Genomic DNA, 72,089 nt, shown 5'->3' on the forward strand with positions numbered 1-72,089 from the left:
TAGGGATCGATGTTGATGAGGTTTTGTACATCACGATACACTTTCGTACCCCACTGATAAATGAAGTGCAATAACACATTGTCCATTACTCCTGTCCAATTCAATGTCCATCAACCATTTTCATTTCTTTGAAACTCATCAAAGTAACAAAATTATGTTTGAGTGTCGATTCAATATTTGCACTTTAATGCAATTTTTGTTTTTTTTTGTTTTTTTTTTTTTGTTTTTTTTTTAAACATTGATAAAAAGAGCAAAAGAAAAACATCAGTTGAAGATTGAAAGATTGACTATTTGTTAATAGATTGAATGGGCTATTAACCAGTCGTCTAATTTTCTACTATACATTTTCATCAATTTGCGCAAAAATTCACATATTTGTTCAATAATTCATACCCATCTATCTAAACACATTAAAATTAGCCAACATAGGATTTAACAGTTAGAAATGAAACTCAACTAATGAAATTCAAACTAAATAAACACAAAAAGAAAAGGGAAAGTACTCATTGATTCAAAATAATGAAATCTTGACTTCTAATAACTGTTTCACAATATGCTTTTGTTGAATTGTTGAAGATTTGTTTTAACATTTTAGTGTTGGAGAAGATGGAGAATGAAAGAGTCTCTAGCTTTAAATTTCAATTGAGATGAGAATTGAAAAAGTATTAATCTATTTCTATCTTTAACTTATTTAAGTAATTTATAAAGATTTAAAAGGATATTTTTGTCTTTTTATATTAAAAAATTAACATTTATAGAGTAAGTTAGGCTTATTGTCTAAACTATCCACTTGACTTGGCCTTTGAGAAAAATCTCCATGTAGCGGTATGATAAAATTGAAAGGTTAAAAATCAAAATATTAGGCATTTCAACGAAATTTCTCAGCACGATAAAAGCGAACGTTAAAAATTAAATCTTAAAAGATGATGATGAAAATATAACATAGACAATAGGTTGAAGACCTTCGCTGCTATTTGCTCAAAATACTTAGAAAAAAAAGGTGAAAAATTAACTTATTGGTATTTATAATCTCTCTATTTTTTTATTTTTATTTTTTGTATATACAAGAATATTAATGTTAACCCCAAAAATCCGCTCTGTGAATCCTACCAAATTTCCTGTGAAGCATATAGAAATATGCAAAGGTAATGTAGGCATGAAAGGTTCGTGTGAAATAAATGCGTATTGTTTTGTCGTCCAAGCTAGCCATATGCTATCAATATACACATAAAATGTAATGCTTGTAACGAAATTAGTTACTATTAAACTAATGAGGAGCCACCATCTGTCATTCTTCTATTATGATCAAATTATCCCTAAACTTGGATGAAAATCTATAAATAGTTTCTTATTTGAAGATAAACGCATACAATTCAAATGTCTCCTTCTTAAATAGTTATTTCTCTTTTTACTCTAGTTTGAGCATTCAAATTAGTGAGTTTAGAAAGTAAAAAATTATAGTTAGGTGAGTAGGATTTACTAATTAGATTTCTGTGAGACTCGAACCGTAGTTGTATGCTTCCAGAATTTTATGATATTTTCTAGTTAGGGTTTCTTCTGCTCGATTCTTTGGCTCAAATCTCTGATTTGAGGCCCTAAACGTGAAAGTCTTAGTGATTCGATTAGATATTCGAAGTGATTATCTGTAATATCTTTTGTCCTCTTGAGTTGTGATGTTTTGAAAGGGATGCAGTGAAGTTTCTTTGTGATTCTTCGTAGGTGCTGAGTCGATCTGGAGAGATAAGTATCATTGCTTTATCTCGTTATATTTGTTGAACAATTGTAACATTTTGTTGCCATTTTTGGCTATTTTAGTGCAACCGAGTGTAATCCAACTTGTTGGATACTCAACGGGGGATGTAGGCGTTAGATGTGGTTGCCGAACCTCCGGGGCTTAGGCCGAAAGATATCTTGTATTGATTCTTTAATTTTCTGCACTGTTTACTTTTGGTCGATTTCGATTATCTTGCTTCTCGATTTAATATTGGGTGACCTTTGCCTTACAATTTCCATTGTCAACAAATTGGAACCGTATGTGAAAAACCTGAACGAAAGAAACCACAAAATTCTCTACAGTGGCTAAGAGATCCTTAAGGTCTAAAAGATTGCTCAACGGGGAATGTAGGCGTTAGATGTGGTTGCTGAACCTCCGGGGCTTAGGCCGAAAGAAATCTTGTGTTGATTCTTTAATTTTCTGCACTTTGGAACCGTATGTGAAAAACCTGAACGAAAGAAACCACAAAATTCTCTACAGTGGCTAAGAGATCCTTAAGGTCTAAAAGATTAAACCCAATGAAAATAGATATAAAAAGGATAGGGATAGAAACAGAGGAATCTAGAAATGATCCAACCAAGTGATTTCAATTCTAAAAGAAAGCGAGAAGAAATACCAGCAAAGTTTCAGACTAACGCTTTTTCTTGTCCAATGCCACCGCCAGCAGAAAGGAACATACACTGTAGTAGACGTGTAAGAAATGGCGAAGAACCTCAAAGGATTGGCATCAGAGAACGCATATCTGCGTAAAATATGAGGACCCTGCGGGAGAGAATGGTGAATAAGGTAAATATGCATGACTGGAAGCATAACCATGCGAATGATCGAAGAATAGAAAACTGAAAGAAATCCAAAGGCTAATTGATAACAAAAAGAAATTGTGACAAGAAAGATTTAAGGTATGAAAAATGAACAACATAGAAAAGTTCAATAAAAGCATAACGGGGCCGGTACCAACCATAAGGCTAAATATGAAGCAGAAGGCAGGAGAATTCCTTAAAAGTTACTTCTCTCATTTCAAAGTTGAAATGACTGCCAACGAAGCTATACTAATAGAAAGGCAAAAGATGTCTTATGGAAAGCCTTGTCGGAGAAGATACCCACCTGGCGAAATGCCATTAAAAGGTATACTATTACTATTTATTGAATCTAGTTCACAATGGGATTCAGGAAGATAATATCCTTGAGAATTGAAAGAGCTAAAAGCAAGGACAGCAAGAGAAATTTAAAATAGAAGCATATACATTCGTATCTGAATGGCCTAGATGACAATATCCCCACTCGGATGGATACAAGGGCAGAAGAAATATGTTCTCCGCCACATCTTTCCAAAGCACAGACAAATCTTACTTACCTCCAGATAAGTGGAAGGTAATATTTTGCAAAGTCTATTGCACCAAAGGCCATGATACAGATAAATACTTTGAAGTGCTTAAAATGGCTAGTATGCGATGCCATCAAAAGCCTCCATGCCTAGAGAAAATGTGGAACAAGCAAGGATGTTTAGTCTCATAAAATATAAAGATCACACACGCTACACGCTTCCAAGCACCTAAGGAACTCGCACTTAAAAATTATTGGTACTAAAGGTCATTCTAAACAACTCCATCTCTTTCAATTACGTTTGGTAATAATGTAAGGACTCAAATATTCTCAAATGTGATGCGTCAAGGATGCAAGCTAAAATAATTCACGATGGTCCTGGCCATCTTTCGAAAATAAACTCTGCGAATATTCAATCTAAAAATGCTTTAACTCGATCAACACCCCAGGACACTCATGGCGAAACATCTTAGACGATGTCACCAAAATAAAAGGATTTGATTTTCAAGGAACAAATCACCCTTGTAATAACGCTGAAAAATGAGGGAAAAAAAAATGCTTGAAACTCCCTGCTTAGGAAAGCAAGTATTAAATGCCATGAAGGATAAGGTAAAAACCTACCTATCAGTATAGATAACTTAGCAAGTACTAAATGAAACATGAACGATGAAAACATTCAAAAAAAGATATGCACCTGAAATAAGGTCCCAGAAATGAGAAGTGATAACAAAATGCGAAGACTAATTTTTACCCAAAGAAAATTATAATAAAAAATGACAAGGCCATGTCCATTTACTTTTAAATGTTATGACATATTGTAATAATGTGCGAAGTACTTATGTATTGAAAAGTCATAGCAAGGGAAAGAGAGTAATGCACATCTCATCATGTTGTCATGATAATTTAAAAAAGTCTCATTTGGAAAGCGATGTTGTCGAAATGTGTAAACAGCACGAAAATGATATATTCTATTGTTGATATAAACTCGTTATAAATGTATCTATACAAAGCATAACTAAAATAACAATTAAGTAAAGCATCACCAGCTCAAAGAGATTGTTGAATGAACAAATTCGTACAATATAAACAATGATATTTACTAATAAAATTACCAAAAAAGAGCAATTTTAAACAAGGAGTAAAGTTTCGCTGTCATTAGATAATGAGACAAAAATGTGTTGTCTTAATTAGCCAAGGACTAAAAATTTCCAAAAGTCGAATCATTCTGGTTAACTTAAACATAGCGCCCCGAGAGTACCCTTGCTTCCGAAGAAGTAGGAATTGAAGTGTCAATAGGCTCATTAGTTGCTGTATTCCCACTTGGAGGGATAGTCGAAGAGTCCATAGGTTGAGAAGGATCAACTAGAATGGATGGTGATAAGTGCGGGTTTTTGAACTATTGCGGGCCATTAAACTTAGATATTTGTAAGTTTCATTAGCGATTTATTACTTAATTTAGTTATTTTTATTATGCAGGCGAAAACCCGACTTGAACGATGATTTGAAGGTATTTATGCGAGAAAAGACGAAAAAGATAAAGGAAGCATGAAGACATTGAAAGAGGATGTTTCTATAAAAAAAAAAAAAAAGAAATTCAGTAAGCTGGGCGCCCAATTTGGGCTCCATGACACCTAGCCCGAATAGAAAACAGAAACTGTGGTGCTCAGGAGCCACTGTTCATGCGCCTAGGCACCACCCAAGAAGTTTTTAATTGTTTTCAAAATCTCAGGGACCAATGCTGCAATTTTCTTTAGGTTTTAGTTTAAAACATTCAACCAAACACAAGATTTTCATTCTTGGAACTCTAGGGGAGCAGCTGGTTCTTCTTCTTCTTTTTCTTGCCTTTTGTTTTCTTTCTTTTTCCTCTTCCTTTAACCTATATTTTCTTAGACATTTTGAGGAAAATTGAAACATGGAGATGGTGCATTAGCTTGGAGAAGATGACCCATTGATATTGAAGGATTTTCTACCGTTTCTCTCTTTATCAATACGTTTTTCTTTTCACTTTTTCCATCAATGTTTTGTAAGAAATTATTAGTTATTTGTGAATATTTCATGGGTAACTAATTATATTTGTGATTGGGGATTACAAGTTATGATTTTCAATTAATTTGTGCTTTATAATTCTCTTGATTAATGTATTTAATCTATTATTTTAAATGTTTATTTTGTTCTTCTTAATTGTTTAGGTGTACAACTAAATGATTAAGTTGTTTCAATGAATGCTATTTTGAGATTAGTAGTACGTAATAACTATTGATTCTAAAACCTAGTAGCAATTACATTTCGATAGATTATGAAGAATTTTCAATTGAATGCATGTGGATTAACACTTAAGTTAGTAAACCGAGCTTGCGAGTTTACCCTTAACTCAATTCATCTCTTTTGTCATAATGTGTTTGTTAAATTAAATCTAGAGAGCTTGTTCTAGGTTGTTTAATGAATAGGGTTGAGTAAAGAGCTTGTTTTATTTGACTAACATGTAAGAAGAGATTGAGGTAATTGAACTTGTAATTATTCTCAAATTGTTGTTAATCTTGAGAATGAAAATCTATTGTGATTATTGACATGAAGTTTTAAATGTTTATTTTGTTCTTCTTAATTGTTTAGGTGTACAACTAAATGATTAAGTTGTTTCAATTAATGCTATTTTGAGATTAGTAGTACGTAATAACTATTGATTCTAAAACCTAGTAGCAATTACATTTCGATAGATTATGAAGAATTTTCAATTGAATGCATGTGGATTAACACTTAAGTTAGTAAACCGAGCTTGCGAGTTTACCCTTAACTCAATTCATCTCTTTTGTCATAATGTGTTTGTTAAATTAAATCTAGAGAGCTTGTTCTAGGTTGTTTAATGAATAGGGTTGAGTAAAGAGCTTGTTTTATTTGACTAACATGTAAGAAGAGATTGAGGTAATTGAACTTGTAATTATTCTCAAATTGTTGTTAATCTTGAGAATGAAAATCTATTGTGATTATTGACATGAAAATCATTCTCATGGGAACGAAATATCCCCCAATCACATTTTCTTACATTCAATCAAGAATCAATTTGTTTATTTCAAATTTCAAGTCTTTTCTAGTTTAAATTTATCACTTTCCTTAGTTCAACAAACCAAACCCCCCTCCCCCCCCCTCCCCATTTAATATATTTCATATATTATTATTAATTTTACTTTTTAGTACGCAATTGATATAATTGAATCAATCATCTGCAAGAAATGACCCTTACTTGCCATAATACTATTTAAGACGACACATTTAAGTAAGGAAAATTAATTGGAACGTGATTTGTAACGTATCAGATGGAGAATTCAATGTCCCAGAGGCTAACGGATGAATCTCATATCTATGAGGACAACCTCTTACTTAGACTTACAGCCTGTTTGGGAGTGATTTTTTGGCCAAAAAAATTGATTTTTTGATCGTTATTTCACTATTCTAGCCGTCATATTTGACTTCTTCTCTCACAAGTGGACCTCACTTTTCTCCTAACGGTTAAAAAATCAATTCTCAAAATCACTCCCAAACAGGCTCTTAGTCATTTGGGAATCCCCTTTAAGGTGCAAATTGTCACGTTTAGTCCTTACAACATAAGCTACATGATTTTCCTTCGCTAATTTTAAATCCAAGGAGATCTTCTTAGTATCAACTACTAAGGAAGCCTCATTCGCAATAAAAGTTTCGGTACTTTTACTTATCTCCTTATATTTATTCTGCTTACCATCAACTTTTTTTAGCTTTTTTTGAAGAGTATTGCACCTCTACGTCAAAAAACTAGTTGTTTTTACCAAGCTGAGAGCTCGGAATAGAGACTTAAGGCTCAGAGTAAAACTCAGGGATGAGTAAGTACTTTTAGGATCTGTAAGAGGCACAGATCCACCTGTGGCTTTTCTTTTTTTAGGATCCCTAGCCCAGCTCGATAGAGAGGGTAGCGCAAATTATGTAGGCGAAGATCTTGAAACTTCAATAGTAGATACCTTTGATAGAGGTCACTTGGATGAAATTGACCACCCACAAGTACACCTTTTACTAGTTTCCTAGATGGGAAAGACACAGTAATTTTCTAGCATTTAGGTGTCGCACAAGTAGTGAACCCAAGTCAGTTCGCATTGCAAAAAGAAACAGACAATTAGATATTTTCCAGAAGGTAAGAAAAAGTCATTTAAAATGAGAAAACTATCTCATTAATTTATTGAGAATAATCAGAATACAAGAATCATGGAATTTTGGATTAGAAGATCTTAGTAGCCTCTCAGCTTCACGAGCCTTCGAGCTCAAATTGAGAATAAGCGCTACAATGGCATGAAATTCTCTAAGGTCCTAGGGGACCCAATAATTTACCTAGACGAACAAAATTTAAAACAAAAAAAATGCAAAAATAAATAAAAGAAAAAAACTCACTGGATTCGTCATGGCATAACCAATATATCATCAGTCATTAGGATATAGCCCCCAATTATTAGGGAGCTAAGAAAAAGCTCTCATTCTATTGGGAAAATACCTTCCAAAGATTGCCCAAAGATCAAACAAAGTTGACAATGTGAAAATTTCCAAACCACTTCAAGAACAAGAAAATGAGGAAGAAATGATTTCAATGGAATATATGAAGAATAATGTATTTGGATTACTTGAACAAGCCTCAAGTTAATCCCCAAGAAAGAAAATAACTTTGAATTTATACCCAAGATGAACAACCTTCAATCTTGTAAAATTCACTCCAAGTTTTCTCTCTTTTCTTCTCTTAAAATCGGGCTCTAGGTCTTGTATTTTTGAAATAGGGAAATAATGGCAATATATATACCTATCGGGGCGCCTAGGCGCCATGTTTCTGTCTTGATTGCACTATCGGGGCGCCTAGGCGCCACGTGTCTGCCGGGAAGGTAGAAATTGGGCGCCTGGGCGCCCGGCAGAACTAGCCCTCTTTCCTTTCTCACAATCTCCACCTCGTACATCATTTGATAGACATCAAATTTTGGATGAACACAAGAAGAAGTAGCAAGCACCAAAAGAACTCGGCTGCACCATTCAAACCATGGTTGCCTACGTACCCAAAACTCGGGATCAAGCCTCCATAGTTCACCTCCACCTTCATATACACTCCACCTCATTTCAACCCTGCCCCGAAGGGCCATGCCCACATGGGCATATCAACACGGACTAATGTGAAGCAAGTCCAAGTAGTGTTGAAACTTGCTACCCGTTACCACTTTGGTTAACATGTCAGCTGGGTTCTCATTTGTGTGTACCTTTGAGAGTGAAATATCACCTTCCTCTATGACATCACGCACAAAATGATACCTGACGTCGATATGCTTGGTTCGAGCATGATGAACCTGATTCTTAGCCAAGTGAATTGCACTCTAGCTATCACACCACAAATCCACACAATCCTACTCAATCCCCAAATCATCTAGAAGACCCCACAATCACAATGCTTCCTTCACACCCTCTGCCATGGCCATATACTCGGCCTCTGTAGTAGAAAGAGCAACTGTAGCCTGTAACATCGATCGCCAACTAACTGGGACACCATGTATGCAAAACACATATCCAATAGTAGATCGTCATCTATCTAGATCACCTGCATAATCCAAGTCCACAAACCTATTTATATGACATGCATCTCCACCAAAACATAAACCCGTATCCGCGGTACCTTTTAAGTACCTCAGGATCCACTTCACAGCTTTCCAGTGTGCCTTCCCCAGATTCTCCATGAATCTACTGACCACACTAACCGCCTGTGAAATATCTGGGCGTGTACACACCATGGCATACATCAAACTGCCAACTGCACTAGCATAAGGCACACGATCCATGCGTACCTTTTCTTCCGCTGTAGTAGGAAACTGTTTACCAGAGAGCCTGAAATGTGGAGCCAATGGAGTTACCACCGACTTTGCACCTTGCAACCTGAACCTAGCAATAACCCGCTCAATGTAGCCTTTCTGACTCAAGAACATTCGTCGGTTTGTCTTCTCTCTCCTAATCTCCATACCCAGTATTTTCCTAGCAGCCCCCATATCCTTCATCTCAAACTCTTTACCAAGTTGAGATTTCAACCTATCTATCTCCACCTTGCTTTTCGAAACGATAAGCATGTCATCCACATACAATAGAAGATAGATATAGTTACCTCCCCGAAGTTTTCGAATATAAACACAACAGTCATACTCACTTCTGAAGAAACCATGCTTTAGCATGAAGGAGTCAAATCGCTTGTACCACTGCCGAGGAGATTGCTTCAATCCATATAGTGATTTTATCAAACGACATACCTGACGTTCCTTATCCTCAACCTTGTAGCCCTTAGGTTGATGCATATAGATCTCCTCATCCAAGTCCCCGTGCAAGAAGGCGGTTTTGACATCGAGTTGTTCCAACTCAAGATCATGATGAGCAACAATACTCAATAGCACCCGAATGGAAGTGTGCTTGACCACCGGAGAAAAGATCTCATTGTAGTCAACTCCCTCTCTTTGTGCAAACCCCTTAGCCACTAATCTCGCTTTGAATCTTGTACCACCGAGCTTGGTAGGATCCTCTTTCTTTTTATACAACCACTTGCAACCAATAGCTTTCTTACCTAAGGGCAATGGGACAACCTCCCATTTTTGGTTCTTGTGAAGTGATTCCATCTCTTCTTCCATTGCCGCCAACTAACTCTCGCTATTGTTGTTTAAAATAGCTTCCTTGAAAGTGGTAGGCTCATCATCCTCTACTGAGAGTGCATTCTTAACCAAATTTGTCTGCCCATAGTGCCTCAAAGGCTCGTCTAACCCCAACTTTAGAACTTGCTTGTAAGTACTGCGTGGCCTAGAGGAAGCCAAGTTATCTGCAAGCTGTTGTTGTTGCTGTGCATGTACATTCTCTTGCTGAACCGCCTCTTGTTCAAGTGCATCATCACTCTCATCTTGAGTGTCTGTATGATGCTCCTCTTGAACATGCCTAGAATCAGGTTGATCTCTGGTTCTATGTCAACAACTTGAGACATTGTAGTCTCAACATCATCACCACCGGGCACGGTAGCTTTCAACGAAGCTATCATGGAGTTCTCATCAAAAGTAACATCTTTGCTGATTATGAACTTAGAATCCTCTACACACCAAAGGCGATAGCCTTTAACACCTACCGCATACCCCAAGAATATAGCCTTCTTGAATCTCACATTGAGCTTTCCCTCGTTGACATGATAGTAGGCTGTGCATCCGAATGTTCTGAGTTTTTCATAATCTGCATGTTCTCCTGTCAATAACCTGTAAGGTATATCTCCATCTAACCTTGAATGTGGGTACCGGTTCACAATGTAGCAAGCATTTGCAACCGACTCTGCCCACCATTCTCTGCCTAAACCAGCATAGGATCGCATACACATCGATTTCTCTCGAAATGTGTGATTCAGTCTTTCCGCGACCCCATTCTGTTGCGGTGTATTTCTAACTGTCTAGTGTCTCACAATGCCTTCCTTACCACAGAACTCCTTGAAAGCATCATCTGTATACTCAGTACCGTTATCAGATCGCAGTGTCTTCAATTTCTTTCCTGTTCTGTTTTCAACCATTGCTTTCCACTTTTTGAAAGTGTCGAATACCTCATTCTTATGTTTCAAAAAATAAATCCAAGCATATCTAGAATAATCATCAACAAATGTAACAAAATACCTGGAACCGCCTTTGGAAGTGACAGAAGCCGGACCCCATACATCTGTGTGCACATAGTCAAGAATGCCTCCGCTTCTATGTTAACTTGGCTGGAACTGAACTCGGTGTGCTTTACCATACACGCAATGCTCGCAAAAATCCATGCAAGGCTTCTTCAAGTTCTTTAGCAAACCTTTCTTGACTAGCAAATCTAGCCCCTTTTCAGACATATGCCCAAGCCTCCTATGCCATAGCCGAGTGCACTCACATGGGTCTCCACCACTTCCACTTGTTCCAACTGCTACATCTTCAGTAACTGTAGTACCCTGAAGAGCATAGAGATTGCCTTCACGAATACCCTTCATCACAATCAAAGAACCACGACCAACCTTCTTTACTCCATTCCATGTTACAATCTTGCAACCACCAGAGTCCAAGGCACCAACAGAGATAAGGTTCTTGCGCAAATCAGGAACATGTCTAACATCCATCAATGTTCTAACCACTCCATCATGCATCTTGATTCTAATTGAACCGAGCCCCACCGTTTTACAAGAATGGTTATTACCCATCAACACGGTTCCACCATCAGTACTTCTATAAGTAGTAAACCACTTCTTATTTGGACACATATGGTAAGAGCATCCAGAGTCAAGAATCCACTTACCGGAGGTTTCTTCATCACAAGAGATGGTGTAGCACTCATCGCTTTCCCCTCCTTCCGAGGCATAGCTTACCTCTTGCTTGACTTGCACCTTCCCATTGTTGTTGTTCTTGTTGTTCTTCTTCCAACCCTTTTTGTTAGGACAATTCGCCTTGAAATGCCCAAGCTCGCTGCATTTGAAACAAGACCTTTCTGCAAGAGGTCTAGAACTCGATCTAGATTTTTCTGCCTTACTCTTTGGTCGCACATTGCTTCTACCCCTTACAAACAATCCTTAAGCTTGCTCCTTGTTACCAATGGTAGACATGCCACTAGTTGCAATCTTTCGAAGATCATCCGCTAGAAGTGACGTTGTCCTCCATCACAAGTTTATCACCCACAAGCATCAATGTTTGTACTAGGTTCTCGTAAGACTTTGGCAATGAAAGAAGTAGTAGAAGTGCTTGATCCTCATCATCTACTTCCACATCAATGTCCTTCAAGTCCGATATGATCCTATCAAACTTGTTAACGTACTCTCGGATTGGCGTACGTTCATCCATCTTGCAAGTATACAATTTGGACTTCAAATAGATCCGATTTGTTAGAGTCTTCCTCATGAAGTTCGCCTCCAACTTTGTCCACACCTCCGATGCCGTTACCTCACTATCAACCAAGAAAGCAACATCTCTTTCAAGGCAAAGAATGATAGACGCTCGTGCCTCAAGATCTAGCTCTTCCCAATCCTCGTCCGACATATCAACGTGCTTCTTCTCCTTTCCCGCCAATGCCTTGTGCAACTTTTGAGAAATCAACAAATTTTTCATTTGCGTTCTCCAATATGAAAAATCATTCTTTCCATTGAATTTCTCTATCTCATACTTCCCAATCTTCACCATTCCTCTAGTAGACATGATTTATCCACTTGTTTATCGAAAATAAATCACCAAAGTTCACTTGAGAATTTTCACAAACACCTTGTGCACAACAAAGTTCAAGCAACTCACCACAAAATCGAAGCTTAGCCACCTTGATTTAGGAAGAAGCTCTGATACCAAATTGTTGGGAAAACGCCTCCCAAAGATTACCCAAAGATCAAACAAAGTTGACAATGTGAAAATTTCCAAACCACTTCAAGAACAAGAAAATGAGGAAGAAATGATTTCAATGGAATATATGAAGAACAATGTATTTGGATTATTTGAACAAGCCTCAAGTTAATCCCCAAGAAAGAAAATAACTTTGAATTTATACCCAAGATGAACAACCTTCAATCTTGTAAAATTCACTCCAAGTTTTCTCTCTTTTCTTCTCTTAAAACTGGGCTCTAGGTCTTGTATTTTTGAAATAGGGAAAAAATGGCAATATATTTTCCTATCAGGGCGCCTAGGCGCCCAAGAGTGGCGCCTAGGTGCCATGTTTCTGTCTTGATTGCACTATTTCTGCCGGGAAGGCAGAAACTGGGCGCCCGGCAAAACCAACCCTCTTTCCTTTCTCACACATTCTAATTATGTATTTTATTGGGAGTGGTGATGAGTTTCGGGCATATTTTGGAGGAGCAAGGAGTAAGATAGTAATGCCCTTTTGTGGGTACAAAATGGAAAGAAAAAATCCAGAGAAAGTTCTCCCCTCAAAATGCAATATTCCATAATAAAAACGACCTAACCTTATGGCCCCATTCGTTCTTTGTAAGTTGGGTGAAAGCAATATTGAAAGAAGAAATGACGATACAAAAGAAAGGGTGAAAAGAAAGTCTGAGCCCTAAATACATCAAATGCTTATGGATAGCTATACAATCATGGAGAGGATGATCCGCAATTTGGAACTGCCTAGGACAAATGAATTTTATGGTATCAAGAATACTAAAGCAGTTCTAAATTTCACCCAAATTTTTCTTGGAAATATCAAAAAGTATTTTCGAGGCTTCAAAAGCCTCTCTATCACTATCAATAGAAGCCTCGCGATCTTCATTAACATGGTCAAGGAATTCTAGGGTAGTCCCAGATGATAAAGGATGATGCGGTTGCGTCGCAAAGAGCTGAAATCCATTTAACGAAGAAGCTGCATAGGGGACGGATCCCTAGGTCTAAAACCTCCAACTCTAGAGTCCTGAGAAATTTTTTGGGAATTATTTTGAGAAGACATGATGACAAAGGAAAAATATGAAGTCACTAGAAAGGGTAAATAACAAAAGAAGTAAGAAAGAAACCTACAAGGGAAAACAACGTATTTACAGGTTTCAAAAGGAAAATGTGGACCGGTAGATTGCATGCTTATATAAATTGCTGCTGATCAAATTACACAAAATCACAACTATTGAATATTAACAGGCGCTTTGTTAAGACTTCGAAAGGGTTGGACATGATTAAACGTATTTGACACGCATATTAAATAGTTACATGTCACTAACCTAGAAATACGCAAAAAGACCTTGTGGCGCATGCAGGCCGGTCCTGGGTAAAGGCCAATGAGGCCTCTGCCTTAGGCCCAAGACCATTAGGGGCCTAATTTTGGCCCCTTTTTTTTTAATTTTTATAACAAGGTGAGTAGGCCTAAAATTAGGTGAGCCGGCCTAAAACTTATTATCCAACAACAAAACAACATCCTTAAATCCCACAACAAAACAACATCCTTAATACACCTTTGAATTTTGTCGCTGGGGGGCCTGATCTTCATCGTTCGCCTCAGGGCCAATCAAACACAGGATCGACTCTGGGTGCATGCATAACTACAACAATCATTACATGTCCCCTCAAAACGGCCCATGTCATTCACTACTAACTGAGAGAAATATGAGAAAACAATAATAGGTTCACATATGTAGCAAAAGAAATAACAAGTCCTAGATTTAATATAAGTATTAAAATCGCACTTCGGAGACATTTGTTAATCCGGAAAATCTAGTCTGCGAATTGTCGAATTCTCAGTGAAGCATATAATAATATGCGAAGGCAATGAAAGCATGAAATGTTCGTATGATTTATGAAATAAATGTCAACCGTTCTGTTGTTCAGAGTGGCTATAGACTGTCATTATGCACATAAAGCGTGACGCTTGTAACATAATCAATTATAAGTAATGTTGTGAACCCAAATATCAATAGTAGCTCCAAAAAACTCACAAAAAATTGAATCACAACCCAAGAAAGTTAAAATCATGGTTTGTAACTTGACCCAATAATTTATTGAATAAAGGAACCAAAGTTATGGAAGAATTTGACCCCTTAATATAAAAAAATATGAAACTTTGCTATGAATTTGTTGAACACCACAAAGATGAAATCATTGATAAGTTCAAAATTGAGTTCAATAAAGAACAAGAAGAAAAGCAACCTTGCTTTGGTTTAATCTCTCAATAATAAGATATTGTTTTACAATAAAAAGAAAGAGCCTTATATATAGGGAACTCATAAAACCCTAATTAAAATGTAAAACATCAAGAAAATATCCAACAAATAGAGTTCTAAACGAAAGGAAAATTTAGATCGCCTTCAGATTTTTTCTGTATTGTGCACATGCACCATCCAATTGATTTAAGTACGGGTTGAAATTTTGCACATGTGCCCGCGCGACCTATTTTGCCTGCGTGTGCCCACCACTTTCCAGCTACAATCCAGGCTTTGCTTCTTCTAATTTAACTTGAATTAAGTAGACCAATCTTGATTCCTCTTTCATGCCCAACATGAAACTTAATGTTTTGCTCGTTGCAATTGAAGTCTCGGGCCATGTAACTTGAACGAGTAATCTCATGACTTCGTTGATCTTTTTTGCTTGTGATCTCGTTATTGGTTATTCTTCGAATTGAGCCGGGTCTCTGTAAGTTTGTTGCCGTCCGTGGATTCTATCAAGTAAACCAATGAGGAGCTACTATCTGTCATTCTTCTATGATGACCAAATTGCCTTTAGACTAGGAAATACATTGATGAGTATGCTTATTCACAAGTTTTATACTATTTTAACTTGATTAGTGGCTAGATCTTATGAGTATTGAATATTTTTAATGAGCTTATTAGTGTTGTTGTATAAATTTGGTGAGATGGCGTTAATTAATGCAAAAGGAGAAGAAAAGGGCGAGGTCCAAAGTTTAGGAGATAAGTGTAAATACTTAAAAGTTTTGCCGCATCTCACGATGAATATTCAAGAATACTATCGGTCAATTGGATGAAATTAGTGAAACATTATCAAAATGCTTTCACGAATAATTTTCAACCGCAATATTCCATATTTTTAGCCGGAGATTGAGACTCGTTTATTACCTAATAAACATTCGAATTGGAAAAAAAACTATTTCTAGTAAAGTTGTATTCCTTTGAGTTATCTATACAATCCAATTTGAATAACCTAATTTGATATTGGAATAGAACATTACGATAAAAATACAAAAAATGTGCAATGTTGAATTTTTTTCGAGAGACTGCGCCGTGGTGCCATGATGCTGGGCACCTCAAATCCCAATATTTTAATAGAAAGGCTCCACTACATGGCTCTTAGGTCCCATCTTTACTCTCTTGATTTTTGGCCCATTTAAAGTTTATAAAAACTCCAAATTAGGGGAAAACGTGAGGGAAAGTGTAAATACAAGAGAAGATGCACTTGAGAAGAGTTCCATACATTGAGAGACATTGAATACAATTTGGAGAATTAAAGAGCAAAATCAAAGAATCAGGGGTCTGGAATCAAGTTGTGGAATAAAAGGAGGAACTTGATGCAAGATTTATCCACTTCTTTGCATCTCAATTCAATAGGATAAACAATGTAATCTTTTGAGATATTTTATTTCTTTTATTCAAAATTTAAGTTCTTTCATTATATATATTTTATTTTAATTATGTATTTAATACTTCGAATTATTTGATCAATAATTTGATGATTTTGTGAATATTTTACGAATAAAGAGGTAAGTTTTAGATATAGGTCACATACTAAAATCCTGTAAATCAGTTTAACGTGTAGAGATACATATGCGTATGTGATTGAATAAGTTAAATAGGTTCAATGAGAACTCGAGACAGTTAAACTAAGTACAATAGAAGAATTAGATCGAAGACTACATTAGATTTATGAATCTTGAATTAAGATTTAAAGTTGATCAATAGGTGAAATTGCTATGTCCTAATATCCATTCCATATTTGAATTCTATATCAATCTTTGTGTGCATTCCACTATTTTCGAGTAGTCAAATAAAAAATCATGAGAAGTCAAAATTTTTTGTTTATTTTCATCAAATAGAAGTTAGAAATATTAGATTAAGTATTGAAGTATAGTTATCTTAGAAACGATAATTCGAACTCAAATGTCCATTTGCGATATAAAAAACGCAATAGAAATAAATAAATACCCCCTATTTGAGAAGAAAAGCGTCTAATTCAAATATCTCATCTTCTTATTTCAATTTAAGCATCTAAACTGGTGAGTTTAAGAAATGAAAATCATAGTTAGGTTAGTAATATTTGTTGATCAGATTTCTATAGTCAATAATTGATTGAAAAATTGCTTATTATGAACAGTAATAATAAAATTAAAACTTTTTCTATGTAAAAATAAATTTTATTCAATTTTTTAAGCGTGTCCAGACATAAAATTCACATTTGCAATGAAAGTCAATATACCCAATCTGATCGCGTTACGAAATGCATAGAAAATTGATAACTTAAAAGTAGGTAAAAATCTCAAACAACAAATTTAATCACAGCCGTTCATATATACACAAAAAGTCAACTAATCCTTTTTTGCAATTTTTACCACATACGACAGTTTCCAAATCCTCGTCCTTACAAATAATATATAAATGGCAGAAGGGGTAAAACCCACGTTTAGTCTTTATATTTGCAGAGAAATTTTAAGTCGGCACTCAATGTTTATTCTGTTCTAAGGCTTTGTATGGGCGCACTTTTATTGCCAAAATTAAGTGATTTGCTGACCGTTGATACGTCCAACGGCCACATTTTCACCTTCTACTGATATGGGAATCAAATAGATTGACACCCATGTCTGTTGGTTTTTTCCATTTCTACCCCCACAATTAACACGCCAAACCAGCCCTCATTTCTCGGTCTTCTGCGAAATTAAAAAGCAAGAGACGCTCACAGTTTGCACTCATCCACTACACGAAGCTGCCGACACCACTCCTCCACTGGACGACGCTGCCGACACCACTCCTCCACTGGATGAAGCTACCAACACTACTTGCTCTCCGGCGTCAGCAATATCTGCTACTTTTGTTGTCCGACGGTGAGAAAATAATCTTCCGACAGTCGGCAATAGTTTCTGTAACAACCTGGTCGTCCCCACCCTACTCTGACGACTATATCAGTGGGTTGACGGCGCCCTTGCCAATAGCTTCAACCCCCAATATGCCTTGACGACGTTCGCCTTCTTCGGCCACCGATACAAGCGACTCCACAGTCACAATCGACGTCCCCGTAGATCCCCATTCCCGTGCGACATCAAAGGTAAGCATCTGTGTCTTCGATCTCTACTCGTTCCCCTTGCATGTTCCTCACTCGTCACCAATCTATACATTTCTTTGGACTATTTGATTTACAAGGGCCTAACATAAAAAAAATTACATTTGCACTTGAGGTTGAACTGCAAAAGGTGCTCCCAGTTTCCCCAGCACACATACAGTCGTGTAAGTTGTTGGAAAATAATCTGCTCACCGAGAGAGAACCACCATGGACCCTGTCATTTCCCCGATACAGTAGAGTGTCTCGAACATTTTGTTCATTTTTGTGTTGACTGTAAATTGCCATGAACGGTTGCTTCTAATGATGGAGACTAACATTTTTTCCTCCCAATTTGTAGCAGCCAAAATACCACCCACACCCGAATTCCTCCACATCAAACGCCCATCATGTTGACAGTGAATCGAGGCCTTGTAAGCATGCATAATGGACTGACTATGAGATGCAAATTTTTGTCACCACCTGTGAGACTGTAATTGCCAATGGACACCAAAATGGGAAGTGCTTCACCAAATACTGATGGTAGAAATTGGTTCACTTATTTAACACCGACTCCGGGCACAACTGGAGCAAGCAGCAACTGAAAAATCGATGGGATGCACTCCGCTTGAAACACAAGAGATTTGAAGAATTGATCAACAGCAGTGGCATTGCGTATGACACGTCCACTGGCTTGATTAGCCCCTCGGTGGAGTGGTGGGATTGAAAGATGAATACCATCATATACTCATCGGTAATAGCTAGTATCACGAATTGAGTAATTGATATCCAAATTCGAGAGACCTCATTGATTTCTGGTGTTGTTGAAGGATTATTTTTCATGAATAATTGCCCAAGTTCAATACAAATTTTTACGAAAGGAACCAAAAAAAAATGCACGTGCCTGCATATTGAAAATAAGTTGATGGGAAATGCATTTTTTTTCTTTCAGTTCGATCCAAATGACTATGAGTTTCTTAGAATTAAAGTTTGTATTCAGTAGTAACTTTGGGTTGCCCAAGTATGCGAAGATACTGTTAGTTACATGGGATGAAATTAATGAGTTACAAACAAGAGTGATGGTTGGCAGTTAATAAAAGATGCTAGTTACGTCGTTTATCTCTAAACTTGTACAAACTTGTTTAAAAAAGGGTAATGAAACAGGGATTCTTCTTCTTAATTAACAATTCTCCACTTTCTACATCTTCTTGCTATAAGAAGGTAGACCAGTTTCTGTTCTGCTGAAATTCTAGGACAAATTGATTTTTCACGTTGTATAATGAGTTAATTATTTTGGGCACTTAGCTTTAGGAAAAATTTAGGTTATCCAGAACTGGCTCTCATTTTTGAAGCATGACTGGCTTTATTATTTTTTTTTTGCTGCAAAATAAACGAAACATACACGCCTAATTTGGAAGAGAGAGTAAGAATAAATTGTATTGTATGGTATTTCTGTAAGTGTCACATATATGCCTAATTGTCTTCACTTCTAATGGATTGGGTACTTCAGCTACTAAACTATTTTGTTTTTATAGTTGTAACTGCAAATTGCACTTCACATTATTATCAAGTGTTATTGTAATTGTGTTTATATTTCATTTACACGTTCATGTGCAGGAATGGCTGACATTGTTGTTATTTTTCTGAAATAGATGCAATCCCAATTTTTTTTTCAGTCGATTGTAATTGCTTCTTTGACACTTCGTTTGCAAAAGATGTGAACCTCGTCTACTTTGTATTGCTTCAGGAGAAGAAAGAGTATAAAGAGTATAAGGACAATGATTGCCGAGAGTTGTACCGATACAAGGTTTTATTCGGGGATGTTTTCGACTGCGATAAGTACGCAGTCACACCTAGCCAAGCATGCCGCACTGGCTTTGCCATGTTCGAAGACAGTGCACACGAAGACCACCGTGACAAGATCCCAGTCGATGTAGAGAGTAGCAGCTTAAGCGACGAGGGCGGTGTAGCCGTACCGCACTCGGCGGCCATGGATGAATCCGGCCCGCATAGTGGGGATAAACGGAAGGCCACCGAGAAGCGATCGAAGGAGAAGAGGAAGAAGTTTTCATCTTGGGACGTGTCGTACTCTTTGGACCGTGCTACCTCCGCCAGCAAGAAGATTGCTACAAAAATTGACCACTTCATCGAAGCGGCTGTGTCCGACCTGAAGACATGTATGAGCGAGTTGCTGGCTACAGGTCGACTCCAGAAGCAAACGGATCTGTACTTTTACACGTGCAAGTTCCTTTCACAGAGGGCCAATAGAGAGGTACTGGACATACAAGACAATCAAACGACAAGTTTGCTTGGGTGGAGTGGAGCTATCAGGAATATAGGAAAACACAGTCGCGGTGATATATGTTTGTGTAGATTGCGTACACGCCCATGGGACTTTTTAAACTTTTCTTACTATTGTTTATGTTTACATGTACTATATTTGATGTGACGACATTTTGTTTGTGTCTAGTATATATGGGCGACAGTTGCCTAAGTTTGCTTTTTGCAGTTGAAACGTTTTATTTTCATATGCATGCAAAAAGTTTGATTCTTGTAGATTACAAGCAGATGTGCAGACAAACAAACTTTTGAATGTTGTTCACAGTTGGGTCAAACAAGTGCTCCATTAGTTGGTGGACTGGTCACATCAGTCCCATCTTCACATAAATTATTGGTTGCCCTGGCCATAGCTTGAAAGACAAATCGTTCTATAAAAGGCACATAAATATAGTAGAAGTTTACAACATGCAAAAGCCATAGTGTTGGATATCATATTATGATTGTGGTCGTATGGCACATTCGGATTTCACCTGCGAGTTGCACCCGACCTCCAATGCGGAGGATGAATAGGGCGACAAGGCATTCATGGAAGAATTGCAAGTGGACATTATGGAGTGGTTTCGGTACTGTCAAATTAATGAGTTACTATCAGAAACTACTATCGCGAACAAAGCACTTGTGTTTTGCGATATCCGTTCGTGCGAAATGGTCATATGTTCATGTTCGACGCAATGAACTGTAGTCCTCAACAATGCTACGCCGAGTTTCACATGTATCCCGTCATGCTACGAGTGTTCGCACATATGTTGTGTGACGAGTACGGGCTTCGCAGTCATCAGCACATAAATATTTATGAACAGGTTGGTATGCTTCTTTGCATATTAGCGCATGGGAAGGGATACAAACAGGTGCAAACCCTTTTCAACTATTCATTGGAAACCTTTGGACACTACTTCAAGCTTGTGCTTCGAGTGGTCCTCGAATTCTCTCGACGAGTAATTAGACCGGATCCAAACTACAATAATTATGCCGAGCATCACGTTCCGAATCTGAACAAGCATCCCATTTTTCGGGATTGCATTGGTGCGATTGACGGAACCCACGTTAGAGCCGTCCTTCCACGGGAGTAGCGCATGAGTCTTATCAGACGAAAAGGAATTTCGACACAGAATGTGCTAGCACCATGTGATTTCAATTTGTACTTCACATTCGTGCTTGCAGGTACAACGGGGAACTCCCACGATGCTCGAATCTTGGCTCAGGCAATACATAATCCCGAGATTGAGTTTTCGCAACCTGCACCTGGAAAATATTACCTGGTTGACTCGGGATTTGCTCATCGACGTGGGTATATGGCGCCCTATAAAGGTTCAGATATATTGTACCATTTTCAAAAATTCTGTGACGGAGACATTGGTCTCAAACGTAACTTTCAAAATGCCCACGAAAAATTTAATTTCAGGCACTCGTCATGTAGGAACGTCATCGAACGTACATTTGGCGTTTGAAAAAATTGGTGGAAAATACTCGATCGTATGCCAAGTTATGCGTTCGACATGCACACACATGTTGTAATTGCAACCATGGCCATTCATAACTTTCTTCGACGGGGGGGTGTGGTGGACGAAGCATTCCTAAGAACGGAGACAGACCCTGACGCAGCAGAAGTGGAGCTCCCAAGCGCACGTGACGAAACTTCAGCGGAAATGAATGCATCGGAATCACGACGAGATCAGTGGGATATGTTCAGAGATTACCTGGCACAACAATAAACGCGAGTATTTTTTTTTTTTGGTCGAAATTAGACGGGCTCATTAAGCATGATGTTTTTCAACAAGAGAAATGGACGTCGTTTCATGTCAAAATCGGGAAAAAATATTATCATGAATAATGTCACATGTCCCCAGTTGGTTTTCTTGCATTGAAATTCCGTGTAACAAATATTTGGTGGACAAAAAATATTCAGGTTTTAATGGGACCCTCATGTATGCATTATCTCACCAATTTCTTTATCATTGTCGGTCAAAAGTTGTATTCAATATGTCAGTGCACAGTTGGAGTAATGTGGGCAAACTTGTAATTTATGCATGAACCTCTACATTTGGGGAACCAAAATGCCTTCAGGTGGGACCAGCTGATAAGATAGGAGAATTGATTCTCCCATTTCACAATCGGGCCCAGACAAGGGCTAAATCGATCGCTTAAATTTCCTAATTTTTCATGTCACTATCAACATGATTAACTAGACATTAATTCCAATGCAAGCCTTAGTCATATTAAGTCCCTGTTTGATAGGAATTAAAATTTTAATTTTAATTTTAATTTAATTCAAAGTCAATAAGTAATTTTAAACAAATCTTTAATTTATATAATCTACAATTTTTCAATCACATCTTTCATTAACTATTATCACAAAATTTACTAAAAATCTGACCCAACAGAACTTAAGTGAGATCATAAAAACCTTGAACCCATTTTGTTTCAAATAAAGATGACAATAGTAAGGCGAAGATTAAAATATCTTAATTCTTCGCTCAATTTCCCCAATAATTTATTTAATAAATATTTAAGTCTATTTTAGATATAAAAATATAGAAAACAAAATAAGAAATAAGAGTTGAGGTGGAAGCATGTTTTCCATCCCCGCCCCGATTGCCAATTAACCATGGAATTCCTTCCCTAAATGGGGTAGGGCAATGCTTGCCGAGATATTTTGTCATATCATCTATACTTTCAATTGATTTCACGCTTATTGAAATTTAATTTTACTACTTAAATGTATAATATATTAAATATCATATCAAGTTAGAATCATTTTTTGGATGATTTTAACTTTATTACAATTCAATTATTTCAATAATACATTACTTTTTATTTCTAATTATGTAATAAATATTACAATATCGTTGTTATGTATGAATTTTGTGTTATTAATTTTAAATTAATCAACATTCACATTAATTCAGATCCAATGAATCTTGACTTGATGAATCTTGATCTATATGAATTTATAGTTATTATAGATGATTTATTTATATTCACTTATTTAGAAATTTTAACGAGTATTTAAATTCATGTATTAGCAATTAATTTTTATATACCAAATGTAGTATAAAAATATTGCCCATTTAAAGTTATTTACCAATGCAAAAAATTTAAAATATAGAAGTTAAGTTTCAAGAGTACAAATTTCTTCTCTTAAATTTTTATTTTAAATTTTATTTTCTTTAGTTCGTTCAAGTGAGAATCATTTTTTTGATGATTTTAATCCTACTACAATTCAATTATTTTAATAATACCTTACATTTCATTTTTCAATATTTAATAAATACTACAAATTTTTGTGATGTATGAATTTCGTATTATTAATTTTCAATTAATTAACATTCATATTAATTTATATCCAATGAATCTTGACTTAATAAGTCTTGATCTAAAAATTTATTTCTATTCATGTATTTAGAAATTTTAATGGATGTTTAAATTCATGTAGTAGCAACTAATTTTTATGTATAAAATGTCTTCAAATCCCAAGTTGAATTCTTAAAATTTTTAATGTAATTGGCATTTAATTCTTGCTAGGGCTTGATCGCTTCTCTCAAAAGTGATGAATTGACCTATTATTCTTGATAAATTTGATGAAACTATTGTATATGAAAAGGCAAAAAAGGGGTCTTCCCATGGCTGCCCACGTCTTATATTTATATGATGAAATTAAGTTAAATTTCATGTTCAAATTGCCTTTCGAAAGAGTTTTAATCAAATAATGAAAGTTGCCTTTGTGTATGCATGATTTTTCTCTACACAACATTCAGTATTTTGGTCATAACTTTCTCTTTCGATATCTGATTGAGGTAATTTAAAGTGTGTTGGAAAGCTAATTCAAAGAGCTAAAATTCTTGTAGGAATACAATTTTTTTCAATTCGAATGTTTGCTATCCGAAAAATGGGTCTCAAGTTGACCAAAAATCTGGAAGATATCTTATGTGATTAGAAGTTGATTTATGGTAATATTTTGATAATATTCTATTCCTTTATGATTCAATCTACATTCAATTGAATCCTATCAATCTTCAAAGTATCTTTTGTAGTCCAAACAGCCATTAGACATTTACACTTTGGTCTCCATACTTTGAATTTTCTTCATTTTTGCTCATTTTTTGTTCATTTCTTCCAATTCCACCAATTTGCATTTAGTTCAACCTAACAAACACATAATTAAGCTAACTCATTCAAATCACTAACCAATATTCCAATTTACTAACTTGGAAAAGTGTACAAAATACACTCATTAAACATCCCAAACTAGAACATTTATCTGTCCTCAAACAAAATTTATAACCTAACTCAAAAAATTTAAAAAAATATTGGCTAGATAATTTGCTTTTGGTCTCAAGATTGGAATATATGTATAAAGACTATGAATTGCTAGAAAATCACAATTCTAAAATTAATTTCTACTTTTCCAATGCAAAATCAACGTGTGTGTGTGTGTGTGTGTGTGTGAAAATCCACATCAAGCATCATAAATTCTAACCCCTTGTAAAAGGTCAAATTCTCTAAAATAAGTGTTTGGAGCTTAATCAAGACAAGTAACAATCTTTTTTTATAGATTTTTTTTCCTTTTTTCACATTTTATGTGCGGATTTCTCTCCATTAAATTTTCTAAATGACCCCTGTAGGGAGCTTTGAGCCGATGACTTTAGGGCGCTAGGTTTTAAATACTCTTGTAAGTTTAATCGCTCGAGTCATAAAGACTACAAAGAGACATATTTTTTCTTTTCTTTTCTTTCTTTTATTTTTTATTTTTTATGCAATGATTAGTGCAACACCCCTTATTGAACACTCATTCTCAAAAAATCGACCCATAACTTAAGATTCACCTAATTTTTATCTTATTGGCTTTAGACAATCCACACAAAATTTAGCACATATAGAATTCACATTTGTCTCAATGTCTCACTACAATAGTTCAATCCCTCTCAAACCATTCAAAATTTGGTTCAAGGATATATAATTTAGTGGTTGTTTGAATTTTGCATCTAAGGTCCACTATCTTAGTTTTCCAACTTTTTCAAATTTTGAATCAAATTATTTTTTTCATGATGTAAAACATAAATTTTGTGCTAAAAAATATCAAGTTTTACATAAATAAGCATAAATCAACATTAACATGTAAATTTTTCACAATTTATAGCCTAACACATGGTTCCAAATAGATGCATCATGGTAGACAAAATTATCTAATCCACACAAGTACACAAAAGCAAAAAACAAAAATAAATAAAGTCAAGAATAATATATTTTTTATTTTTTTCTGGCATTCAAATGAGCACACAAAACAATAAAAATTCAATGTTTTTTCACCACTAATTTTATAACAGATATTGCCCTCAATGTTTACCCAAAAAAAAAAATGCAATATATGAAATTAAGGGCAAAGAAGGGAATTAAGTACTCTCCTGGTATAAATATGCAGGTCGTAGAAGGATTGGCATGAAAGTTATGGTTTATTTGCTATGTCTTTTCCTTTGTCCAGTATGTTCAAATGTCACGTTTCTTCAAAATAAATAGAAAATCAATCATAACATGGAATACTTTATAATAAACTCAAACGCATTCTGAAGAGAAATATGGGAATGAAGATACCTTATTCTACTAAAAATAATAATAATTACTATTCTTATATCTAAAAAGCAAAATAAATGAAAGAGAAGAAAATTGGGTTGCCTCTCAATAAGTGCTTATTTATAGTCATTAGCTTGACTTTGATGTTACGCGTTATGAAATTCTAAACAAAGCTTTTGATAACTTGCTTAGTTTGCTTCTTTTGACTTTGATCGACTTTCGTTGATTCTCCAAATCTTGACATTGCCTCCTTTAATGCGATATGACTTGCCTATTCCATTCAACTCAAAATCAACTATGTAGACTTCTTCATCCTTAAGTTTAATCACAAATTTAATTGTTGGACAATCGATGACGTCGAAAGAATGTGTGTTAATTTCATTATCATTAATTGCCACTTCTTCAATTGGTTTCTTTGTAATTAGTTTGTGATCTTCTTTATACCTTTTTTCAATAATTGATATCCCATCGAGTTGAATGATTAGTTCACAATCTAAATTCATCGGCAATGGTAATTCTTTCATTTCAAAATTTTCAAATGGATTATATACCCCACCTTCTAAATACATCCCAAAATATGAAATTTTCTGTACCTACTTTGCTTTCATTCAACATAGCAAGTTCATTATAATATTTTGCAAGTACTCCCTCGCTCAACAGGGGAGGATCAACTCCCTTAAGAATGATGTCTCCGTCTGGATGCATAGACACATAGTCACCCTTAGGCATGTAGCATTCATTAGATTTGTCAATTGCTAGCTTTTGACATCTTAAATATTGTTTAAATATCAAAAGCTTGGACATAAAGGGATTAATGCATGCATGGGCGGAGTCAAAAAATGATGTTAGAATGGGCTGAAATTTAAAAATTGTTGAATGAACTTATGCCACAAGAAATCAAGTTTCAGGGGCTATTTTCGTGACATTCACGATAAAAGTATACGATACTGAATGAAATAAAAAAAAAGTTTAAACGTCTCACATTAAGATATTCCACTAATTATTGTATTTTTTTTTACCATATTTACCTTAAAAAATTTTAATCTAACCGAATCATGATAGAACTAAGCAAAAATACATATCCACCAATGAAAAAATTATTTAATGAGTACTCTTCTAATAACTTTGATAACCAATCTTTCCAAACAACTGAAAGTTTTAATAAATATTCTTTTTATTATCAATATTAAAGTTATAGTAAGTTATTTATTTTGATTATAATATCTACTTTATGGTCAAAATAAATATTTTTTTTATAACTATGAATTAGTAATAAATGAAAACATACGTAATTTAGAAAAATATGTTGTGTCTCTAACTATTAAAACAAGTAATTTATTTTTAGATCTAAGTCAAACATCCATTAAATTGAATATCTAATTTTACAATAAAATATTCACATTTCATGAATATCTTGAAAAGAGTAATTAATAATTGTAGTGTCTTTAATATAACTTGAATAATTGAGTATTGGACTTAGGTTGGGATTTAAATTAGAGTTGGGCTAGTGTTAATACCCGGGCCAAAATTCTAAAATTGTCCTAGAAATTTATATGGGTTAGGGGACATTGCTGGGCTATAGCCCAGCATAGCCCCCCACTACCTCCGCCAGTGAATGCATGTATACAAGCATTGCCTAGTATAATGCTTTCCATTATAAAGCTCACAAATTATGTCCTCTACAAGCATATCCTCATAATCCATCCTGAGACTATTTATTGCAAAAAATTCTACTCCCTTGGCATCATCATAATCCTGCATATATCGTTGAATAGTATGTGAAACCATATCAATACCAAGAGAGATCAGGTGGGTAGCCAAAATTATCAAAAAATAAAATCAAATAACTCAAATTTAAAACTTTGTTCCCTGGCAACAGCACCAAAAACTTGTTCATGTAAAACCAGTAAGCATACAGATTGTTAACAAACAATATGTGATGAATTATTCGTCCCTCAAGGAACAAAATTTAATAGAGTGTACTATTCCTTAATTAGATTCAAAGTAAACAAACAAAGAATATTTGTGGTTTTGAATCAATCCAAATTAATTTACTAAAACTTGTAAAATGCGAGTTTCGATTATATGTGGGATGAGAGTATTGGATTATGAATCCGCCTACTATTATTTATTATAATCCTCAACTATGTAACTAGTTTAGTTCTTGCATTCTTGACCATTGATAATTCTATTATAATTAATTTTCTTTTTCAAGACAAACTAAATCTATACTAGTCACGACCAAATCTATTCCTAGTCCGAATTCGAATAAATAGAATGCATTCAATTTCAGAATCATCTAGAAGATTGCACACGGGATAAATATTATTTCTAAAATTTATTACACTTGTGTTAATCAAGCAGTGTTTTAAATTTATTGTGAGCCTTCCAACACTACAACAAGTAACTATATATTCAATTGGTAATCAAGCAATCAAATAATAAAATAAACATGCAAGATTAATCAAGAATTGTAAAAATTTGACATGACCTATCCCGAATCATCCTAGTGGACCCAAAACGTGATGTGTGCCGATGATAGATGATGACTAGATATCAAATATATCACCAAAGCTGATTATAAGTTACTTCAAAAAATGCATCAAAATCAAATGTTTATGTAAAACATAATACGATGGGTCCAAATTATTTACTTCGTGCTTCATCAATATGAGTTATAACATTCAACATGTCGTGTGACTCTCATTCCAAAATCATTAGGCTCTTCCAGCCAAAAAGAATCAATTGCTACCTGTAAGAAAAATTACGGGAAAATATATGGGTTGATAGCTCAGTGAGTGAAGAATTTCAAAAATAATTATATTTTTTTAATTTTACATTTTTATTGAAAATCGAGTTCACAACATTAAATAACTTGCAAGATAACATTATATAATTATAGCCAAAACGTAAGACATTCACATAATGTGGTAAAATATCATCTCAAGTCATGATATAAACATAAGTTGGTAATCATGCTATAATCTCATCACATTAAATGTACTGGAAAATCCACAAAAAAAGTATCATCTGACTAAAATTTTTAATCCGCCCCTTGGGCTAAGAACTTTCGCCATGGGCGTTTGACCCCCTCCGTGAACGAAAGTTGGTCTCGAGACCTCTAGTAATCAATTCTAGAACACGGCCAATGAGCCTCTGTGAACTATATGTACACAATCAAGACCAATGTCACGTCAAGACCACTCCGTGTAAAATAAAACAGGGTCAAGGCTCCTCTGTGAATTAGAAGAAGTATATAATCATAGGTACTTTTCTGGTCGATCTCAATATTATATGTTTCACATACCAAACAAAACTCAATATCACATGTCTTACATACCTAGTCACAAATGTACCATAAATAATATTTGGATTTCCACATGTATCATAATAAAAGAGATTTTCATAATAATCATATAATCGAACACATAATTGCACATACTTTGATAGTATACTTAATTTATAAATACTTTTAAAATATTTATATTTTTCCACTCATAGAATTTTGTGCGCCAAAATCAACTCGGTTGGTAAGTTATCTCGATATCCGTACCGCCGACTGAAAATATGATATAATTTTTAAATCAATAATTAACTATTTTAAGTAATTTCAATAATTAAATATGCGATACTCAAACTTAATCTTTTCACGTTTAAGCGATTTCTAAAATTCCTTTATTATTTAAGCTAATGTTTTCTTTCATTTAACTTAATTATATAGCTCATTCTACTTAATTCAATAGTTCCATTTTAATAAAATTGGATTTAAACTAACAATTTAAAAACTATAAAATTAAACATATTTACGCAATAAGTAATTTTTTACTTACCTTTAAATTGCAGAATTTAAGCTTACTAGTAGAAAGCACTTATTTTCTAACAACATGGGCGAACTTTCCTTCTTCTTTTTATCCTTCATTTCCTTTCCTTTTTTTCTTTCTTTTCCTTCTATTTTTCTCTTTCTCATTTCCTCTCTGTTTGTATACATGTTATGTGATGGATTGTATATAAGTGGATTGATATGAAAATGAAATGGATTTGGATTAATATAATCAACCACGGCCTGACTTTGTCCACTTTTGTTTGGTTTCAATAATTTTGTTTTTTTTAAAGCTTGATATATTTGACTTCAATTTTAGATTTTGACTTTTCTTTCTTTCTTTCTTTCTTTTAATAATTGAGGCGTTACAAGACTAACCCCCTTAAAAGAATTTCGTCCGCGAAATTATATTAGTTAAGATTCGCACATGTAATAAATATAGAGAACACATTTGATCCTCACTTGCCATAATGCCTCATCTATTGAATGATTACTCCAATAAACTTTTATTCCCAAAATTTAATCTTTCCTATCATACCTTTAATAACTTCCTAAAAGCCAATATATGATATTATCATCTTTTCCTTTTCTCAACCCTTAGGAAAACTCAATTATTTTTCAATTTGAAGTTCAAGATACTACTTTTCATGTTTTCCAAATATTCACTTATGTCATAATTTAAACTATTCTTAATCAAATTCTTTTCCTATAAAAATGGTTAGGATCGAATAAGTTTCTTTTGGCAATTTCCTCATAATAATTGTCCTTGAAATATTCAATATCTTATGTAACCGCAATTTTCTAAATTTCTAGTTATCCCCAACAAAACAATTGAGATAGCTCAATATGATGTTCTTTTCCTTTAATTTTATATCATCCAATGATAATATATACACAACTTCAATTTTCACCATTTCGAATAAAAATATACCTTAAACTCCGATGATAGTAAGTATCGATGCTTCTCACAATGCGGTAACACCACATTTCCTAAATTCAACCTCAATTAAACAACTATAAATCATATTTTAACCATGCATCTTTAACAATCTATAATATCATCCATAATTTATAAGTTTACTTCAGAATACTTTTTAAACCTTAACATAATTCATTATCATAAATCAAACCTTAATCAGCTTTAGATACATGAGTAAATATTTCCTCAGAATTTAATCTGATTACAAAACTTTTTACATTTCTAAACCCACACAATTTTATTTTGGTGCTCTTTCTTTGTATAAAGATACAATAATAACATTTAACCCATGATAATTCTATACTCTTATTCCATAAAGACGCTATTGACCTATTACCAATGCATAAGCCTTTTGGTATATCGCACGAAGACCTTTAATTAAGATTATAATACAATGATACTGTCCGACAATTGAATAAAATTTATATTCAATGATCACCCTAAACTTCAAACTATTCGACATATCATCCATATTTTCCATAGCAAATAGATCTCAATAAAAATAGAATACTTTATGTGTGAAATCCAAAATTACAATCGAAAATCACCCAAAAATCACATCACTAAAATTTCATTAAATTCATCTTAACTTCAAAATTTAGCTTAAAGCTTCCAAATTGTATATAATACAACATAATAATCCAACAAATGGCCTTGGCAAAACTAATTAACTTAATAACCTAAATATTTCATCACATTATTTTGCAATAGAACAACCATAGCATTCATGTACATGCTATTCACCGTATCATGCAACATTGTCATTTATCGTCATATAGTTTAACCTCAAACATTTAAGTATACCAATTTCCCTTAAGATCACAAAAATAATAACCTTCCACACATCAATGTACCACCAAGATTGCACAATTTAATTTTCCAATCTCAATAGATTCCAACTCCACCGTTCTCTACTTCTTTTTATTTTTCAATTCACATAAACATATGTGAATGCACATATTCATTTAATTCTATTTCTTAAGCAACAAATAACCAAATAATAAGTGATCATTATGAAATCTATCCCTATTTGTCTTATATCCCTTATAATCAAACAACTCATAAGTAATTAAAATAGTTGAAATCACTTAAATGTTAATTCCATCAACGCTTAAGATATACAATAACGCATTGTTATCTATCAATCAACACATCATCATTTTTGCTTCCACAAGTTCTTATCATATAGAATAAGTATACACCATCATGATTCTCTATCATCATCCCATACAAGTGCCCACAGATCACCATAAAATTTTGATAACGCTATCAATCATTTAGCTTCCCAAAATAATTAAAATTCCTCTCCTGATTATCACCAATTACACATGCTAGAACTAGAGATTTCCCAAGTTTATATTAAAAACCACAAAATTCTACACAAAGATTGGTACTTAAATGGTTGTACCCTCTATCACTTTGAATGTCTATAAGTAAATAACTAGCAATACCATCAAAACTTTCACCTTCAAATTAACAATTTGTTCAACTCTTTAAAAGTTACATACACCATCATTCTAACCCAACAACTAATAACACTTTCAACCATCAGATCATGTAACTGATGTACTTACATACTGCTCATTTCTGAATCCATTAAAAGTATTCTTCCACCATTTTAGGCTCCAAACACTACAGAAGCAAAAGCTTGAGAGCCTGTGATATCTGTCACCACGGCATGTAACCATACACACTGATTATGCATGATATGTCAAAGCATGAACTATATAAACTTTCACAACTTTATAAACCATGCTCTAATGCCACTTTGATACGACCTGTCCCGAATCATCCTAGTGGACCCGAAACGTGATGTGCGCGATGATAGATGTTGACTAGATGTCAAATCTATCACCAAGACTGACTATGAGTTACTTCAAAAAATGCATTAAAATCAAATGCTTATGTAAACATAATGCGATGGGCCCAATTATTTAGTTCGTGCTTCATTAATATAAGTTATAACATTCAACGTGTCGTGTGATTCACATTTCGAAATCATTAGGCTCTTTTAGTTAAAAAGAATCAATTGCTACTTGTAGGAAAAATTATGAGAAAATATATGAATTGATAGTTCAGTGAGTGGAAAATTTCAAAAATATTTATACTTTTTCGATTTTACATTTTTATCGAAAATCGAGTTCATTTCATTGAATAACTCGTAAGATAACATCATATAATTATAGCCAAAACGTGAGATATTTACATAACGTGGTAAAATGTCATCTCATGTCATGATATAAACATAAGCTGGTAATCATGCTATAATCTCATCACATCAAATGTACTGAAAAATTCACCAAAAATGCACCCTCCGACTAAAATCTGTAATCTGCTCCTCGGGCTAAAAACTTTCGCTACGGGCTTTTAGCTTCCTCCGTGAATGAAAGTCAGTCTCAAGATTTCTGGTAATCAATTTTAGAATACAATCAAGGCCCTCTATGAACTATATGTACACGATCAAGACCAATGTCAGGTCAAGACCCCTCTGTGTAGAATAGAACATGGCCAAGACCCCTCTATGAACTAGAAGAAGTATATAATCATATGTACTTTTCTGGCCGATCTCAATATTACATGTTTCACATACCAAACAAATTTTAATATCGTATGTCTTACACACCAAGTCATAAATGTGCATAAATAATCTTTGATTTTTCACATGTATCATAATAAAAGAGATTCTCATAATAATCATATAATAAAACACATAATTGCACATACTTTGATAGTGTACTTAATTTATAAATACTTTAGAAATATTTATATTTTTCCACTCACAGATGCAAAATTAATTAAGAAACGCAAGAAATACTAACTACTAATCTTGAATTAGAAATAAATACCAAATAGGGTTCATCTTCATCCAATACAAAACGTATCTAGCCTAGCATATTAATATATAAATTAAAAAAAGAATAATAGAAATATATCACTTGAACCTTGAAAGAATACAAAAAATGTTGATTTTCAAGTCCAAAGTTGAATTTTTCAATTTTTTTTGATGTAATTGGCCTTCAATTCTTGCTAGGGATTGATCGCCTCTCTCAAAAGTCATGAATTGACCTCTTATTTTTGATGAATTTGATAAAACTATTGTGTATGAAGAAGCAAGAGAGGGTTTCCCATGGCTGCCCATGTTCTATATTCATATGATGAAATTATGTTAAAATTCACATCCAAATTGCCTTTCAAAAGAGATTTAATCAAATAAAGAAAATTGCCTTGGCGCGCATGATTTTATCTCTTTACAGACTTCAGTGCGTTAAAACACTAATTCAAAGAGCTACAATCCTTCTAGAAATAAAAATTTTCCAATTCGAATATTTGCTATCCAAAAAATGGTTCTCAAGTTGATCAAAAATCTGGAAGATATCTTATGTGATTGAAAATCGATTTATGGTAATATTCTAATTATATACTATTCCTTTTTAACTTTAATTTGCATTCAATTGATTCCTATCAATCTTCAAAGTATCTTTTGTGATCCAAATCAATCATTGGATATTTACACTTTGGTCCCCATACTTTGAATTTCTTTCATTTTTATTTATTTTTCGTTCATTTCTTCTAATTTCATCAATTGCATTGAGTTCAATCTAACAAACATAATTAACATATAATTAAGTTATAACTCATTCAAATCACTAACAAATACTCTAACTTATTGCTTGGATAAGTGTGCAAAATACACTTATCAAAATGTATTATAAAAAGGTTGCTCATTTATATTTATTCATCATCACAAAAAATTTGAATAATAAAAGTTGAATTTTAATATTACAATTTTATCCTCTTAAATTTGCATACTAAATTTTATTTTCTTTAATTCGCTTGAAACTCATCAAATCTTCTCAACAAATTCGTATCAGATATTATTTTTATAATATTTATAAAGTATTTTAAAATAACGTGCAATATATATTTAACTTTGATTAGTAGATCAAAACATGGAATAATTGAGAGGAAAGTTTCTCATTCCACATTTTACCGTTTTGTCATTTGTGTGTTAATGGAATTAAATAATTATGTCTCATTAGTGCAAATGGGGCTTTAAGAGCGTACACGTAGGATTTTACTGACTGACGAAGTGATCAAATTGAAATATTTAAGAAATTTTAGTAACTGATTTGGAATAAAACAAACCTAAAGGACTGATTTAGAATTTTCCTGTAACTTTAAGATCCAAATGTGTATTAAACCGGGCAAATGAAGAAAGTGATTCTTTATATATATATATATATATATATATATATATTTTTTTTTTTTTTTTTATGGATATCCTACAAGATAAAAACAAGTCTGTGAAGAGAAAAATTAAGAAAATTGAAAGAGAAGGGTTCAACTACTCCAAACTCACTCAATTTGTTAAAAAATTGAGAAAAAATCATTAGTTAATTCGAGCCGTGTTGTTAGAAATTTTGGCATAAATTACTTTTCATTGAATTAAATTTGACATAATTTCTGGGGGGGTTTTGGAGTTTGGTGATAATATTATGGGGTTGGGTGATACGGATCTTAAGGACGATTGTGACGAAGGAGGCGAAGGGTGCAAGGCAGTGCCACCAGCGGCGGTATCGTGCTCAATATGCTCAGAGGCGGTGACAGATAATGTGGATAGATCTTGGGCCAAGCTTCAATGTGGCCATCAATTTCACCTTGGTGAGTCTTAAATTTTCAGGTCATTTTGAAATTAATAGGATCGGACCAAGTGTTTTATGGCGATACAGCAGCAACGTTTTAATTTTTTTTTTGTGTGAATTGAACGTAGATGGAGGTCATAATTCATTTTGAAAGCCTGGGCGTATGCTTTTGCTTTTAATTTTTGGATTAGTTGCTTAATTTTATTATTGAATGGTAGGGTATAAGATGATGGAATCATAGGCTGAACTTGATATTTCGAAAGGTTTCGAGCCTGCAACCTAGGCTTGAATTTGGTTTGACCTAAATAAACAGTGAGCTGCCTTTTTTCATTGTCACCTCTTATGGTAGAACTAAAAGCAATTTCTGCCATGTCAATGGTTTCTAATACACAAATTTGGTCATTCAAGATAATGCTAGCTAATTTTTTTGTTTAGTGTTCGTTTCCCCAACCAGTGACGGACGTAGATATTTTGAGTTATTGGGACACAATCAAACTTGCAAAGAATACATATTCACGTTTATCTCGAACATCACCAAGTTTGTCATCATTTTTATTTCCAACATCATTTTCATCTCAAATAATCCTTTCATTAACATTGTGATCATCAAAAGAAAAAGCATATTTATATTTAAATTATTTTTCCATTTCAATCAAAGAACACAATTAATTCAAGTGAAAAATACAAAAATCACAGCAAATTCTGAATGTTACAAAATTAACTGCATTCCAATTCAAACAAAGATAAAAATCACAGCAAGAATTCATTACCATAAATTGCCAAAACAAGATAGAAATTGAAGCACTTAAGCGGATCCCCAATTCCATTTCATAAGAAAATACAAAAATCATAAAAAAGAAATAACTTCCCAGAGAATGAGGCTTCAAATCTAATTTTTGGATAAAAAAAAAAAAATACTCAATTTTAAGTTGGTGGGTCACTTGATCCACCATGACCCACTGTGGGTCCACCACTGTCCCCCAAGTATATCTGGAATTTTTATTTTTTGGTTATTAGCTTTATAAGGAGTTCATGCATTTAGCCAGTCTGTGTGCAGTGTGCACAATAGGGCAGAAATTATCTTATTAAAGGTTTTCGAAGAGAAGGCTAATTGTTATCTTTTAGTCATGCAATTTAGAAATTGGTTTAAAGATCTCATTCACCTTGAATTTGCATCTATATTACTGCCTGTGAATTTTTTTTTTCCACAATTACGGCAAGCATCTGAACTTTAGGTTTCTCCCTCGTTCCCATTTCTTATGGGAACATATTATAGAATCAAGATACTGTTTTCTGAGTATAAGTTTAGCAGCCACCATAAGAAGGTAGTTAGGATTGAAGTGAAAGCATTATATTTGTCTTCGTGAATAACCGTTAAGTTTGTCTTTTGGAAACCCATTGTTGGTTCAATGAAACTGCTAAATGAAGTAAATGACAGCAGAAATTGTTCTAAAGAGGTTGAAAATTTCAGCAAACTATGTTGGGAGGAATGGGCAGAATTGTTGGAAAGAAAGAAGAAACTGTGGCCTACCAGTTGTATGATTTGGTCCATTCAGTGAGAGCGAAATAACCGTAGCCCCAATACAACTCTTTATTCACCTTGGAGAGTTATGAAAAAAGTATCGATTGCCTACAATTATGATACATAATTTCTAGGGCTACCAATTGAGCTAAAATCAAGCATGCTGAGCCAAATGGAAACTCGCTTTCTGATCCCTACCAATTTAGAGCTAGGCCTAAAGTGTGTTTGAGTTATTTAAGCTTAAGCCAACAATATGAAATTGGAAATGAATGTGAGTTGAGGTGGAGTTTTGACAGGCTCAACTTGAATTAGTCTTGATATACTCAATTATCTCACAATATCTATTGTTATTGAGACTTAATTTTTTACAGCAAAAGATGGTTTTTAATTGCTTTTTATGATTTTTAGACATAATTTTTCTTAAACCTTCTTCCAAACCACTCCACCACAGCTACTACCTCTCCAATTTTAAGCATGGTGTGTAGAAAAGATATCTTTGATGAAAGTTCAATTTGTCGAACCAATGTTCAATGCAGAAAAATAAGAAAGAGAAAATACAATCAGTTTCACTACACACTATTGACCAACAGCGCAGGTGAAGGGGGTGTTGCCATGAAATGATGGTGGCACTTGTGGAAAGGTCTTTCTTGTTGATAGCATATGGAGATGGAGGTGGTCTGGACTTTGGAGAGCGATAGAGAGAGATGCTGATCAGAAGAGTTCAATAGATTTTGAAATGTTTGCCTTTTTTTTTTTGGTAGGGTTTGATGCCTGGATCTCGTTAACGAAAACTAATTTGCTTAGTTTTGGAAACAATATCAAATATGTTTTTTTGTTTGCAGTTTGAGCCCAAAAACCTTTCTCAAAGATAAGGCACTATACCAAACACCTTTTTATTTTTTTCTTTTCGCAGATTTTTGAAAATTAACTCTTTATGATATGAAACATTTGAGTTACTGAAAGGCTCCTTAATACTCCGTTTGTTTTTAAATGAAGTGGGGTGTCTTCACTTTTGAGGTCTGTTGGATGAGCTTTTGGGGAAATAATTCAAATCATTTTGTCTATTAATGAATAAAATTGCATGCATATTTTAAAATTAAAAACCAAATATTGCAATTAAGAAACAATTTGAATTTAAATTCTCAAACCTATTTACTGTAAATATTGCTTAAAAAGGTCCCTTGATATTAAAAGTCAACCATCTCCATTCATTTTAAAACACAGGAACTAGAAAGTAATTCAAGGATAGCCTTTGTTGCATCTTATTGAGCTTACTATACCATGCCTTTTTAAGTAATTAACTGTGTCCAAACTTATGAGGGGGTTCAACAATTTTATGATTCACCAATGGTAAAGAATTTTGTTCATTAGATATGTATGTTGCAAAATCTGCCATAAATAAGTGCATATACTCCTGGACAAAGTTACTGGCCACAAAAGGTTTCTTGTTGGACAAAGATTTTGGGACATAATATAGAGGCTAGGTATCAAATGGCACACCATTTTTTCCCAAGTAATAAACTAAAATGGGGTTCAACAATTTTTTGATTCACCAATGGTAAAGAATTTTGTTCATTAGATATGTATGTTGCAAAAGAGAAAGTCATTGACAAGTTATGCTGTAAATAAGTGCATATACTCCTGGACAAAGTTACTGGCCACAAAAGGTTTCTTGTTCGACAAAGGTTTTGGGACTTAAATATAGAGGCTAGGTATCAAATGGCACACCATTTTTTCCCAAGTAATAAACTAAAATGGGATGGAGAGATTTCTATATGTCTGCATTCTGCGAAAGTTTTTGGAGAAACTTCAACTTCTTGAAAGTTTGCCTTCATCAATGATACGGTGAATCTATATTGATTCCTTACATAATAGCTTTCTTCCAAGCATTTTAGATTAGATAGAAAACATTAATCTTATATGTCTTTTCAAATTTATTCATATTTCATCAATACAATTCTCCGAAGCATTGTAAGTGGAAAATATGAGGGTCCTTTGAAGTTACCTAAAGAACAATACTCAAACACTTTTCATGTTTAATGGCATCCATCCGATCCTTAAAATGGTAGCTCCTATATCTAAAAAGGCACAATAGGGTATCCCAGCATTTTAATTCTGCGAGGAGTATGTCTCATCACCAACTATTAAGTAATACTAAAAATTATAGTACACACAATTATGCTCCTTAGAAATTGTAAGTCATCTTAAAAGCAGCAATAAAATAACTTAACTTAATTGAAAGTCTTACTTGCAAAAATAATAAAATAGAGAAATAAATTAGCACATAAGACATAGTCAAATTATTAACCAGACTACAAATTGATAATTCTTTTCTAGAACTAGAGAAACCCCAAAAGTCTTTCACAAAACCATCGACATGTTTGATTCCTTTGTAACCATCCTCGGCACAATTTGTTTTCTACTATTCTTTTTCCTCATCCCCCACTTGCAACGTTGTCTTCCCCTTCCCTGTCCCAATCTCTATTAAGGAAAAAATTAGACAAACACATAGAGATGTTCGCACAAGAAAAAAGAAGAAGTGAAATTACATCTTAGGTCTTTGTCACCGGTCTATGCCACTGGAAATTTGAAACTTTAATTAGGATAGGAGTGTATTGTACGTCTTAAATAGGAAATTAGGAAGGCATTTTGTACTTCATCTCATTTATCTTCTCTAATGTATTTATTCTGAACAGCCTAAAAATGCTTAAAACCTAGTAGGCTATAAAAAATATCCAAAAAAGCTGAAGTAGTAATAAAAATCTTAGAAAGGGCAAGGGAAACGAGCTCCCACCCGAGATGTCCTAAGATTTTTGCTTGATGCGTACATGTCATATAATATCCTAAAAGTTTCTATATACTTTTTGTTGAAAGCTAATGGACCAAATTGATAACTTTCTATAGTTGAAGGGTCCAATGTACACTTTTTGAATTTCAAATTTTGGTAAAGAAATGATCATGGGATTGCCATGCTTAGATAATAAAGAGACTATTAGATTGCTGTATTCAGATTATGGAAAGTAACCTAATTTATTCTTTGATTAAATGTGAATTAGGTAACTTGGCATAAATTATGAGGATTTAATTCCTATATATATAGGTAAATTTAATTTAAATGTTTAATTATACGGCAATGTCTTATTGGTAGCAATTATATATTTATTAATATAGTTAATTGGGTAATTAGTTGAGTGATCGATTAATCTCCATATGGAATAACGTGTGATGTTAATAAGGGAATGAATGTTGGCACCAAAAAAAGGTAATGGGGTTAAACTTTAGAGAACCCTATATATACTCCCCTTACATCACTTGCACTCACACACAACTTATCTTGTACTTTGCATCACACTTTCTCTTAACTTATCTTCCACATACACATTTTCACATTACAAAGCTTAGCACTGACGGTGTCCAAAGAATTTCGGAGTGAAAGTTTAACAAGTCAATTTTCTCGACTTAATTTTACCTTCTTCCATACAACAGTAAGTGTAGTAGTACGAATTGTTCTTTCATTATTTTAATTAATTATGTTATGAATATGATGATATGGACGTCCAAGTTATAATTATGATAATGTCCGAAGTTTGGATTTTAATTCTCATGCCCTGACGTTTTGGAGGTACTATTTGTATGAAGAAAAAGTGTGACATCTACACAAATCATAAGAGCCTCAAGTACATCTTTATTTCGAAGGAATTGAGCATGAGACAGAAGAGATGGCTTGAACTATAAAATATTATGATTATAAAATTCATTACTACGGAGGAAAGGCAAACGTAGTAGCTGACGCCTTGAGTAGGAAGACAACGGGACAAGTGGCAATGTTAATAGCATAAAGGCCTTTGTGGAGAGAATTTGATAGATTAAGTCTCGAAGTGGTTGCTATTCTGATTTTGTCCCTCGAATGGCAGCACTTTCGGTTTGACCAAGTCATCAAAAGGTGATCTTCTTTGAATTTATCAAAGTTGAGATTAACACAGAGAATAGGAAAAATTTCACCATAATCAACGATAAGGCACTTTATCATCAAGGACGACTGTGTACCAAATTTTGAGGAATTGAAAATTGAAATCATGAAGGAAGCCCACTCTACTCCTTATTCTATATATCTAGGAAGTATAAAGATGTATCGTGACCTAAGAGCTGTGTTTTGAGGGAAAAACGTGAAGGAAAATGTAGCTAAATATTTGGAGAAGTGCTTGATAGGTCAACAGGATCAGGGTTGTTGTAGTCGTTGGAAGTTCCAGAATGGAAATGGAAACATATGACAATAGACTTTGTTGTGGGTTTTTTGAAGTCAGTAAAAGGATACGAGGCTATTTGGGTGATTGTTGATCGTTTGACCTAGTCCATCTATTTCTTACATGTTCGCATGCCATTTTCTATAGACCAATTTGCATAGTTATATGTGAAGGAGGAAGTAAGGCTGCATGGTGTCCTAGTTTCAATTGTATCCGGTAAGGACCCAAGGTTCACATTGAATGTTTGGAAGATTTTACATCGAGCCATGAGAACTAAATTGAACTTTAGTGCCACTTTCCATGATAGTCCGAATGGACAATTCAAACATTAAAAGATATAGAGCGATTGTGTCCTAGAGTTTGGTGGACATTGGAAAAAGCATCAACCTTTAATTGAGTTTGCATACAACAATAGCTATAATATCTCCATTGGCATGGCACCCTACGAAGCTTTGTATCGGAGGAAATGTAGATCACCTATTCATTGGGATGAGGTTGGTGAATGTAAGATCTTGGGCCGAAAATTATGGAGCAGATAGTACAAGCAATTGAAAAGATCAGAGTTAACACGAAGAAGACTCAAGATAGATAGAAAAATTATGCAGATAAAAGGAAAAAGAGCTTGGAATTTGCGATAGGAGATAGGGTACTTTTAAAGATTACTCCCATGAAGCGGTACTTCGATTTGGTAAGATACATTGGTCCTTTGGAAATTTTAAAGCGGATTGAAAATGTTGCATACAAGTTAGCTTTGCCACCAGAGCTTTCAGCAGTATATGATGTCTTTCATGTATCAATATTCAGTATGTCCCTCACACAACTCATGTGGTGAGACATCAACTGTTAGATATTCAGCTGAACCTAGGTTATGAAGAAGCACCAATATGCATCATGGCTCAGAAAGTATAGAATTTTTGCAACTAAGAGATATCACTGGTTAAAATTACTATGGCAACATCATTCAGTAGAGGAGGCCACTTGGGAATGCAAGGAGGAACCAACTTTTTGATAATGATATCTAATATAATTTTCAAGGACGAAATTTTATTTTAAGAGGGGTAGATTATAATATCCGTAAAGTTTCTATATAGTTGATGAAAGCTAAGGGACCAAATTGATAACTTTCCATAGTTGAAGGACACAGTTTACATTTTTTGAATTTCAAATTTTGGTAAAGAAATGATCATGGAATTGCCCATGTTTAGATAATGAAAGGGTTGTGGGATTGCCGTATTTAGATTATGGAAAGTAACTTAATTTATACTTTGATCAAGTGTGAATTAGGCAACTTGGCATAAATTATGAGGATGTAATTCCTATATATATAGGTAAATTTAAATTAAATGTTTAATTATATGGCAATACCTTATTAGTAGCAATTATATATTTATTAATGTAGTTAACTAGGTAATTAGTTGAGTGATTGATTACACTATATGGAATAATGTGTGACATTAATAAGGGAATGAATGTTTCTACCAAAAAATAGGTAATGGGATCAAACTTAGAGACCCTATACATACCCCCTTGCATTACTTACAGTCATACACAACTTATCTTGTACTTTGCATCTCTCTTTCTTAACTCATCTTCCACATACACATTTTCACATTACAAAGTTTAGCACGCATGTTGTTTAAAGAATTTTGGAGTGAAAGTCTAAAAGACAATTTCCTCAACTTACCATTACCATCATCCATTCAATTGTAAGTGTAGTAGTATGAGTTGTTATTTAATTATTTAAATTACGAAAATTTATATTATGAATATGATGAGTTTAGTAGCGCTACGCACGAAAATTATAGTCATGAATTTCTGATTTTAATTTTTGTGTCTCCATATGTATGTTATGATTTTCTTTATTTAAATATGAGATGAAATTCGTTAGTACTCATTTACTGAGATTTGTCTCACGTAAATGTTAAAATTTTTATCGATAACTAAAAAGGCAAGTTCGAGGCGATCGGAGGTGGATTGTGCTTGCGTTGGTGAAAATGAAGAATAAATTATGTAGTTAAGGATTTTAATAATGTTTATTATATTTTTCTTGAAACTAATTTTAAATCCTCACATGTTAAGAAAAGATTATATTTTTTCTTTTGTTCATGAAAGTAATCATTTACGGTACATGTATAATGATTCCAGAGGTAAACATTTGGGTCGTTACATGTCATAAGTCGAGGGGTAAACTTTGACAAATGGCACTTGAGGCATAAGCTTTGATGCACTTAATGAAAGCCTCAAATGAGACGTGCCTCTAGGTGTACTTGTCAGACCCTTCTCAAAATGCTAATTCACGTGAAGGTTAATTGATAGTAAGTGAAAACCATCATGATGCCACCTTTATGTTAGTATTCATTGATGATTTTTTCTGTTGATGTCACTCGACCTCTGTAGATATCAAGTCAAATAAAGCAGTTTAGATTTGAAATGATGCAAATAGAGTAATGGTTATTGAGCACGAGAACATTTAAATTGTACACTTATGTATTACTTTCTCCTTTTGCCATTCCAAGTTGGTAGAAATGGTAGTTGTTAATCATTGTTAGAACTTGAATTTCTTTGCTCGTTTGGTGGTTCGGGTTAACAAATCATCTTGCCAGTTGGCCCTTATGGTTTAGGTTGTTAATTTTAAGTGTCACTTCTTGTTAATGTAAAAAAGCAGTCACACAGCTTCTAGATTTGAAAGGTCGTTTTGTTCTGTATTGTAACTTGTATAAGATGCTTGTACAATTTTGTCATTGTCTGACTAACATATTGTGTAACATAAGACATTTCCTAAGCATGGAAAACATTAAATTCTTGCCTTATTTTTACTGTGTTACTGTTGCAAGATATTGTTTTTGTCTTTTGCTGTTATTATTTCACGGTGAGTTGTCAAGTAAGCTGCTTTTTTGGTTCTCACTTTATCTGTGTCATGATTTGTACAGATTGCATTGGCTCAGCATTTAATAATAAGGGGGTGATGCAGTGTCCCAACTGTGAAAAAATTGAGGAAGGGCAATGGCTTTATGCAAATGGCAGTCGTCCGTTGCCTGAGTTCAGCATGGACGATTGGGCCTATGATGAGGATCTATATGGTCTAAGTTACTCAGAAATGGTAATTGGAACACATATCTTGATCTTATATGTCTTTTCTTGTCTTCTCCTCTCGTGGATTTGCTGCAACCTTTTGGCTTCTAGACAATTATCTTCATATTGTAAATAATATTTCCATTTTTTTTCCCCTTGTCAACTAATTTTATCATATGATCCTAAAAGTTACTATAAAAACATTAGCCTTTATAGTGGGACTGTCATATGTGCTTTTACACCTGTTTACTACCTTAATTCCATTTTTTCCTCAACACATTATTTAGATGATGACTAGGTTATCAGTGTTCAATGAGCTAAGATGTGCTATTTTGTTGGTTGTTTATTGGTTTCAAGCTCTTTTTTCTTGCATTAAGCAGCAGGCAGATCCTTTTGAGTGCTAGTTTTTCCCCCTCCATTTAAATCGAGTATTAACTATCGGTTACGTGTATGAACATCATTTATTGGCTCTGATATCATCGATTATCATTAGTAGTATTGGAAAAAGTTAATTAAAATCAAATTGAAGTGTAGTTACCCGATTAGAATCAAATTAAAGTATTTATCCTATTGAAACTCTATTAAAGTGTAGTTACCTGATGGAGCTAAATTGAGTATAATTACCTGAATGAGTGAAGTATAGTTACCGTGTATGGAATTTATCCGTTAACCATTTATATAGGAGCTGTTTGATAATAATACTTCCCTAACTTTATACTTCTCTGGCAGATCGCCCTTCATTAAATAATATGCATATAGATTTTTTTTTTTCCCTGTGGATACACAGATTCGTCATGTGGTTCTTAGGAACCTATGACACACTGAACACAACTTGAGTCACTGGAGGGAAATGAGAATAAAGGGGAAGAGTGGAGAAAGAAATGGAAGGAGATACTTGGAGCCTTAATCTTTCACCTAAGGAATACTTTCACTTGTAAGAATGGGTTGATTTTTGCCTTATGACTGAGTCCTCGAAATGAGTGACTATAGATTTAATATACTTGCATTTGCTTTAAGAATGTACATATAGCAAAAGCTGAAATATTGAAGCTGATCAGACTTTACCGACTAATTATTATTTTTTGAAACTTAATACATGGTTTTGACAGTCCGTTGGAGTTCATTGGTGTCCAGTCAGTGGGTTGACAAGGTTCCCTTCGTCTTTTGAGTAAGCATTATTTTACCTTATGGGTGCATTTTTTTGTACTTCAGTTTAAGTTTATACAATTATTGGCTTAAGTTCCATTCTGTTATTTGGACATTAATGACCCCTTTTGTACCCTTATAATTTCTGAGCTCTCGTTGATGTTTTCCATTTTTGGATCCTGTACCCAAAAGACAATAGTGGAAACTTCTCTACCATGGAATTTAGGCATAATGTTATTGGTGTTTTCTCTGCTTGTGGTACTTCATTATTACTACTGCCTGATAACAACTTTCTATTTACAATTTAATTCCTTTGCAAGTATCTTTGCCTTTAAGATATATCAATGCTGGTATTTAATTTATTCAAATTTATTTTATAGCTTATAGGAGTAAACTTGTTGTCGTTTGGAAAGAAAGCTTGAACTTGTCAAGAAAGTATGCATTCAGAAGTATTGAACCATTTGTCTTCCTTATATTTGTTTCTAATTTTGTAAATCTGAAACCTGGATGGCACCATATGTTTTCATTGTTAAACTTATATACCTGCTTTCAATTCACGTTCTCATTAGTCATAGGGACATGGAATTTCTTTAAGGTTCATGAAGTGGTCAATTTTGTTCCATTTTGGAAAGAAAGCTTGAACTTGTCAAGAAAGTATGCATTCAGAAGTATTGAACCATTTGTCTTCCTTATATTTGTTTCTAATTTTGTAAATCTGAAACCTGGATGGCACCATATGTTTTCATTGTTAAACTTATAAACCTATACCTGCTTTCAATTCACGTTCTCATTAGTCATAGGGACATGGAATTTCTTTAAGGTTCATGAAGTGGTCAATTTTGTTCCATTAGCATAATAATAATTAATGGGTGGTCTTGATTCCAGAAAAACTTTGATACTCCTCTCCAGTCTAAAGAAAGTGAAATATATGGGATCTGAATGAGATTCAACTTGTCTTAACTCTTGAGGTTTTCTGATGACGTATCCACATTATATACGACCTTTTAAGGCTTCAGTGATAAAGATCATTTTGGGTCCTGAATAATCTATGCAACGAATGACTTCAAACAGCTGAACTTTTTATTAATCAGGAAGCTTTGCTGTGAGTTTTATTAATGGCTTGTATATTCCACATGTAGCTGAATTTTTAAAGTCTTTACTTCATTAATTTGCCCCTCTGAAATAGTGATTAGGATGTAATAAAAATAAGCTTAAATGTCAATCAAGTCAAGTTTAAAGCTGAGTCAGCTCACCGTATATCTGTGAAAAATTTATCACGTTGTGTACTTGTTAGAGATTTCAAAAATATGTTTTTGAGCTGCTTAAGATTTGGTGCAATATGTGGTTATATGAGATAGTTAACTAAAAAGGGCGAAAGGCAATTGGCTAGAATCTCTGGGTTTCTCTTTTTGTAAATTTTCTTCTGGTATTATTTTTCTTATTTTCTCTTAGTTTATCTTATGACAAATACTATTTATTCGACTAACAATGCTTCATTTTACGTTTCTTTTTTCCTTTTATCTTCACAGTGAAGCAGAATTTTCATCAAATGCATGTAAGATTTATTATTATTTATTTTATTTTAATTTTTTTTTTTTTTGTCTCTGTTAAAACTTTTTAGGTTTACATCAATTTTGAATGATAATTGGAGTTATTTTATGTTTCACAGATCAGGATCATCTTGGACGGCATGCAATATTTGCTGAACATACAGCTGTATCATCTGCTACTTATCCTTGCCCTTATATTGCCTACATTGGACCAGTTCACCCACCATCAACCTCCAGTGGAAGTGTATCAGATGGATCTAATTTTAGTAATCACTGGAGTGGTCCATCAGCTCAAAGTGATATTCCTGGTTCTTATGCTTTCCCTGCCATGAATGTACATCATCAAAATTGGGAGCACCATTCCTCTTCTTTGGGTAATGGCAGCCACATTGGCGGTGCAGATCAACCTTCTATTCCATCTATGACTCAGAGATCATTAAGGCCCAGTTCTGATATTCCCAGACCAGGATCTTTTATGCATCCATTAGTTGTCGGGCATAGGTCAGTACATAATATACTTGCATTTCTCGAACCCTTCAAACCTAACCTAGAGTGATAATTGGGTTTAATATTTGAATATTTGGGAGAAACATGGTCTCACTAGTAAAATCTTCCACTATTGCAAACTTTAACCCCTAAATCCCCTTTATGGAGTCAAATCTTTCACATTTAAGAGTATGTTTGGCTAGGCCTTAAATATTGTAAATGTTACTTTTAAGTAATTTTTTGGTCCGGAAATATGTTTGTTTGGATAACTTATATTTTTCTCACTTCTTTAAGCTTAGCCATGCATGTTCTGGTAATAATATGGAAAATGGAATGTCAGTGATTCCTATGTAAATAGAAAAAAAACGAAGATAATGCTGCTAATAGGAGACAGTATAATCATGCAATCACTTTTGCTATCTTGTATGAATTTCTAAAGCTATAATGTTGATTTGTATCATGACAGTTCTGCCAGTAGAGTGCCGAGCTCCGTGACCTCTTCAATGGTCCCTCCTTATCCTGTTAGCATTGCTAGGCCACATGACCGTGTTCAGGCTCATCAGGCATACTTCCAGCAAGCCAGTAGTAATCCAACAGCACGCACACCTTTAGTATCTTCAACACGAAGATACAACAACAGCCATAGGGGTTCAGCTCAAGTTGCACCCATGGCTTCATCATCAGATCAGTCTGGTAACTTGTACTTGTCATCAGCTTCACCTGGACGAACCTACCAAGGAGCAGAAAATCTTCTTCCTAACCGTTTCCATGCCTGGGAACGAGACCATTTGCCTTCCTTCCCATTAAGCCAGGCTGAAAGGGAGATTTGGGGACCATACAATCCAGCACCTGGTGGATCTGATTCCAGAATCAGATCCAGCAATTTTCATGTGAGGCACGGATCAGAGAGGACAGCGCCATCTCAAAATCGGTCATAGATATCTTATTCTATTATGCTGAAAACCTTGATTGCTCTGAAACTTCAATTATGTATGTTTTGAGAACGATCTATAATGGTTGGCAGTGTGCCGATCAATCCAGACGTTTTGCGTGGCTTTGAAATTATTGCTTTTTTATCAGCCATGAGTTTGTGTGATGGATGCAGCTTCCTCTTGTTCCTTCGGGATTGTAAGGTCTTGTGTTTATAGCAAGAGGTTGTCTAAAGCAGCATTGTGTATTCCATGTACGGGTATCCCAAATTGTTTTTCCCTGTCCAAAAGCGGCCCCCTATCAAATATATATTGGATGTTTATCTTGTTATTTTCCCATGTTATGAGTTGTGGATCTTGTTAAAAGTTCTTCATTTCGTGCCATTTTTTGGACAAAAAATTGTGAAGTCTGTTCAAACACCTTAACTGGTACGAGGTGTTAACACCTCAAAATTTTCGTTGAATTTTGTTACTAATTGACCAAGGGGGTTTTTTTTTTTGTTTTTGTTTTTTTGGGTGTCACTTTTGGACATCTTGAAATTTGTAGGGACTAAAAGAAAAATAAGTTAAAACAATTATTTTTAATTTTAATCTTAAGCACGAGCGAAAGAAATGGGCATAAAACTGATTGTTAAGACTTTGTATTGAAGAAGTGAACAAAAGTTTTGAAATGAGGGGTTCAATCTGGTGCTGTCTAAATCAAATGTTGCATGGTCAAACTTCTAAAAAAGCCTACAATTTCTGAACCGTTTGGCACTCCAAGCCGGAACACGAGTCGCTTGGTTATAAGTCACAGAGACGTGATTTAAATCTGTACAAACATGGGGTGACTACAAGTACTTTATTAACTTTGTCTACGATAACGAAATTATTTTATGTATCTATTGAAAAATAAGGACAAAGCTATAGGGAAATTTATTCTATATAAGAGTGAAGTGGAGAATCGACTCAACAACAAAATTTAGGTGCTGAAAATTGATCGAGATGGTGAATATGAAGCATTATTTGGTGAATTCTGTGCATAATGCAGAATCATATATGAAATCACAAGCTTTATTCACTCCAACAAAAAGGGTGTTTCTGAACATAAAAATCATAACTTTAAGGAAATGAAGATGTAATGTTGATAAATTTTGGGTTGTCACAAAAAATGTGAAGGGGAAATGCTGTTGTTAGCAAATTACCTTTTAAATAAAATTTTCTAAAAGAAAGAAGAAAATAGCCATATGAGTTATGAAAATGAAGTCTTCCAATATATACTTACGAGTGACATGGTGTCTTGCCAAAGTGGCCATAACTATACCAAAAAACTCCGACTATATTTCATTTTCATTGGTTATGCTTCTTATGTAGTACTTTTATTGTTTTCTTGTGTATGAGTCTAAAATTCGAGAAGTATACAAAAATACGATAATAGAATTAAGAAATGCTTTGCTTTTTAAGCATGTATTTTAGTACAGATTTGAAGAGGAAGATCACTCTTCTAAATGGATACATAAAACTATAGTTGATAAAAGTAAGAACCAGGGATTAAAAGAGGAAGTTGATGTTGAACAAGACATAGCAAAAATGCAAGGACAAAGAAATATTTTAGTCTATGTTAACTGTAAAAATCGGATCAAATGATTTTACTGACAAACAATTACAATCAAAGATCAATGTAAATTCAATCAACAATCCTCTCACCTAACTATGAATTTCACCTCCAAAGTTTGCTAGTCTAGATATTTGAACTAGAACAAGTGGAGAAATAACTATTTCAAAGTGAGATATTTGAATTGCTTGCCATTCTTTAAATGGACGGGGTATTTTTAAAATTCTCTCCAAGCATTAGGGTAATTTGTTGATTCTTGCGCTGCACTTAGTCGCTATCCTTGATTGGTAGTCTGATAATTGATTTCGGTTAAGAATCACATTTTATTCATTTGTCCATGTGCCCTTCATTGACGGCCTAAGCTAGCCTAGATGCGGAGATTGGTTCGAGACCTTTAGGTGAAACTTTTGTTTTTTCTTTCTATCGCATGTTGCTTTTTGTTTCGCTAAATGGGGATCTTGTGAAGTGTCTTACCTTGTTCAACAAATAGTCCCCTAAGTCTTATTTTATTATTCATATTAAATTTAGAACTTGTTATCCTCGTCATTCCATGAAGGCAAACTTTCCTAGGGCCTGACTTGATTTCCGTACTTTGCAATTAATACTTAGGGCAAACAGAACGTTTATGACATCACCATGGTCATTCATCGTCTGCTTGTGCGTTTCAAGAAACTTTCTTTTCTCCCATTTTTATATATTATATCTTCAACCGTTTATTATATATCTTTCCCTATTCGGCGGTTAGGATTTCTCTCCGTTTCGAATGAACAAGTCCTTTGGGATTCCACAAATTGTGATAGGCTCCTGCAAGTGCTATATATATATGATGAGTTGTTTGTTTGGTAATACCTTCTTCCTCGAATAGAATGAGCCTCGTTGCCTCACATGCTATCGTTTTCAGGGGAAGATTTCGTATCCCCACTGGGCCTTGTGTTATAATTGCTTCTTCTTCCTTTTTTTTCTGACTCTATTGTATTTTCCTAATGAGTTACTCTTGAAACTCACATTATTATCTTATATGATTGGACAAAGTTTTGGAATTGCCCTAATATTCCACTTGACATGCTGCAACCACGTCTTCTGTTTTGATTTTGTCGCGTGTGATCCAGAAGTTGGGATGGAGACATAGGATCCTTAGATCTATCTAGACCTTTGGAAGCTATAATTGTATTCACAAAGCGTTCATGTTGTTACTTGTTGGCTTATTGCATCTTCCCCGGATGGGCATCTACGAGGAAACACTATGCAAGACATAGTTTCAAATATTGTGATAAACCCCCATCTATTTTCTTCCCAACAAACACCTAGGGGTGTAAGAGGTCGTATTTTACTTGTTTTTGACAGATTTTCAAACCAAACCGTTTAAATCGGTTTGAGAAAAATCCAAACCTGAATCAAACCATTTTGAACGGTTTGAAAAAAATTCAAACTTAAACCTAACGGTTTGGTTCAGTTTTAAACCGTTGGTTTCGCCATATATTTTTTTGTCTATCCACCTTTATGTCATTAATACTATATATATATATCTTACTAGCAATAAAGTCAAAACAAACTAAGCCCCGATTTGAACCAAATTTTTGGGATAAAGAAATGAAAATTTGGACCGTTATACCACAAGTCCAACCGCCTTTATTGACCTGTTGTTTCATGTGTGGGACCCAACCCCCTCTCCAATAGTCAATTTTCTTATTATGATGATATGAAAAATATGGCCCAAATAGGGGCTAAATATATCTATTATAAATTTAAATACCAACTAAATCAAAGTGAAATCATAATAAATTAAAACACAATTTGTTTCATTTTTGTTCACCTTTTTTAGGCTAATGACGATACGATAATGTTACAATACAAGTCTACTAAACTAGATATAAGGCCAAAAAACATAATGATGTCCAACAAGACCTCGTGATCATCATATCTAAAAAAATGATACTGATTAGACCCACAATAATAAAGCAATTGTTTATAATATCTAAATATAACAATTACACAAGTTTACATTTGTATGATGCTACGAAACACATTTAATTTCACATTCTTACCTTAGTTTGCTCCAAAAAAAATTATTGATCTGAAACTTTATTTGTAGCAAATATTATCACTGAAGGTCTATGATTTCTTTGTCTCCGATTTGGTATAATGGACTTCAATTGAACTTTGAAGAGGCATGAAAAATGTGAAAAAGAAGTGTGTGATGCAGGTGGCTCAAGACTGTGTTGGGTGTCAGCTGGAGTTCATCTAAATTCTAAAGAGGAAAAGGGTTTTTGATAGATTATATTAGTCTTGAGATTATTAGATATATATATTAGGATTATTATATATTAATATTGATATATCTGTATTAGAGGATTAGAAATTAAAAAAAAAATACCCACAAATGACAAAACTATTGAATTTTACATATTTGGATGAATTTTCAAAAAAAATCATTTTTTCATCTTTTTATTTTTGTATATTTTTTCGCTGGTCCGATTTGGTTTTAAACTGCAATTAAAATTCTCAAACATGGCTTAAAATCATTTCGTTGACTGGGTCCACGTGGTATCAAACTGACGGTTCCTAAAACGCGGTTTCGGTTTGGCGTTTTCCGATTTGGCAGTTTTTGCTTATATTCCTAACACCTAGTTAACTTCTGGATGCTACTTTGAGAAAATGAATTTGAATATATTCTCCATCTTTTCCTCCTCTTTTGACTCCAGGAACCTGGGTGGGAATATGGATTGTGCAAGGTGACTGAAATCATGGGACAATGCCTTTCGTAGTAGTTTTTTTCTTCGCATACCAAGTCTTATAGCTATGTAATAGATGTAATTTGTGAGTATTATTTGCTTTGTAATCTTCCTTTGTGATTAATAAAGAGCTTTATTTTGCCAGGTGTTTGCTTTACCAATCGTCTTTTGGTTTCAACTTTAGTTTCTATTACGATAAAATCAAAACTAATTTGGGAGGCCTCACATAATAAGTAGGAAATTTTATGATCAACTTTGCTAAGTTCACAAAGGATAATTGAAATTTTATTGATAATATTTTCTTAAGTACATGCCATTCCAAAGATGTTTCAGCGGCTCACCATCTTTTCCTATGAGCTTATATGTTCGACTCCTACAACTTCGATGACAATATATGGTCCTTTCTTGACAAAGTGGGCTAGAACTCATTTATTTATCTATGACGAATACTTTCTTTAGGACCCAATCACCCACTTTCGAGCTTTTCCTATGAGCTCTTGAGTTAAAATATCTTACTATCCTTTTCTAGTACGACCTGCAAAACATCTCTTTTTTCTTATAAGAGATCTAAGCTTGCATTCATAGACTCTCCATTTTGTTGTTCGTCATACCCAATTCTTCTAGCCGAACTCATACCTCCACTGGCACCATGGCCTCCATCTCGTAGGATAGGGAAAAACAGGGTTTTCTAGTGACAATTTGCATAATTGTTCGTTATGCCCATAAATCCTTTTGCTGCATCGAGCTTCCTTTTTAGGATATTTTTTAATGTTTTATTGACAACTTTCACTTTCCCATTGGCTTGGGATAGTATGGAGTGGAAAATGTTTGCAAATACCCAATTCGTCACACATGGCTTTCAGCTTCTTCGCTTGAAATTGTGTTTTGTTACCTGAAATTATTGAATTGAGTATCCTGAATCGACATATGATTTTTTCCATATAAATTTCCAAGTGTTGGCTTTGGTGATGTTTACAAGGGGTTTGACTTCAACCTATTTAGTAAAATAATCTACTGCAACTATCATGAACTTCATATTGGATCTTCCCTTAGGCAGAGGTCCCGCAAAGTCAATTTCCCACTTGGCAAAAAATATATATATGCGCTAGAAGCCACTGATGGTTACCAACTTTTGTGTAGGTTAGCGAAGAACGGATGTAATCGTTTGGCATTTGTTACATATCCTAGCAAAATTCATCAATTTTTCCTCATATTCGGTCAATAATATTCCTCTATCAAGGCTTTTTTGCTTTAGAGGGTGTCCACTACTATGAATACCATATATAGCTTCATTGATTTCTTTCATTACATATAGGTTTTCGTCCTCTGTTATGTATCTAAGTAGAGAAATCGTATATCCTTGCTTGAATAGAATGTTACCATGCAACGTGTATCTAGTAGCTCTTATTCGTAATGTTTGTGCTGCATTTTTATCTTTAGGTAACATTTCACCCTTCAAGTAAGAAATCATATCTTTCATCCACGAAGCCTTTCTATTCATAGATTACTTTTTCTTTTTTGGTCCACTAATGGTTTTGAGAGCAATTATACGGGAACCGTTTTGAACAATTCCATGTCTTTTGAGCTTGCTAATATTGTTAAGGCATCTGCATGTTCATTTTCCTCTTTAGGAATTTGGACAAGTTCAAACTATTCAAAACACTAAAGTGATTTTGTAGCTTCTGCGAGGTATATAGACTTAGTTTTGACTTTGGTTGCAAACTTGTCATTAACTTAGTTTACTACCAATTACAAGTCACTTTTTTTTTTTCAATTATTTGCGCCTGCATTTCTTTTGCTAATTGTAGGCCTGCTAATAACACCACGTATTCAATTACATTGTTGGTTGATGTAAATGAAAATCTCAATATGCGGTTCAATTTGTGCCCTTCTAGGCTTGTTAATATAATATCCGCTCCTGAGTTAGTATACCCTAATGTCCATCCACTGATGGTTTCCAAGTTTCTTGTTCGAGCTCTTCATCTGAAATAGGAGTATTAGACAATTCTTCTACAAAGTCGGCTAACGCCAGTGCTTTGATCGTAAAATGTTCTTTATAACTTAGTTCAAAATGTCCCAGTTCTGCTTCCTCATTAGCCTTCTTAATGAATCGGGCTTCTGCAATAATTGTCTAAGTGGAAAATTTGTTAATACATTAATACTATGGCTTTGTAAGTAAGGTTGCAACTTTTGTAATGTCGTAACTAAGGCAAGGGCTAACTTTTTCATGTCTGGATATCTTGCCTCTACTCCTAGAGGATTAGAAATTAAAAAAAAATACCCACAAATGACAAAACTATTGAATTTTACATATTTGGATGAATTTTCAAAAAAAATCATTTTTTCATCTTTTTATTTTTGTATATTTTTTCGCTGGTCCGATTTGGTTTTAAACTGCAATTAAAATTCTCAAACATGGCTTAAAATCATTTCGTTGACTGGGTCCACGTGGTATCAAACTGACGGTTCCTAAAACGCGGTTTCGGTTTGGCGTTTTCCGATTTGGCAGTTTTTGCTTATATTCCTAACACCTAGTTAACTTCTGGATGCTACTTTGAGAAAATGAATTTGAATATATTCTCCATCTTTTCCTCCTCTTTTGACTCCAGGAACCTGGGTGGGAATATGGATTGTGCAAGGTGACTGAAATCATGGGACAATGCCTTTCGTAGTAGTTTTTTTCTTCGCATACCAAGTCTTATAGCTATGTAATAGATGTAATTTGTGAGTATTATTTGCTTTGTAATCTTCCTTTGTGATTAATAAAGAGCTTTATTTTGCCAGGTGTTTGCTTTACCAATCGTCTTTTGGTTTCAACTTTAGTTTCTATTACGATAAAATCAAAACTAATTTGGGAGGCCTCACATAATAAGTAGGAAATTTTATGATCAACTTTGCTAAGTTCACAAAGGATAATTGAAATTTTATTGATAATATTTTCTTAAGTACATGCCATTCCAAAGATGTTTCAGCGGCTCACCATCTTTTCCTATGAGCTTATATGTTCGACTCCTACAACTTCGATGACAATATATGGTCCTTTCTTGACAAAGTGGGCTAGAACTCATTTATTTATCTATGACGAATACTTTCTTTAGGACCCAATCACCCACTTTCGAGCTTTTCCTATGAGCTCTTGAGTTAAAATATCTTACTATCCTTTTCTAGTACGACCTGCAAAACATCTCTTTTTTCTTATAAGAGATCTAAGCTTGCATTCATAGACTCTCCATTTTGTTGTTCGTCATACCCAATTCTTCTAGCCGAACTCATACCTCCACTGGCACCATGGCCTCCATCTCGTAGGATAGGGAAAAACAGGGTTTTCTAGTGACAATTTGCATAATTGTTCGTTATGCCCATAAATCCTTTTGCTGCATCGAGCTTCCTTTTTAGGATATTTTTTAATGTTTTATTGACAACTTTCACTTTCCCATTGGCTTGGGATAGTATGGAGTGGAAAATGTTTGCAAATACCCAATTCGTCACACATGGCTTTCAACTTCTTCGCTTGAAATTGTGTTTTGTTACCTGAAATTATTGAATTGAGTATCCTGAATCGACATATGATTTTTTCCATATAAATTTCCAAGTGTTGGCTTTGGTGATGTTTACAAGGGGTTTGACTTCAACCTATTTAGTAAAATAATCTACTGCAACTATCATGAACTTCATATTGGATCTTCCCTTAGGCAGAGGTCCCGCAAAGTCAATTTCCCACTTGGCAAAAAATATATATATGCGCTAGAAGCCACTGATGGTTACCAACTTTTGTGTAGGTTAGCGAAGAACGGATGTAATCGTTTGGCATTTGTTACATATCCTAGCAAAATTCATCAATTTTTCCTCATATTCGGTCAATAATATTCCTCTATCAAGGCTTTTTTACTTTAGAGGGTGTCCACTACTATGAATACCATATATAGCTTCATTGATTTCTTTCATTACATATAGGTTTTCGTCCTCTGTTATGTATCTAAGTAGAGAAATCGTATATCCTTGCTTGAATAGAATGTTACCATGCAACGTGTATCTAGTAGCTCTTATTCGTAATGTTTGTGCTGCATTTTTATCTTTAGGTAACATTTCACCCTCCTACAACTTCGATGACAATATATGGTCCTTTCTTGACAAAGTGGGCTAGAACTCATTTATTTATCTATGACGAATACTTTCTTTAGGACCCAATCACCCACTTTCGAGCTTTTCCTATGAGCTCTTGAGTTAAAATATCTTACTATCCTTTTCTAGTACGACCTGCAAATCATCTCTTTTTTCTTATAAGAGATCTAAGCTTGCATTCATAGACTCTCCATTTTGTTGTTCGTCATACCCAATTCTTCTAGCCGAACTCATACCTCCACTGGCACCATGGCCTCCATCTCGTAGGATAGGGAAAAACAGGGTTTTCTAGTGACAATTGCTTTGATCGTAAAATGTTCTTTATAACTTAGTTCAAACTGTCCTAGTTCTGCTTCCTCATTAGCCTTCTTAATGAATCGGGCTTCTGCAATAATTGTCTAAGTGGAAAATTTGTTAATACATTAATACCGTAGGATAGGGAAAAACAGGGTTTTCTAGTGACAATTTGCATAATTGTTCGTTATGCCCATAAATCCTTTTGCTGCATCGAGCTTCCTTTTTAGGATATTTTTTAATGTTTTATTGACAACTTTCACTTTCCCATTGGCTTGGGATAGTATGGAGTGGAAAATGTTTGCAAATACCCAATTCGTCACACATGGCTTTCAACTTCTTCGCTTGAAATTGTGTTTTGTTACCTGAAATTATTGAATTGAGTATCCTGAATCGACATATGATTTTTTCCATATAAATTTCCAAGTGTTGGCTTTGGTGATGTTTACAAGGGTTTTGACTTCAACCTATTTAGTAAAATAATCTACTGCAACTATCATGAACTTCATATTGGATCTTCCCTTAGGCAGAGGTCCCGCAAAGTCAATTTCCCACTTGGCAAAAAATATATATATGGGCTAGAAGCCACTGATGGTTACCAACTTTTGTGTAGGTTAGCGAAGAACGGATGTAATCGTTTGGCATTTGTTACATATCCTAGCAAAATTCATCAATTTTTCCTCATATTCGGTCAATAATATTCCTCTATCAAGGCTTTTTTACTTTAGAGGGTGTCCACTACTATGAATACCATATATAGCTTCATTGATTTCTTTCATTACATATAGGTTTTCGTCCTCTGTTATGTATCTAAGTAGAGAAATCGTATATCCTTGCTTGAATAGGATGTTACCATGCAACGTGTATCTAGTAGCTCTTATTCGTAATGTTTGTGCTGCATTTTTATCTTTAGGTAACATTTCACCCTTCAAGTAAGAAATCATATCTTTCATCCACGAAGCCTTTCTATTCATAGATTACTTTTTCTTTTTTGGTCCACTAATGGTTTTGAGAGCAATTATACGGGAACCGTTTTGAACAATTCCATGTCTTTTGAGCTTGCTAATATTGTTAAGGCATCTGCATGTTCATTTTCCTCTTTAGGAATTTGGACAAGTTCAAACTATTCAAAACACTAAAGTGATTTTGTAGCTTCTGCGAGGTATATAGACTTAGTTTTGACTTTGGTTGCAAACTTGTCATTAACTTAGTTTACTACCAATTACAAGTCACTTTTTTTTTCAATTATTTGCGCCTGCATTTCTTTTGCTAATTGTAGGCCTGCTAATAACACCACGTATTCAATTACATTGTTGGTTGATGTAAATGAAAATCTCAATATGCGGTTCAATTTGTGCCCTTCTAGGCTTGTTAATATAATATCCGCTCCTGAGTTAGTATACCCTAATGTCCATCCACTGATGGTTTCCAAGTTTCTTGTTCGAGCTCTTCATCTGAAATAGGAGTATTAGACAATTCTTCTACAAAGTCGGCTAACGCCAGTACTTTGATCGTAAAATGTTCTTTATAACTTAGTTCAAAATGTCCCAGTTCTGCTTCCTCATTAGCCTTCTTAATGAATCGGGCTTCTGCAATAATTGTCTAAGTGGAAAATTTGTTAATACATTAATACTATGGCTTTGTAAGTAAGGTTGCAACTTTTGTAATGTCGTAACTAAGGCAAGGGCTAACTTTTTCATGTCTGGATATCTTGCCTCTACTCCTTATAGGGCTTGACTACATAATATACCGGTAATTGTTATTACGCATCCTCTTTTACCAATATTGAACCTTGGAGACAGCTAATACTAGCAATAGCTTTTTCCTTTTTTTGGTTTAGCTAATAAAGAGGCTTTTCCCAAGTTGTCTTTTAGGGCTTGAAATGCTTGTTCACATTCACTTACGATTAAAATTTATTCCCTCCTTTCAACACCTAGTAAAGGTGAACATTTGTTGGTAGCTTAAGATACAAATCTACTTAGGGCAGTGACTCTCCCTTCTAGACTTTGTACTTTTGGCTTAGATGGGGACCTCATTTTTATGAGGACTTGAATTTTGTCAAGATTGGCTTCGATATCTCGCTGATTGACTATGTATACAAGAAACTTTCCAAATTTTACTCCAAATGCGCATTTGAGTGGATTGAGTTTCATCCTGCATTTTCACAATACATTGAAAGCCTCTTCTAAGTGTTTTTAGTGATTTACAAGGTTTTACTAGCATATCTCGATGTATACCTCCATCATTCTCCTGATTTGCTTTGCGAATATTTTGTTTACTAGCCTTTGATATATTGTCACCGTATTTTTAAGCCCAAATGATTTTACTTTATAATAATAAAGTCCCTAATCGGTTGCAAATGCAATAATTCCTCTTTAGGTCTATATATATGGATTTAACTATACCCTGAATATGCATCCATGAAACGAGCAGCTCATGTTTTGCTCTAGCATCAACTAGTTGATCAATTCTAGGGAGGGAGAGGTATCTTTTGGACAAGCTTTGTTTAAATCTGCTAAATCTTAACAGGTTCATCATTTTTTGTTGTTCTTTAGTACTACGACTCGATTGCATACCTGTACTAGATAGCAAGCTTCTCGAATAAAGCCATTTTCTAATAGCTTTCCACATCGCTTTTTAGTGCTATGTGTTTTTCAGCACTCATTGGTTGATGCCCTTATATTTTGGGTTTGATCTTTGGATTGAGTTTCAAGGCATGATAGGCAACATTTGGGTCGACTCCTAATATATTCATGTGCTTCCAAGCAAACACATCTATGTTCATTGTTAAGAAATCTTTTAGCAAGCCTTTCGTAGGTTCGCATAACTTTTTGTTGATTTTGAGAGCTTTGCCCGTATCCTTTGAGCTAATGAAAAAATTTTCTAGTTCTTCGACCACTGTCGTTTCTAATGTGTACAAAACTATGCTTGGGTTGATAGAGTCATAAAATTTTAATTTGTCGCTGGGCTCATTTGTTTCAACTATAACACCATGTTTTTTAAAAGCTTTCGAGCTTCCTTCTTAGTTGCTTTTACAGTTTCTATGCAAGATAACTTGATTATATTTCATTGACATTTCACCTTTATTGGTGAAATATCTCACATATGAATGTTGGAGAGAAATGATTATATTTATCTGTTTCAGAGCAAGTTGTCCAAAGATTCTATCATATGCAGATGTATCCTTGATGATGTTAAAATTTATATATCCAGCTTGGGGCTCTTTTCCTATATTTACAATAGCCCACCAATAAAGAGTTAGGCATATTCTAGTAAAGTGATAAAAAGCCAACGTAGGAATTCGAGAGTTATTCTTTTGTGTCCGATTAAATACTTCTCAAATAGTACGTTGCTTTCATTATCCAAGAGTATGTGATGAAGATTTTCATCCGTTATCACTGCACCATTCACGACCACTTTTTCCTTAGTGCCTGAAATTTTATAGATATAATTGAAGAAGTTAGAGAATGGGTGTTACATGTGATCTTACTTTTCCTTACATTTATATCTTCCAATTTTTGTATTTTTGTACGTAGAGTAGTGTGTTTTGTTGTTAAGGCCTCTAAATCTTCAACCATTCCTTGGATGTTTTCTATATCGGGATTTTCCTTATATTGGCTCGAACATTGCTATTTGCTAAGCTTCCACTACTTGGTGCTGCAAATGTTGGGTGATCTCTTCCTAGTCATTTTATTTTTCTTCACTTTGTGTGTTCTTTTATCTAGAGCATATAATTTCGTGGTTTGCTTTGTTTATTTTCTCACAGATGGCATCATTTTGCTGACAATTAAAACTAGATCAAATAATTTTATTGACAAATAGTTACAATCAAAGATCAATGTAAACGCGCAATTAATAAATCCTCTCACCTAAGGTATGATTTTTAGCTCCAAAATTTTCTAGTCTAGATGTTTAAACTAGAACAAGATGAATGATGACTATTTGAGAGAGAGATATTTTAATTGCATGACATTCTTCAAATGGAGGGGATGTTTATAGATTTCCCATAAATATTGGGATAATTTGGTAATTCTTATGCTGAATCAAGTAACTAACCCTAACTAGTAGTTTGATAACTAATTTTGATTAAGAATGAAATTTTATTCATTTACCCATGTACCCTTATTGATAGTCTATAGCCAGCCTAGATACGAGGATTGGTTAACGAACTTTGGGATAATTTTTTGCTCTTTCTTTCTTTCGCATGTTGCTTTTTGTTTCATTGAAGAATGATCTTGCGTAATGTCTTGTCAATATTCTATAGGTTAGAAAGTAAACCTCAAAACTTTTAAGAAGATGTGAATTCTCTAGAATGACCTCAGTGGAAAGAGGTCTTTAAAAGTAAATAGATTCTGTACTGCATAACCATACATAAGAACTGGTGAATTTTACTCAGGGATTTAAACCACTATGTTACAAATGGATTTTCAAGAGGAAATGATTCTAGATGTAACAATCAATAAGAATAAGGTCACACTAGTGATAGAAGGTTATAAAGTACTAGTGGACAGTTTTTACATGAAATAGATATTAAAATTGTCTCAATGAAATGAAAATTTAGATAAAGAAATCTGCATTGATTAATCAGAGAATTTTTCTTCACTAGGGCATGTAAATAAGTGAAGTCATTGTATGACTTGAAACAAACACCAAAATAAGGTTATAAAAAATCGATAATATCATGATAGAATATATATTTAAAACCAATGAATGTGACAAATGCGTTTATATCATGACTCCAAAAATGGCTATGTCAATTTATGTTTTCACGTTACTGACATGCTTATTATGGGAGTAAATATATGATGAATAAATTTACAAAAGATATGTTGAATTCAAGGTTTGAGATGAAAGATATACGTTTAGATGATGCGATACTTAAATTTAAAATTTTAAGAACATCAGATGTATTGGTTCTAAGTCAGTCCCATTTTATGGAGAAATTTTTTAAGAAATTTAACAATGATGATTCTAGCATGGTTAGAACATCGATATATACAAGTCAGTATATATTGAAAAATAGGGTAGAGTGTCTCTCAGTATAGTACTTTAGAATTATTGAAAGTATGATGTACTTGATGAGTTGTACAATACTAGATGTAGTTTACAATTAGTAAATTGAGTAGATACACTAACAATTCAGAAATTGACTATCCGAAATGAATAATAATAATAGTACTAAGGTACTTAATTTATAATATTATCTATGGTCTATATTATACCAAATTTCAACCAGTTATTGAAGAATATAGTGATGCTAACTAAATATATGATATATAAGGCTCAAAGTCTACAAATGAATTTGTGTTCACATATGTAGCCATATCATGGAAATAATCTAAACAGATAGTTATAGACAAATATCTATTATAGAATCTGAGTTTATAGCCTTAGTCAAATGTGGAGAAGAGGTTAAATGGCTATGGCAGTTTTTAGAGGGTATTCTTAGATAGTCAAACCCTATGCTAGCAATCTGCTTTCATTATGACGTTCAATGATTGAAAGAGCATAGAGCAACATGTATAATTGTAAGTCTAAACATATATGTTGTAGATATGATACAATAAAGATAACTACTCTCGACTTGATTTATCTCTGTTGACTATGTGAAGTTAGATGATAACATTGTAGATTTGTAGATCAAATAGTTAAATAGGGAGTTACTTGAAAAGTCATCGAGAACAATGAGACTTAAGCTCTTGAAAAAATGAGTTGATACAGCTGAAATCTAGCTTATATTGGAGATCCCAAGTTCCATGTTCAAAATGATAACCTAACTATAATGACTTAATTAGATCACTGTAAAGGTTACACTTTTACCATTTCTATGATTTAACAGTGATGCTGGCAAGAGACATGATAGATAATAGGCTTTTAATGATTCTTATGTATTGAGAATTCCAGCGAAGTTATACGGGCCACTCTTCATTAAGTAATAATTAATGTAAGAGAAAATTGGGCCACTTACAAGAAAATTTTATGGGGGCTCATTTTTTAGAAACTCTCAAAGAACTAGACAAATTTCATGATCACAAATGAACATAACAATGAAAACTGATTTGTATCGAGAAGATTCCCGTATGAGGTATATCGTCGTTTGCATAGAAGAAAGAACAATTCAAAGATATTGTGTCTATTATTATCTGATAAGCTTATTTTTACACACTTATTTAATATCTAAATATTTTTATTATTGATGAAATGAGTGGAATTCTACTCACAATTAGGTAACATTTACTTTTGTAGGCCAAAAATAACCCATGGAATGAGAATAAAGCAAACTGAGAAAAAAAGGATCGAAGTGTACAAGGATGGAATGTTGAGGACCTGGGCCGCAATTTATGGAGGGCAAAATTGAAAGAAAAGTTTAAAACTTGAGGACCAAATTGTACAAGAACAAAAGGGATCAGAAGTGCAATTATTTAAGGAACTTAGCTACAAAATGAAACCAAATTCCATTTTTTTGGCGAAAACTTGGTGCCTAAGCTTTTAGCAGCACCTAGGCATCACCTTTAATTAAAAGAAAAAAAGGATTTGGGACCATTTTGCTAACTTTTGAAATTTAAAAACCAGTACATTCTGGTTTCTTCTGGCTCCTAGTTGGTTTTCTTTTCTTTTTCTTTTTCTTTCTTTTTCCTTTCTTTTTTTTTCCTTCGTTTTTCTCTTTTATTTTCTTTTCATTTTTCTTGGTATTTTGGGGAGACAATCAAGAGCACAAGGAAAATACATTTAGAGAGATATTTGGGAAAGTCATAACCAAGTTTCAAAAAGGGGTTTCATCTATAACTTTGTATTTTTTCGATTATTTTGCCATATTTGTACTGCGTTGTTATAAAAATTCTTCTCTTTATTATTTATGTAATATGAGTTGTTGGGATTTATGGTATTAGTTTAATCTAACTTTAATGAATTGTAGTATTTGCTCCTCGATGTTAAATTACTTATTTTCATGTGTTTTTACGATTGTTATTTCTTGAATTTTCATTTATGTGGCAAATTAATTATTATATTTAGTGATTTGTATATTATTTGAGAGAAAATTGTATATTTTATACTAAATAGTAGAAACCCTAGATTTGTATAGGTGGTAGAAATATACATCTAACCCTAGGTGACCATCAAGCTATTTTCACAAAAAATTAATGCGATTGTTTGGTTTTAATCGACATAGAGATATAATAGGTTAAATCAATCAATTAGAGTTAATTTTGCTTGAGAGAGGCAATTGGCTAAAATTGGAAGATTGGGTCTAACATTGTAAACGAGTAATTTGTTAATTGGCTTGTGGTTAAATTAATTAGGCAATGGTTAAACGAAATCATGAATCCCAACCACGTTTTCCTCAAAAATTTCCAAATCTTTTTATTTTCGTATTTTATAGAATTTTTGTTATTTTCCTTATTTCTGAAAATTATAAATTTATTGTGTGTTTGTTTTTATTGTTAGAATTAAATTAATTAAAGTTGTGTAATCAAAAGTAAACATTCCTTGAGATATCGACAACCCAGATTAAGAAAACCCACTTTATTGCTTGAACGCAACCCGTGCACTTGCGGTTTACACTTTCTTAGCGAACATTGGCTATGAAAGTAAATATACTTTCATGAGAAAGGTTTAAAGGATAATACCTGCATATTCTATATTGATTTCGACCAATGAAATTATCATCAAGTCTTTGGGTGTATCATGCTCTTTTCATTTTTCATTTATATAGGAGACTCTTGTAAAATGATTGGTTTTGGCATAAGTTTGAGTGTTACTTATGATTTGTTTTGGCATAATTTTGAATGGAACCAATGATAAATGCATTGCTTGTGAAGTATGTGTTCATGTATGTCTAGATTTACCAGTTATTGATTGAAAATTGGAATTAGATATTCAAACGAAATGATAACTTAATTATAGTATTGTTTTTGAATCTGTATAGTTTTTTAGTGAGCTATCGAATTCTTGTATTAACATGCCCAAAATAATACTCGAATGTATAAGAAATTAAAGCTCAAATTGCATCCGTTGAAATAGGAAAGTGTTGAAAAAGAGAGCTGGAGAAATTTGTCCCTTATAAGAAAAGTGATATGCTACGAACTTGTTCACACGTGTCCATATTTTATGAAAATATAATCTTGTACAACATAGATACTATTTCTCGTGCATATGCACGGTGGGTGCAAATCATGGATAAGATAAGTAGTTCAAGCCATTGGACTCTTGTGGAAGCACCTCCTGTGGACATGAATATCGAGCCAAAAAGTTGCCCCTTAGTAGGACCTATGATTTTCATATGTTCCATTATTTTCCTCTTTAATTTCGGCCCTTCTAGCTTCTTAACAACTTCAAAACCTCATGTTACTGTAGTTAAATTGCCTATGTTACTGTAATCATCCTGAATGGAGTTTATTGAAGAAGATTCCTTTATTTCTGCCAAATTCACAAATTCAATACATTTGACTCTCTTTCCATCAAATTTCTCCTTAGGTTTCTTAGAATCTTTCTGAAATTCTTGGTGATAGTGTTCAAACATCAGTAGAGCAGAAACTTGGTACTCAACTTGCTACTTGTTGGGTTTTAATACCTAATAAATCTCAGGCTATGTTGTTAACGTGAAAAAATATATTTCATAGACCTAGGCCGATAAATGAAATAAATACCAACAACCAAGTCCAAAGGCTCTACCCGGTCCAATTATATTCCCTCTTTGATGGTTTGAATTTTGGTCCATTTAGCTTTATTATTGGTCCAATTAAAAGCCTAACATAACCCTATTTATATAGCTATAACCCTAGCCATTTTCTAGAGTAATTTGTTAGAAAAATAAGGTGAAAAATGTGTGGGAGAAAGAGGAGAAAAATGGCTCCTCCGTGGTATCAAAATCGACGGACGTTTTGTGAATTTTGGTCTCCTTCTTGTGCTTTCTTTCATTGCTTTTTCTTTTGCCTTTGTGGTTACAAATCATCACTATTATCTTGTCCTTTATGGGTGAGATTGAGAAGCAACCGAGGTAAATATATTGGTTGTAGATCGGAGCCGATTGGATTGGTTGTTTGATAGACAAAAACGTTGAACTAAGCTCGAAAAATACCATTTTGACGATCATTGGAGCACGCTTTCGCAAAATTGGTGTCGGATCTTCAAGGTGGTGGTTTTGACTTGTGAAACATACCAAAAAATGTCCTGTAAATCAATAGAAATGCAAAAATCATATTGAAAAATTGTCCAGTAAAATTGCCCAAAATTAGCCACTATTTTCGTGATTTTCAGCCAATCAAGAAAGAATTTGGTGAAACGGAGACCACTAATGTGACATGCAGATGGAGATGGTTCCAAAAATTCGGCGTGTTATATTTTTCAATGGCACATGAAGCGCACACGCAGAGGCTTGTGGTAGCACGTGCACTGTCTTCTAGCAGAAGTGTCTTCATGTACTTTGTTTTTAACGTTATTTCTGACATTTTGGTGTTGTTAATTTTCTATTTTAGGTTGTACAGTGAAATCTAGACAGAGTTATTCTTCGTACGTTCGGGATTCGATCGTGGTTGGTTGGTTGTTGCAGCTTCTGGAGACTTTAGGATGAATAGTGGTGGTCCTAAAGTGATAAATTTGCATCTTTCATAATTTTCGACTCAGATTGGTCCGTATCATTGTGTGGGGTGAATTAGAATTGTGGTTACCATGTAGGGGTAACCATTGCTTGTGCTAGAAAATTAGGAGTTATTTGCCATATTTGAAATGTTGAATTTGATTGGAAGTTGGTAATCAGTTTTGTACTTTAACTGTCATATAGTTACTTTATTAGACTACATTATGTGAGAATTTGAATTTTTTTGTTTACATATCTTCGTGTTGCATTGATTATCTTGTCTAACACCTGGACTTGACCCGTTTAAACATTCCCTTGATCTAAGATCGCGAATCTCATGAAAATCTAGAAATCTAGAACGGTGTATATTGCGACCTTAGGATTACTTTGTGTGACCTATTTGTGCATTTGTTTTTTTGTTTTCTCAAAATGTCTTCACATTTCGAAATTGAAATTTTTAATGGGAAATGGGAATTTTCAATTTGGCAATAAAAGATAAATGAAATTTCGGTTTAACAAAAAGTTTCAAAAGTTATAGATGACATATTTCATGTAAATTTGATGGAAGCAAAAAAAGAGAAATATGATGAAGTTGCTTACATTTCAATCATTTTACACCCATCTGACACTATTTTAAGAAATGTTGGAAAACTTGATTCTACAAAAAAACTTTGGCAAAAATTGGAGGACTTATATTTGCTTAAGTCTACTCCTAATAAATTGTATTTGCTTGAATGATTTTCAATTTTAAAATGGATCCTTCAAAGGACTTCGACGATAATCTGGATGTCTTTAACAAACTTGTTCAAGATATTGTTAATTGTGATGAAAAAGTGTCTGAAATATATAAGACCATTATTTTGCTTAATTCTATTCCTAATTCATATAGAGAGGTTAAGAATACAATTAAGTATGATAGGGACACCTTAACACACGAGATTGTTATAGACTCTCTTAAGAATAAGGAGATGGAGATTAAGGTTGAAAAAGAAGATAAGAGGAGTAGTGAGTTACATATGACGAGGAGTAGGATGAAGTTTAAGCAAATGAATTTAGGTAGATCTCAGACAGTAATGATTCGAGTTGTCACTCGAGTGATGATGATAGTAAGAAGAAGGGCAAGGGACGGGATAAGTCTAGTGGTAGACGGTGTTATAGCTGTGGTAAGTCTGGACACATTATTAGGGACTGTCCTAAGAAGAATGATAAGCAGAAGGCTGAGATAAGAGGTAAGACGAATATGGCTATAGGATCGAGTGATGAACTTAGTGAGGTTTATTGAGAATAATCTAATTACTGCATGTGCATCTGTGTGTGATCATTTATGCATATGTGATTGTCTAATTTTATTGTATGATAATATGCTGCATTTCAATGTGTTTGATATGTACGTCTACATGAATTTGAGGAAATATGATTGCTTAGTGTAACTGTTTGCATGCATTGTGGGTTAGGATACATTAGCAGTATGGTGTATATCTTTTGGTAAGGTGGAGTTTGGATGCCTAGGGGTAAATTGTGGTTTGTACCGGGAATGTAGAGTATGACATTTGAATCACAATTGGAGAAGTGATTAAATGTCTACAATTCTTTATCTATAAAGAGACCCTGATCAGGTGGAGTATGAGAGGGGCACTTCTATTACTTCTGTTAGGTGGAGCCAATTATCCATGTAGGTTGGGAGAAGTGATGTGGTGATATAGGATTATCCCATGAACTTAGGATCTATTGTGGCTTACCACTTAAACATGAGTTGAGTGATCAGTCTAGTGAGCGTGGTCGGCGATGAGAGAAGATATGTGTTCTCAAGGTGTGAGCAACGTGGAATATGCTAAGATAAGTGTGGTGAGACCTTTTCGTGGGGGTCATTTATACATTTGTTGCATATATGTTTGACCATTTATTGATTGACTTGGTCTTAATCTGTTGTTCTATGTGAACGTGGTTTTTTAAAGGATATGTACGTGTTATCCTATAGTATATCATCATTGCATGTTTATCTGTTCTTGAATGATTACTGTGGATATTTTCTTATACTTGGGTGTTCTTGACCTTAGCCCTGGTAAGTACATAAAGCAGGTATGGTATGTGTTTTAGGTTGGAAACACGAGGTAACATCAGTGATCCAATTTTATTGGTTACCTTGATTATGCAAGTACAGAGTTTGTGTTTTAATTGCTTGTAGGTTTATTGGGCATCAAGGTGAAGATTTGTTGGGTTTTGATACCCAATAAATCCGGGGTTATGATGTTAATGTGGGATAATATATTTCACAGGCTTAGGTTGATGAATGAAATAAGTACGAACAACCAAGTTCAAGGCTCTACCCGTTTCAATTGTATTACCTCTTGAATGACTTGAATCTTGGTCCGTTTAGTTTTATTATTGGTCCAATTAAAAGCCTAACATAACTCTATTTATATGGCTATAATCCTAGCCATTTTCTAGTGTGATTTGTGAGAAAAATAAGGTGAAAAAGGTGTGGGAAAAAGAGGAGAAAAATGGCTCTTTTGTGGTAACAAAATCGGTGGACTTCTTTGTGAATTTGGTCTCCTTCTTGTGCTTTCTTTCATTGCTTTTTCTTTTGCCTTTGTGGTTACAAATCATCACTTGTCCTTTGTAGGTGATATTGATAAGCAACCGAGGCGAATATATAGGTTGTGGATTGTAGCCAGTTGGATTGGTTGTTTGGTAGATAAATGTAACGTTGAACTGAGCCCAAAAAATACCGTTTTGATGATCATTGGAGCAAGCTTTCGCGACACTACTGATTCCACAGTTGTATCGTTAGGCTCAACAAACCTCATGCACTTACGTGAAGGGACAAATCTTTTAGTAAGGAAACGGTGTATTATACATGCCTCATTTTGCTTCCCTTATTTCTTTACTTGTCAATTTCCTTTTTCATGTAAAAAAAAAAAAAATTTAAAAAATTAAAAAGGCTTGTTTGAATAGTCAATTAAAATTTCTAGCCTGAGAACATGTTTGCTATGTTATTTTTACATTTCTTTTTCCAAACTTCGTGTCTTACTTTGAAGTTAAAAAAGATGGGGAATAGTTATGGTTTTAACTTAATTATACATTGGTTTCTCACACACACTACTCTTGTTATGATTTTTTTTTTCATGAAACTGGGGAGAGTTAGTGAAATGGGACACATGGTTTTCTCATGTAGTAACCTTCTTCCTGAACTAGTCATGTATGTTTTTGTATGTGCAATGATAGTGCCATCTTAGAGTTTTTGTTGCTTTAGTTATTGTAAGTGATCACAAACTTTAGCATTTATGAATTTTTACATTATGATGGAGGTGCTTTAAAATATTGTTAGTTTTATCAACATAATCTTGGCCCTTCTAGTGTCCTAATATGAAATGAAGTAAATTTGGGCTTCAGCAAAACCACAAGCACTAGAAATCAACTATGCCAATGCTTCCTAGTGCCATTTCATTAGAATTCCATGTACAAATATGTTGTTGCAAATTAGCAAATAAACATGATGACCCTAATAGGCTACTAAGCCCTGTTTGAAATCATTAAAAAGAATTTATTATTATTATTATTTTTTTGGGAAAATGAATTTTGGAATAATCATTTTTTTAAAGAATACGTGGTTAAAAAGTAGAAAAAAGTTTTGAATTTACGTGCAAAATTTTTTATTATGAGAATGTGTAGTTGAAAACAAGTTTGAGAAAAAAACAAGAAAGAAAGTTTCATTTTAATGATTGACAAACACAAGCTAAATAGTCTAATATCTCTCTCTCCCCCTCTCCTTCTAGACACCCTCAAACCTGTAAATATCTGAACCAAAAGAAGAGGAAGAAAAGATTATTATGTTTCTTCCCACGTTTACTTTTGAGTATCAATGTTTAGAATTTTCCAGGTGCGAGCGGAGAAATTTTGACTATCAGTATATAATAGGTTTAATCGAGTACCAATAAGCTTTGAGAAATTTTGAAGAGTAAGCCATGAACCAAATGCTTATAATAAACTAAATCAATTTTGAAATAAAACAAGTTAACAAAATTAAAAGTCTACAGTGTAAACAAGCATAAAATATTTGAATATGCTAAATAACAAGTTTTCATAGAACTAAAAATAAATAACAAGTTTTCATAGAATTAAAAATAAATAGAATTCTTCCCTATTATACCTTCGAAGTTCTAAGATAATCATTAACATTTTTGATTTTTCTATTAGTTTCCTCGATACTATGAAATCTCTTTCTTTATCATTATCCTCCACTTGCAACGGTTTCTTCCCCTTTCTCTTTCCCCTTCCCTCTCCTTCACCTTTCCTTCTCCTTCAGTGTAAGGAAGAAAAAGAAACGAAAGAACTCTTTAAAATGATCGATCTACAAAAATACAGATGAAAAAGTCAGAGCCAATAATAAAATCTTATGCAAGACAAACAAGGTTGCAGCTCCATTGCCACGAGGATTAGCCTAGAGGCATAAGGCTTCTAAGTTTAGGCATAAGGCATGTTTTTCTTTTCTTTTATTTTTCATACTATCCCTTCGGACCCTTCTTCTATTTATTGGATATTTTCATTGATTTTCGAAGGTAATATTCTCGCATCCTTCTTTTCTGATAAATTGCCTCTTAAACATTGGTAATGAATATGGTTGATTACCTATGAGGCTATGACTAGCTTCACAAAATAGTATAAGTGAATTTTTCCTACATGCCACATCTAATGCAATACTTTCACACAACAATTATGGATTTTCTAACTTAAAGAGTCTTTCTCAGCTTGAATAAAATATGTAATGAACCTCACAAACCTCTTCAATTTTGGACTAAGGTATGTATTTATAGAACAAGACTTTGATCAAAATCATTGTTCCAATTAGTTCCAAAAAGAGTTTGAGAAGGAAAATGAAACAATTCACATTCCCAATTTGATTCATTCTCTCATGCAATTTTAGTCCTTCATTGTCTAATCTTCACAATTAAGTCATCTTCATCTCAAAATTATTAATATTTGACTAGACGCAAGTTTTCAAAGTTTACAATTTAGTCTTCAGACTTATCAAATGTTGAATTTAACTTCGAAACTTATGAATTTTTACCGAATTCTCCACTACGCTTTGAATCAACTCCAGTCAAGCTCCAGTTTCACCTATTCCTCACCTAATTCATCCAAGTGCATTTAAATTGTTTACCAAAAATTGACAACATTTTTGATAAGTTAAGTAGATATCTACTCAATTAATCATGAATGATTAAGTAAAGAACCCCCAAATATGTGAATAATGTACAGTTATCAGTAAGTTTTGACAAATGTCACTTAAACTTGAAGGGGTTTAGTTAAAGTCTCACGTGATGCACGCCTCAAGGCATAATCCTCGAACAGAATTTTAAAACAATGATGAATAAAAGGTATTGAAAATTAAGCTTGAGTTATCTAGCTAAGAAATCTCATTCTTAAAGTAATAGTGGTTTATCAAAGTTCAATGATGAAATATTGTTTCCTTTGCGCATTTGCATGTCATCTAAAGAATGTAGCAGATTTTGAACCTTAGTACCAGATGTGTTGCATATAATGTATTTACGGCTATTAGTTTGTTATCGTTGATGATGTGATTGATGAAAGCTCTCTAATGAAATAAATTGTATATATGCTAATGATGATATTTGATC

At 33.9% G+C, this 72,089-nt stretch overlaps 2 protein-coding genes across 2 annotated transcripts; both read left to right on the forward strand.

Moving 5' to 3' along the window:
* The first annotated feature begins 20,843 nt into the window (after positions 1-20,843).
* On the forward strand, positions 20,844-23,720 carry LOC111408613. The gene is made up of 3 exons (XM_023038355.1): positions 20,844-21,195; positions 21,334-21,537; positions 23,695-23,720. The coding sequence occupies exons 1-3, from the start codon at positions 20,844-20,846 to the stop codon at positions 23,718-23,720; spliced, it is 582 nt and encodes a 193-aa protein (XP_022894123.1).
* An 11,119-nt stretch (positions 23,721-34,839) lies between these two features.
* Positions 34,840-48,493, forward strand: LOC111408078 (E3 ubiquitin-protein ligase RFI2-like). The gene is made up of 6 exons (XM_023037849.1): positions 34,840-35,201; positions 43,879-44,048; positions 45,130-45,188; positions 46,696-46,721; positions 46,836-47,217; positions 47,669-48,493. Exons 1-6 carry the CDS (start codon positions 35,036-35,038, stop codon positions 48,138-48,140), a joined length of 1,275 nt encoding a protein of 424 aa, XP_022893617.1. The 5' UTR covers positions 34,840-35,035; the 3' UTR covers positions 48,141-48,493.
* Positions 48,494-72,089: the final 23,596 nt, after the last annotated feature.

This window comes from Olea europaea, chromosome 13 (genome assembly GCF_002742605.1).
Source record: "Olea europaea var. sylvestris chromosome 13, O_europaea_v1, whole genome shotgun sequence".
Taxonomy (NCBI): Eukaryota; Viridiplantae; Streptophyta; class Magnoliopsida; order Lamiales; family Oleaceae; genus Olea; species Olea europaea.

What these genes read in the sequence shown, in the direction of transcription:
- LOC111408613 (XM_023038355.1), top strand. Translation starts at nt 20,844, where the DNA reads ATGAACTGTAGTCCTCAACAATGCTACGCCGAGTTTCACATGTATCCC. An exon ending in CATTTTTCGGGATTGCATTG is followed by an intron (nt 21,196 to 21,333) that starts GTGCGATTGACG and finishes TCGTGCTTGCAG; the next exon opens with GTACAACGGGGAACTCCCAC. An exon ending in CGGAGACATTGGTCTCAAAC is followed by an intron (nt 21,538 to 23,694) that starts GTAACTTTCAAA and finishes AATTCTTGCTAG; the next exon opens with GGCTTGATCGCTTCTCTCAA.
- LOC111408078 (XM_023037849.1), top strand. Translation starts at nt 35,036, where the DNA reads ATGGGGTTGGGTGATACGGATCTTAAGGACGATTGTGACGAAGGAGGC. An exon ending in AGGTTCCCTTCGTCTTTTGA is followed by an intron (nt 45,189 to 46,695) that starts GTAAGCATTATT and finishes TTATCTTCACAG; the next exon opens with TGAAGCAGAATTTTCATCAA. An exon ending in CCATTAGTTGTCGGGCATAG is followed by an intron (nt 47,218 to 47,668) that starts GTCAGTACATAA and finishes GTATCATGACAG; the next exon opens with TTCTGCCAGTAGAGTGCCGA.